Raw genomic sequence first — 71,172 nt, 5'->3', positions numbered from 1 at the left:
TTTTTTGTTTATCTTTCTCGGTACGTCGTCGAAACATACGCATTCATAAATCTTATGTCGATACCGATATAGATATAGGAGAAGATACAGACATCCGCGCGCTTTTGTTATGTATACCTGGAGGAGCTGCAGAACTCGTACAGCTTTCCTCTAGTGGAGAAGATGATGAGGGCAACCTCGGCATCGCAAAGCACGGAGAGCTCGTAAGCTTTCTTGAGGAGACCGTTCCGCCGCTTGGCGAAGGTCACCTGCCTGTTGATCTTGTTCTCTATCCTCTTCAGCTCCACCCTTCCTCTCCCCATATTATTCTTGCCTTCCTTTGTTATTATTATTGCTATGGTTTCTCTTCCCTTTTCCTTTCTCCTTCTGATCTCTTCCTTGTCTCCCTCACCAATTTAGCTTGCTTACTATATAACCTGTATCTATCTAAAGTTATCTAAATATCCTTGCACACACTCAGTTGTTGTCTGTCTCACTTGTGACTGTTTTATAGAGAAAAGAGCAACCTTTGCAAGATCCTCCTTCCCTCTCCCTCTCTCACTCCCCCTCAAGCATATACATACACATATCCATGTCATGAAGCCTTCTTTTTTTCTTCTTTTTTTTTCCCCGAAACCTTATGACACACGGCTCATTACATGGTGTTTGAACCGAGTTATTAGCGAACGATTATTCGAGTTTCTTAATTCGATTATATGTCATCCATGTAAAGAAATAATGTTTGGGTAAAATAACATCTCATAGAAGAATGAATTTTAGACCAACGTCGATCGGTTCAAGCGATTTGACGCTTGTTCTGCTTAAGCAAGGTATCCGAGTCCAAGCCCTTGTGAATGTAGAAAATTCACTATGGGTGAACTTTACCCTTTAGTGGACCAACCCAATTCGACTGGATTAATCGGGATCCAATTGGAATTCCGGATACCCGGGTTCACAAAAAAAAAAGAATGGATTTTAGTGTAGTGACACATGACCTTGAGTTATGTACTCCTTATTTCGAGACTTATGGGCGTCTCTTATGACTGGAAAAAAAAAAGTTACTTCTCATATTTAAGTTGACTCGCACGATTTGTCAAGAGGAAAATTTCAAGAATCGGAAACCGGACTATATCTAAAAAGAGGTGGATGTGGATCGACTTGTATGCTTTAGCTGGGGTATGAATGTTTACCAAAAGAATTAGCTAGTCTACATATAAATATGAACATATTGAAACATAAATATAACCTTATAACACAATTTTCACCAACTATGGTTTTTTTTTTTCTTTTTTATTTGTTCTCTCATGATTAAGAGCATATAATTTCCCAAATAGGCCTAGCAAATCTTCCCCGACTAGTGCTCTCCCCTAGCTGAGCTAAATCAGTTGGTCTTGCATTGAGATGAGCCGCTTCCAAATACAAGCGGAGATTGTTGTGATACATAGACCTTCCGGTAGTTCGTACCAATCGAAACCACAGGAGACTTTGAATCCGGATTATTATACAATTTTGAATCCTAGCAAATGAACTGAGACACGAGATGTCCCTAAATAAAGAACCGGGTTGGCCTTATTGTTAGCATAGTTATACACATGAAAATGATTTTGTCCATAAGCTCCACATTTGGCTCAACATATAAATTATCAACCAAATCTTTGTATCTGCCATACGGATGAAAGAATAAGAGCCGTAAAAAAAATCAAGTTTCCTTCGGGATATTACGTACAAGTAAAAATTATTGATTTCGCTCATTTACATCTGTCGCATTGCATGATTTGTATTTTACTTGGTATGCATATATATCTCGATGCATTTCCTGTACGCATGTATACTTCTCCCTCTATCCTTTAGGAAAATGATTATATCTTCACCAGCCTCTTCGATCGGACGACCAAGAGTTAATGAGTAGAAATGGACGCGTGATGATCTAATATTCATGACAGTGACCCTTATCATAAGATGAGAAGCAAGTAAAACGAAATGAACGGAAAGCAAAGCCGCAGAAGGAACCGCAGAGAGTATGAGGGGCCTGGCAATAAATTGGGGAAAGTGCAAGGGGCAGTGCTACGTGTCAGCAGGAGAAGTGGACAAATCCCTGACAATCAATCTTAACTTTTCTTAAATTTTTTTTCCCCTGCCTTTGGGTTCGGGCAATCATGCGAGGCTACGTAGACATGAGCTGCCCTTTGACTGTTTTACCCCTCGGTTCAGCCCAAATCAACGGGCAATGCCATCCTGACCTGCCGCTTTCCATGAGTCCTACCGGTCCACGTCAGCGTCACATCGTCCTCGTAAGTGGGTCCCACGAGTAGCTGGTGCTATTTTCTCCTCTTCTCCGTAATGTGTACATCTACGGAACTCCACAGCCTAATTTAACTTGAAATCCCAAAATAGAATATAATAATAATTACAAATTATTAATGTATTTGTTCATGTGATTAGTCACACCTTTCGTCTTAGAAAATTCTTAAATGTGAGTCTTGAGAATTAGGGGTGATCGGTTCCAGATATCCTGTATTTTTCACGATACTCGGACCCTACCCTGTAAGGGACAGGTTCCAAAATTTTGGAACCGGACCCTACCCTGTTGAATCTTGGAACCGGAACCTGTACTATACCACAGGTTCCGGGTACCCTGTTGGAACCTGTAATTTTTTTTTGTTTCGCTAAATAAAACCGAAAATGACACATATATAATCAGTAATCACGCCAAATAAAATATCAACATAGATTTAGATTAATCCACAACAAAAATATATATGTGCGTCTCATCAATTCATCAACAAAATTAAACATGTATAATACGATCCCACACAACAAAGTGCTTCTGTTCTGATTAATTAGAGGAGACAGTAAATTTACTCTTTCATCTTTTTTATTTTAATAAATAAACCGGTTCCGGGTACCATGTAGGTAGGAACTGAAACCGGAACCGATTTTTACCGGTTTCTAATTTTAATACCCGGAACCTACCCTATTTTCAATACGAGCTACTCGGATCCTACCCTAACGGGTAGGTTCCGACTGGTTCCGGGTATACTCGGTACCCGTTCACACCCCTATTGAGAATGGTGAAAGTAAGTGATCGGGAAAGAATTATCTCTCAATGGCCTACTTGGTTTGAACCTAGATTAATCGAACCAATGTGCAACGGGATACCGGGTGGTGTGCAACAAAAAAGAAATAAAAATTCATAAATTTAAAAAGAAAATGTTGGATATATAGCAGCACATGCTCACATCTAACCGAGAAATTTCGAATTCAATTCTCATCAGAGGGCCAATCGTCTACGGATAACTTACATTTTCAGCTAATCACGTCTTCTTCAAAGTTCTCAATACAGTTTTCTTTTACGCTTTCCTTTAGATGCAGAATTTGACAGCTATTTGCAGAGGAGGGAGATGTTAATCTCTTGATTAAGTTCAGATAGTGAGTGGAGAAAACAACAAAATACACAGATCCACACAAAAAGTTAGATACCGTTGTTTATTAGCTCTCATGTATGTCCGGCTCGTGATTAAGTGCACTGAACAAGAAAACCCGCAATGTCCAAGTTTTGTTTTTCCACTTGCAAATCAAATCGTATCAAGTAAGTGAATTTAATTAAATTTTTCTTGAGATATCGGGTTCACATCTTGTTGAATACCGTAGGAAGAAGTAACTCTGTAAAATGCATTAGGTCTAATGTAAATGGTCGCTTAGACTGACCGGAAGGAGATTAAGCTGGGTGTTAGCTCATGAACTATCTGACCATTATAAAACAAAACGTCATAAGATGATGACAAATATTGTGAGAGCAAAATGTGTGATGCGAGCAGAAGACAGAACTTCCCAATGTATAGATTGTGGAGATCTCTCCTTGCCATGTGTTGCTCGAACTGTTCCTGTGGATGATGTAAAATAATGCACAATATATATTTCGATCAACCTACAAATTATATAATTTCCAAAGGAGGTTAATAGGACTAGTACAATGAAATAGAAATTTTAATCTTAATAGCTAATAAAAGGGAATGAGTAATCTTATTATGAGAATCGAATCTATAAACTTTCAATTGACATACGATAACGTGCGTTATAGAACTTACATACATGATATATATATACATGATATATATATATTTATATAATCATATATATAAAGTCGTACTACCCCTTAAACTGATTACGCGCTACGCCGTCTTCCGTAGATTATCGAACTATCTAAAATCTCATAAATTTTACGATCTTTGTGATCTACGCCATTAACTTTTTTTTTCTTTCTTTCTTTTTATCTGATAAGAGATATTCTATGCCATTAACTAATGTACATCCTTTACGCAGAGATGATGATTATATAGAGATGGCTCCGTTTGGATTCAAAGTTGTATTTTAAATTCTTACTTTAACTTAATTCTATAAATAACAAAATAAAATAACTCATATAAAGTCAAAGGGTATGGCCTATTTATATCACTCTTTTTTAAAATCAAAATCACGTAACTCATACAAAGTCAAATGGTGGGCCTCATACATAACCATTTATACTACTCTTTTTCAAAATTAAAATCTGATTTTAAAATGTTACTTACAGACCAAACGCAATATAATTCATTCAAATTTCTTACATTTCAACCAGAAAAAGAAAAATATGTTTGTATGGAAAAACGTATATATAAGCAAAGGAAAAGAGTGTACGGAGAACATAATATTATCTCTTTACCTTTTCGCCAAAGCAAAGGGACCAGTGGCTGACAGTATTGGTATATGAACTATAAGGAACATTTTGCGGAAATAGGGAAAAGCTCTGTGGGTTGAAGAAAAAAGTTGGAATCGTGCATTGACTCATATATATATATATATTCTTTTTTTAAAATTATTTTTTAACTTTTTTTTTCTGCAATGGAAAAAATATTTCCAATAATTCTAAGAGACAACGTTGGTGGGGGGACCAATAAGAAGCAACATCAAATGCACTGAGACAAATTCAAAGCCCACATGGGTTTGGGTTCCTTCCACTTCTCAGAAAATTAAAGCTGTGCTGCGTGTGTTTATGTGCTCTCTCATAAGCTGTGTGGTCCTGTCTTAGAAAGTGAGATGGCAGGTGGATCTGGGGCCCCCACTTAATTGCATGTTTTATTTTGATAAAAAACAAAAAAACAAAAGAAAAAGAAGTCACCATATATTAATCATCGACATTATGTTACGTTTTCACTTTCGCCCTAAACCTCCTTTTTTTTTTTTTGCGTTCAATTTCGTCCTTAACGTCGCACATCATTTCAGTCATATCATCCTTCTTTCCATCCAAAAAAGCACTCCTCTATTGGTGGTTGCAACCCCTCTTCCTCCCGAGGCCGCCAGTGACACAAGAGGCCGCTGGCCGCCTCACATTTGGAGTGATGGTTGCGGGCGAGGTTTCAACATGCCCCATTGCCTTCTCCATTCCATCTCTGATTTGTTCTTTTCATTTTTTGAATTTCCAAAAACTATTAATTATTTTCTGAAACTATTTTGGATTAAAAAGTGATTTTAAAACGAAAAAAATTTGAATAATACAATTGAAGCGAACAAAATGTGCAATGTTAAAAACGAAACTAAATACAAAAAATGGTTGAGAAAAAAGTGAAAAAATGATGTAAGAAGTCACAATAGCACATAAAGTCGTCTAAAATTAAGATTATCTCAATTCGATTTTCACAAGTAGTCCTTTCATACCTTTTTATTTTCTATTACTCTATATTAAGCTTATTTATGTCCTTTGTAACTGAAGAAAAAATCACAAGTTTATATATTGTAATTGCCATATTAATTTTTTTAATGTTTGAATTGTATACATCATATATGACATTTAATAGCCATTTTGAGCCCTCAAAAAACTGTCTGCCAATAGTTTAGTCTATGAAAGATTTTTGCCACTAAGTTCATACCTCTATTCCAATTTCCATTCCCTCTACCAAAATAGTCCTGTCAAGTGCTCTGCCAAAAGAGTCGACATGGAGCTAACGACAATTAAAAAAAAACCACTTTATTGCCAAAGCAAATAGAAAAAGCAATTTTCTTCATTATTTTCATGTTAGCTTCCAAATCGAATTTCCATCACGCACAACATGGATTAGCAGTTGACTGATGAACTATTTTGGTAGATGGAATAGACATTGAAAGATTAACTTGATCGCATAAATCTTTCGAAGACTAAACTATTAATTGATGAATCTTTTAGCGACCAAAATGACTGTTAACTCTCATATATATTGACTCCGATGGCAAATAAATGAAAGATTCTTCACAACGATGTTACATACAACACAAAAGTACAATAACAAATGAACAACATATTATAGGAAAAATATAGATGCCAAAATCATAACAAATTATTTTCCCCTGTTGTACCAAAATATAGATAAAAATATTAAAATCTAGGCTTTCGTACATCCTTTTTAATAAAAAGCTAAAGAATAGGATACACTTAATGCTTCCTTGCCCGATGAACAAGAACTCTCTTTCCTTATAATTACTTTGAGATTGTAATGAAAAATTGTCATAAAATTATAATTTTTTGACATGTACATTGCTAAAATGAGTATTTAAATAATTTAAGATTATTCTCCGATAAACTATGAATGAAAATTAATTAAGATTATCACATGGTATTTTCTTTATTAATATGATACTTATATGTTACATATTAATAGAGTAATTAAAGAATCGTAATAATCAAAGCTTATAGTTTCCATGTATACTAAATGTAATTGGTCATGTACATTAATTTCTTTGATTATTTCTCTAGATAGACATACGCATATTGCTATATAATGGAATACATTTTACCCCACTAATCAAGTGTAATTCTCCAAATTCTATTATATGCTTTATAGTATCAAAGCTGTAAATCAGGATAACATCCGTATCGCTCCTTAACCTCTCTCGGTCCTCACCTGTGGCCCTTTTTAGCCTTTCTCACACCTCTCCCGTCCTCACTTCCTGTGAAATGGCTGACGCAACTCCTCTCCCAACCAGCCCGGTTAAACTAAATGGGATTCTGGAAGGCAATCACGATCCCTCTCTTATACACCTACAGCCTTCTTGACTATGTCGAAGGCCGTTTCCTAGCTCCTAGCAAAACCACCACCGATGAAGCCGGCAGTCAAACACCTAATCTAGCCTACTGCAAATGGGTCACAAAAGACAAGTTCGTTCTGACTTGTATCATGCTTGTGCTTACTGAGGATATTGGCTGCAACAAATTCTCTGCGCTACCTCTAATGAAGCATGGACGTGTCTCGAGACGTTGTTTCATGCTCAGACCGCTACCTAAGAGGATTTCCTGGATCAACAGTGGCTTGATGTCGAGAAAGGGAGGGAGGACGTCGACAACCCCAATTAGGGAAGTGATGGCTAGGGTCGTGGCTTTGCCCGCTGGAATCGGGAGCATCCCCAATTTGAGGGTTCTCCAGGGGGGCGCTCGATTCCAACCACCACCCCCTTGATTGGGGTCGCCGGCGTCCTCCTCTCGATTGGGATCGTTGGATTCCTTTGTGGTTTTGATTCTGTTCAAATTAATGGAAAATTTGACTATGTGTTAGAATTGTTATAAAATCAAAATTTGTCCAATTTTAGGTTAACAAAAAAAGTTCGTGCTAAAATTGTTAAAATGTAAAAAATTTATGTTTTTTATTTATTTATTAACCCTTTTATTTATTGCGGCAAGATTTTCCCTTCCGATGAGAAGACTTGGCAACAAGACCGTTTTCTTCTTCTTTTTGATTGAAAATGGGGCTGAAAGCCCTCATAGAGAAAAATTACATAAATCATCAACAAATACAAAAAGCAGGCCAAAGATTTTGCTTTTCACTGGCTTTGCATCGCAAAACGACTGGAAAAAAAGAAAAAGAAAAAGAAAAAAGAGGAAAAAAGGGGGGAAGAAAAAGAATATGAGATGAAGGCCAATTTGGAAAAAATGACCCAAAAAGTGATATCCAACAATAAAGCCTCAAAGTAATCAATTTTTGTCAAACTATTTGGTTTCGTTAGGACTCTCTAAAGTCCTCTCCACCCCACTGGATCTCTTTTTTTTTTTTTTTGCCCCCACTGCGGAGGAATTTCCACTTATTTTTATATTTATGACTATTTTTTTACACTCCTTGGTATCGATTTTGGGGGTGAATTTTACACCACATTCCACATCACTTTCATACCTTGGCCGCATTGAACCATTCGTTCACATAGGATGTCTCTCTCATGAACAGGAGTCAAAACTATTTATGACACGGTTCACATTCACCTTAGGAAAATGGAGAAATATATGTCGTGGTGAAACACAAAAAAATCTATAGTAAGACGATTTGCGTTCTCTTTTCAAACATGCGACGGATCTTCAGATATTGTAAGACCGGACAACTCTTATAAGCTCAAAATTCAAGAAATGAATGTAAAAGATTAATTATATGTAAAAATTTTAATGAGTTTATAAGTGATTAAACGTATTTTCAATTTAAAAAAATCAAGCTGATTTCTTTTCAATTTTTCAAATGTGGAATGGAATGACTGTTACTAATTCTCAGCACCCACTCTCATGTGGCAATGCACGATTTTGAATACTTCATCTACACGTTTCATGTGGACTTGAACACTCGAGAACTGACTAAAACTAAAGTGACCACTAACAAGGATTTTCATGTTCGCACCTAACTAACATAAGATTTCCACTTTTGTTGCCTCAAAACTGGACTCGCATCACGTGAGCACGCACGGATGCTTAAATTCGTTTTGATACCATGTAAAATTTTGACTAGACTTATAATCCATTATTATGCCCATCTCCAATTAAAAACTCGAGCTTACAGGTTGCGATAATCATCAATTTTATATAAATTCAAGAATTTCTTTTTAATTTTTGAATTTGAGATCGATGGACTATTATTATCTCTCAACAAATCTATTTTTCTCTAGCTCCACCGTTGGTCAACGGCGGGCATGTATTGATCACATATACATATATAATTTCAATAATTATATATAATAAATTATGGGATCGAATGTGATTATCTATTTATGTATAAGATAATACAATTTCAAATTTTCAAGGGAAAGAAAGGAGAAGGGGATAGGATTGGATTGGGACAACTACAGGGGAGTGGCGGGTCAGCCACAGCAAAGCAGAAAGCAGGGAGAAAGAATTGATGAGATCAGACGGCGGTGGAGGGAGGGATCACGATCAGGATCGGGGGAAGTGGGAACCACAAGGATCTGCCGGGGTGGAGGCGATCGGACGGCTGAGAATGGGAAAGGGAAAAGGATAGAACAGTTGCCGAGGTTGGGCAGGCAAGGTCAACGTCAACAGTAATAAGGGAGAAGAAGTACTTGAGCTTTCTATTTTAGGAAAGTTGTCTTTTCTAAGGAGGGAAAGTCACGTCCCTCTCTTCCCTTCCCTATCTCACCCACTGTCCCCACCCCCAACACCTTTCTCTCTCTCTCTCTCTCTCTCTCTTTTTTTTTTTTTGGGTTCCTCTGAATCACCGTTCGTCTCTTTTTACCCCGTTGATCACCATCATTCTCATCTCTAGCTTGCTGGAATTTTTTCAATTGATCCAAGCCGATTAATCCCGGTACCATCCGGGGCCCCACGGCGCTCGTTATGCGCCATGCAGCCTACCTAGCTTGGGTTCGATCCGGTCTGCATCGGCTTGCAGGTGCGGAGTGCATGTGTGATTGTAACTATGGCTGACGAGCCATAACTTTGGTCGATTTAACCGAGATTGTTGACCGATGTGAAGTCAACATGACTAAATAACTATACGGTATAGGTATAGATTATTCCTAGTTAAGCCCTTCGCTTTTGTATTATGCGTCTTCTGATACATTTTTCAGGATTTTCCTCTAATAATAGAAGTAAGTCAGCTCAATCCATAACCACATCCCGATTAGTTTCTTGCGCCGGTTCGATCCCAAGAAGAAACGAGGGGCTGAAGTGGGAAAGACAAAGTTCTTCAATGGAAAGAATTGAGATCTGATCCGTTGTTCTAGGACAGGTATTAGAAGAGTGTAACTGAAAATGCATGCGGCTGTAAAATGGCCAAAATAAGAAAGAATGGATGAACTCTCACATCTGATCAGAATCATATCAAAATATATACGTGTATGGATTTATTTTTTCGGTTACTACAAGTATCTATATATGATATACTATGTCTTTTATCCTTTGAATTAATTAGCCACATATCAACACTTTTTTTTTTTTTTTTACTTTGGCCGATAATCTTTGTTCGGTAACCATCTTTCTGTTCAGTAACCCATATCAAGAGACATGATGCCCGGGAGCGGCCGGAAACTTTTGTCAGCACAATCATCACCAAGATTGTTTTCCAAATGCTGTCCGAATTCTTCATCAGTACAGGCAAAGAGGAAGATTACCCATTATTCATAACCACACCATGTTGGGACAGATCGTTGAGCAAGTTCATTCAATATTAATCTTGGCTTCTAATTTGTCTCAGGTTAATGATCCTTTTTCCTGTTTTGGGTCTAAAATTCCGAGATAAAACCGCACTGATCAAATTACAGAAAACCTTGAGCATCAATGGAAAATTCAAATCCAATGTTGGTGTCTCCTGTTTCTATGTCTTCCCCTGTTGGCTCAAACAAAGGAAAGCAGCTAATTGAAACCTACACGGCATGTCCCCTTTGCTCAAAATTTTCACTCCTTTTTTTTTCCCCACAATTAAGTAAACAGATGGCAACTAAAAGTTTCAACAGGGCAAAAACTTAAAAATTATCACTATAAATTAAGAGAGTCCCATTATGGCTTGATCCAAAGAAGTATGCAAGAAATAAATCAGACATACATCTTTGTTACAAATTTAAAACTGATTAACATGTGACCCTCAGCAGACACGAAACTTGATAAGTAAGACAAATTTCGCTGTTAGTGGGTGGACTTCATCCGCATGCAGGAAATGGGTTCGAAATCCATTGGAATCATAATGTAACCTGAGCAAGTGGATGCCTGAGGTATGATTAGTCTTAAAACAAAATACTAAGTCCGCGTAGTTTCGGCGGAGAGGATTAATAATAAATCGTGAAGCTTTCTTGTAATTGATGTATAAATTATTTTAAATGTGACAAAGTTCAATACCAACTAGATGTTCGATACCGTAGGCCATGCGAGTCGAGTCCGACCTCCCTGGAATAGAAGTTCGATTATGAACCCGGTCATTATGTATCCAATTAATGATATATCCCTATGCATTTCACGTCGACAACAAAATGTTTGGTGATTTCGGGCCAAAAAGCGGTTTGGGCCCAAGACCACATACAAAACCTGAGAGCTGACCCCAATGAACATCTGAAGATAATTATAGATTCCCAATGACCACGCAATCAATATTACATGCAAGTTGAGAGATACAACCAGCATGGTGGTCTAGTAATTAAGTTCCAAGTATTTCACTTGAACATCACGAGTTCAAACCTCACTAAGGACGTAGAGCTCGTCACTATGTGGGTGTATTATGAGACGGCGGTGGTCGATCTATAATGCTTGATCCAGTGGGTCTTGGACTTAACTAATTAGTGTGCTGGTGGGGCTGCGGTGACCAAGTTGGGCTAAGTCTCGGTAAATTATGGTAAAAAGAACATTCCGTAACGGCAAAGTTCCCTTAGTTAGGACAGTCACAGCGGGTTAATAACCCGATTTAACCTTTAATTCATAAAAAAAAAAAATTGTGAGATTTTTTGCTAACATCAAAACAATTTCTTGGCCTTGGTATTCCTATCTATTGGTAAAATATTTATAAGATATTTTCATGTGGTAATTCATTTCTTCCAATTAATTTCTAGTTATAGTTTAGCTTTTTTTTTTCTTTTTTTTTGAATGGTTCAATGGGTATATTTCCATATTGGAGCTTGAAACCGAATAGGTTATCAATTACATCACGAACCAAGGTGCGGGATTTTTAATTTCCTCACTAATCTGCTAAAAATATCTACATGAGATAACATTATTCACAAAAGAGAGTAATGTATTTTTATTCACCACATGCTATATTCATTTTTCAAATTATGTTTTTGCTTCCTTAAAAGCTATTTTCTGAGGGAGAAGCTATATTAGGACTATTTAACAAAAATGGTTTTTATAAGAAGGCTATTGAAATTTTTTCAGCTTCAGTACGTAAGATAACTTATCTAAGATAAATCATTAGATACTAGCTTTTTAAGTGTTTAACATAAATAATTATTGTAATTCAACTTTTTTCCTACCTGAAATAAATAAATTTCTACTTATTCCATCTAAAATCGAAGTCTTGGCTTTTTTCTTTTTTTTTTTCTCGAAAAGTAAATTGGGAAATGAAATAATCTATTAGGTTATTAATATTACATAAACACTACCTGATCTCTCAAATAATTATTTATTTGCATAGGTCTGAAATATACAGTATTAAAATTTATATATGAAAAGACAAATTCTGTATATTATATACATCTATAGCTACTTGAGAAACAGCACGTGCATTGGTCCAATAAAAATAATATATGTTATTGAAACATGTAAGATTAAGGCTGCAACACAACAAGATTGAGTCATACATAACATCGTTGTGTTATTCTATCAATTGTTTCCTGGACATCATGAACTCCGCTGCCTCGTCGAAAATTGTACGACCACTTGTGTACCTGCCACAAAACAAGATGAACTCCAAAGATATTTTAACAGAAGAAGAAGAGCCTATCTGCAATGCCATCTCCTCTAGAATATATTCTTAAATAATTGACCATACGAACCTCCCAAAGGAACTCAACTTGAAAGGGAACATGTTTTATACATCCAGCTCCTGATGGTTATATAGGGAACAATACATCCCGACTTTCTCAAGGGATTTCAATAATTCTGATATTCCATTTGTATTTTAACATAAGCACTTCAATGTCCCAGAATGGAAACAGATGGTTATCTAAAAGCTGGCAGTTCTACCGAAGCATTGTTTAGATGGTGTAGAACTACTATAATTCAATTAGCTACTGTTCCTGACAATACATAAACAAATATCATAGAAACAACTGTTGGCTCGAACTAAGCAACTGCCTTAGGTGAAAAGTACAAGCCATTATTACCAGCATAGTGCCAAAACCAGAAGTAGCTCTATCCACATGCCAATACTAAGAGGCAAAACATCACCAACAATGACATATATTGAAACTTCAACTTATGTACCACCTCAAATATCCTATCAATATAAACATGACCTTATAAGCTATGGCGACAAGACGGCAATTTCATGTGGAGCAATTGAAGGTCAGACAGACATACCTCAGGATTGATATTTCTTTTCTCCTCATTCAAGTTTTGAAACCGAAGAGACTGTAATCATTTATAGCTACAAAGTATTGAATTAATGGTATTTTGCAATAAAAAGTCATGCATTTATCAAATCGAAGTCATTATTTTCAGTAATTAGCTTACAACAGATAATTTGAGATTGTTAGCAAATTTCAGAACATAAGTGCAATAAATAGTCATTTCCTAGTTTACAAGTAGGCATGGTCTATTATTATATGGCTCAACAACTTATCATATAGAGATGAATAAAATTATCAAATTTGACTATACAACATGAAAAATCCATGCTATTGGAAGATAGCTAATTGTAGATTCCACTAAATGCGATTTAAAAAAAAAATTAATACCTGTAACAACAGTGATGAGAATAACAAAATAGCAATGTTCCGACCATCATATCATCCTTCTTTTATTCCCTTGAAAAGGAAGGAAAGCATAGCAAGTGCATACTGAACCACATGAGAGTACTTTCATGAGTATACATGCAACAGAAGTCACTCACTTCTTCAGTATAACTACCAACGACATATGCTACACAACAAAGGAGCATATAGTGATAATTATGTTGGGATTCGGTGAGCTTCTTGCAGTTGACATGGTTTAGTTCATAAAATCCTACTCTACATCCTTACGGCAAAAATATATATTGCTTTGTTTGGTTTGTTAGTGTGATTTTAAAATCACACTTTAACTTAATTCTACCCACAATAAAACAAAATAACTCATACAAAGTCAAATGGTGGGTCTCATTTATACCACTTTTTTTCTACAACAAAACAAAATAACTCATACAAAGTCAAAGGGTGGGCCCAATACGTAACCATTTATACAACTCTTTTTCAAAATCAAAATCTGATTTTAAAATCTTACTTACATACCAAATGCAACATTAATTTTTTTCCTCAAGAAATGTCACAATCTGAGGATAAAACTCCAATTCTATCTAACATATTTCTTTCCACTGTTTACAAGTTTAAGGACAAATAAACTATCTATTGAGCCAAAACTGAAAGAACCCAATTTAAAACAAGACCAAACTCCATAAAGCACTACTATCAGGTAACCAAGCTACCTATCCCCAGTACCAAAGATGCCACTGCAACTATGATCAAAGTAAAGAACTTGCCAAACTTCCCAAAGGAATATCTGACCAACGGACTTAAACAGAATATAATATTATCAATATATACTATCTCCTTCGCAAGTAAAATACCATGCCCATATGAAAGTCCAGTTCTTCTTACGAAATTATTATAATAGTAAATCTGGATAAGAAAATTTACCCAAAGACACTTGAGATGACCTTCATCATCTCCATGAATACTTTTATCTAAGTTTGTCATTAACAGCTCTGGTAGCCCCTTAACCAAATTTTCAAGGAAAAATTACACGATCAATAACACAAATCATTTTCTTCCAAGTATTGGAACTGGAACCCTAAAGAAATTATGTTCTCAAGCTATGCTTACCCCTCCATATTCCTACAAAGCATTAGAATTATGATCTCTGCTTGTGATCAGAAGTTGACCTTGATTGATTCCACTGTTCGTAACTTTGATAACAAAATGAAACCCCAAAGTTGGCATAAATATCTTTGAAAACACCAACAGGTGAAAGGAGAACTGACAATAAAGCAGTTTTAAGAAAGATACTGAACTCAGAAAGAGAAACTATGTATGTTACAACATCACCCCAACAGGAGAAAGCACACGTACTTTCAAACCAGTAGCGCTTTCTACAAGGAACAAATTCAATGAGCTTACAGCTCTAAGATTCTCGAATCATTTTTACCAACAGAGGAAAGGAAAAGGTGAATAACAAAATCAAGAAGTTTCAGTTCACAATCTAAACCTATTGACAGTTAGGCAAGAATAGAAACACATTTGACTGTTAGCAGTATCCAAAATAAATGAATCAGAAAATATAAAGTCGAGAAACACTAACACATCTATACAAATCATTGGTTGGAACTATGACACAGGCACTACTATAATAGAAATCTATAAGTAGTTTCATATAGTCCAAGAGATTCATATACCCATTAATTATATGAACAATAGATATTTCCAATGCTTTACGCCATTCGTTATTATGATTATTCAATGCTTGATCCTTTCAAAGAGGGAACTTAACATAGAGACTGAGGAGGGTGGGGGAGAGAGAGACAGAGAGAGAGAGGAGAGAAGAGGAGAGGAGAAACTTACCTTCCATTTCCTAAGCCGGTATTTAGGAGCATTATTTGGTGCTAGTAATGTCAAAGGGTTCAAAGGAATCATCCTAGTCGCAATCAGAAAAGCCTCCGCCGGCTTCCAACTCACCACTTTCGCCAGTATGGTGACCCTTTAAGGTTGCTATCATCCATTTTCTTCAACTATCACAGGAGCAATGGCACCATCAAAAACTCAATCACTTTCTTCTTCCGCAAATATTAACACAAGCACTGTCATCAGGAATCGGCCGACTAAACAAAATCAAATGAGTTTTATACTCTTTATAACCAATACCAAAATCACAAGAAAGATATATTAATGGCTTCGTATGGCATTCAAAATGTGAAACTTGATCTTCTCATCAGCTTCAACAGTGTCCACAATTAAGTGGGGGGGGGAGATCACGAGAGAGCTTCAGGATGTTTCCCCTCAAGAGCGTTGGCATATAAATCTTTTGATGTTTCAACACAATCACAGGGATCGTCCTTTGTTAAACCAAGATAGATACTTCATCCGTAGCTTCTTGTAATCCTCACACTATCATAAGAAGAACATTTGTTTCCCCCATTTGTAGGCATGGCATGCAAGTAAAACTCCTACAGCATCTTTACTTGAAAATTCATATGGGCAAATCAACAAACATTTGATGTGCAGTGTAACGTAAAGAACAGGATGCAGAAGAGTACTATGATAAAACTTAAAATTAAACAGAACAGGCAGGCATAGAAATGCCGTAGGATATAGGATAGAGCGAGGCTGGTGACTGTCGGAAGGATCCACCACGTACTGTGGTCTCGGTGGGTTTGAGCTCTGGGAAGGGGGATGGCAGAAACTGTCAGGGGTAATTTCGGAAGATGAAAATATGTGCTACCCTTTTTTACTGCGGGGGAGATAAAAAAAATGTCCATATTAATCTTTCGAGTTTATTACACCATATGACCTAACGTTGACAAATATTCTTAAATTTATCCCAACGTCATTTTTTTGCCTGAGATATTCCAATATTGCTATTTTTGTTTCACTAACTATCCCCTGAGGTTAGATGGTGACATCAAATTAGCAACATTGGGATATTTCAAGTAAAAAATCGACATGGGATAGATTTAAGAATATCTGTCAATGTTAAATTATATTGTGTAATATACGCTAATCTTTATTATTGAATTCTTTCTATCCTTATGTTATATAAATTAATTTGATTTTTGAATAATAAATTTTTGCGTTTTGCTTATAAGTCCATCCATAAGAACCTGGTTACATATATAGGAAGGACTGGTAATTTAAATGGGTTAGAGAGACAGAAAGCACTTTTAAGCCTCATGAGTAGATCTTGAAATTAATCATTTATTATTTAACGAACTCGCCGGCCCATATTATCACCCAAAAAAATAAAATCACCGACCGGCCCATTTGCAAAATACAATGTGATTTTTCTAAATTATTTTTTTAATAAAAAGTTGAAGTTCTCTTTTATTCACCCCCCAAAAAAAAAAAAAAGTTTCTTTTATCATTATAGATTCTGCAAATCATTCATTTCATGAAGCCTCCATAACAGTATGACCCTTTCTAGATATAACTTTAAACTGAATTTTTCACCAAAGCCTAGCTAGCATGGAGAGACGGCGACGAAGCCCGGTATTATTTGGAAAGTTTAGACGTCCCGACCAACTCTCATGGACAGGTCCAAGCCTCCTATACGTACTAATCAGATTAACTTTCTGTGCTATAAAACTAGTGAATCAAATTTAAGGAAAATTGATTTGATCGTTGAAAGAGGTCGGTGCATAATAGTTGCCCATATTCATCCGAAAGAGAACAAAAGGCATGCATGAAGGCTTCTTTTAAGGAACCCATAAAACAAAAAGTTTACAAGTATAATTAATGAAAGTAGCTTCCAGCTGAAGAAAGCGATAAACTGCGCATTGATTTGAGTTTGTAAGTTGTTTTAAATAGGGGAGCGGTTCGGCGCTTGTTCCGTTTAAATAAGGTATCGAGTTTGAGTATTTATGAATGTAAAAAATCAACACCGAGAGAGTTTTATCCCTTAATGGACCGATCGAGTTTGACCGAATTAGTCGGGCTCCAATTTAACTATGGAATTCACATCGAGAAAAGTTGTTTCGATAGGGGAAAAAGAAAAAGGGAAAAAAAAAGATCATGTGGGTTTTCAAATATTTATTGGGCCATGCATCTTTTATGAGAATATATGTTAAGATTAACCAGGTTAAAAAAAACCCTCCTTATAGATAGACGTGTGTGCTCAATTTAGTTAGGCGATTTAGATGGTATTTATGCCTCAACAACAATATCAGAATATGCTCTCAAATACACCCAATCATTGGATCTGGAAACCCCAAAAAATATCTGTACAAATATATAGAATGAATTTCCGGGGGAGAAAAGGGAAATTGGAAGTGGAGAAGAATAAAGATGATCAACGTGTTCCTATATATTCATAAAAAAAAAAAGATCAACGCGTTCCTATACTGCACATTCTTTTTACTAGTAAAAATTGAATCATGCAATGCAATGCACAAATTTTTCTACTAGCTTGCATCAACTCTGCATATATATGTTCGTCTTATTTTTTATGCTAATATGGAGGTCTTGAGAGAAATTTAATTAGCCGTCACTTGTTTAGTTATCATTTGATTAGTGCGACGTTCTATTTCATGCAGGCAAATGGCTCGGTCATTAACATTACCGCAAAAATTGGAGAAAATTAAAACCGCACCACGTGTATATACCCTTTGGTGGAATATATATATATATATATATATATATATATATATTTTTTTTTTTTTTTTGGGGTAGAATTCACTAGTTGGATTTTAACAAAACATGTAGATCATAATTGATATATTAGGAAATAATAAGATGTGATTGTGCACGATTTATTAGTTAGTAATTAAGGACTAGGAGGCAAAGACAAGCACAATTTGCTCTGTTATATATACATATATATAAATATATACGCATATATTATAGTTATTGAGCCACATGAGGATGCGACCTCTATAGAAAACATAGAAAGACATACATATAGATATATATGTATATATGGAGAGGGATTTAATGCTCTAATTGACAAACACAAAATTCCAAAAACCTTGATATTGATTTCATATCTGTTTAGAAAATATACGTATAGATATATTAGCGTACATCTTGGCATTTATTATTAGGCTCGTCCATATCAAATCTCCGAGTCTCGAACCGTTCCCGAACGATAGTGATGTAGCTAGCGGCCTTCGCGTCCACGTTCTCGTCACCGTTGCCGACGCCGAACCCATAATAGTAGTAGCTCCCCCTTTGCCCTTGCCCCACAGGTTCTGCCCAGGCTCCGGTCGATGGCCCCCTGTTGGCCGGAGTGAAGCTTGAGTGGTTGAGGCAATCGTGCTTGGGCAGGCGGTTGCCGGAGTAACTCTCCGGCTTGACCTTGGATGCGTACTGCACTTCCGAGAACGGCTTGGATTTGGCGGCCCAGGAGAGGGAAGCGGCTAGCTTGCTCTTGATCATGAAGCCCCTTCTCTTATGGTTACGAGAGACTGTCTCCATGTTTCTCGTCTGCCTAATTTCTTCGGGTTGGATCCTACTAGAGAGAGTGAGAGACTGTTGTGCCTCAACAATCATAGAGACGTTCCTTATTTATAGGAGGGAATCAAGTTAGGGATTAGATCAATATATAAACAACGACTATTATGATTTTAAGAAAGTATTATATGATATTATTTGGAAGAATAATTCTTAGGCGGTATCCTTAAAGTGGCATGTTTAAGTGTATGCTTGGATTTCAATCCTATATGTTCTCGAACACATCACAGGTGTATATACATCTAATGGGAAATATAGTTGACCGTGTCAATTTATCAATTAAAAAATGACGTGTCTAGGATAAGGTGTATGATATATATATATATATATATATGAAGGTCAAGACGCACTGTCAAATCGTTAAACGCTCTCTATTGGATCTCTAATGCATATATCCGAAGACTAGTTCGTGGAACTTCCTCGAGATCGCTAGAGGAACAATCGGGGTGTCGTAGGACTACTATTTTAATTCACAAGTGCGTAAGTAAGGGCAAGTATGAATTGCCATTTATTTTTCCCGCATATTGATGGAATGTCGTATTTACCCTCAGCACTACGATGGGCAAAGTGCCCTGCCTTCACACCAAGGGCATTTACGTAAATTCGATGAAAAGGGAAAGCTGTGAGATGGGGACATCCACCCATTGCCGTGGGGGGTGGCCCACGAGCAAAAATCTAAAGACCCAAAATGATCACATTTAGGAATGTGTTCGATCCCATCTAAATATATTTGTTCAGTGTACTTTAGAACTGTTCTTGGAGATATGGATTATATTGGAGAATTAAAGAATGATATGAAGTTCCTTTTTTCCTTTTAGGAGTTCCCAGCAGGTCCGCAAAGGAATGCCATTAACCCAAGCCCCCCTCTCTCGGAGGGAAGGGGTCGAGGCCCTTGACCCCCCCTGGCGAGGAGGGAGGTCCGAGCCCCTAAACCCCTTTGAAGGGAAGAGGGACCCAAATCCTGTTGGGGTTAGGGATGTACTCAACCAAATAATAACGCGGCGATTAATCTTCCTCCCCTTCTAGTGTAATCGAGATAGGAACTAATCAAATCAACCAACAAGCAGTAAAGTAAAACAATACCAAGAATTTTACGTGAAAAACCCCAATGTGGGGAAAAACCACGGGACCAACTCCGAATCAACGATCCACTATGAAGGTTATACAATGTCTTTCATCAAGGGTAAACCCTTGGATCACCAAACTCAAGAGAAACACTCTCTTGGATCACCCAAATACTAAATTCGTCACCCACACCGGGTGGTTCACAAAATCAGCTGAAACAGCACCTACAGAGCTCGAATAGAAATTCTGACCGTTCAGAAGTTAGCCCCACGCGTTGTGAAGCTGCTGTCAAAATTTCGTCCCAATCGGAGTTCGTTTGACGTCCCGATCGAGGTTTGATCTCCAGCTGCACGCTGCCACTGTTAAGCAGAATTCTCCTCTGCTCTTCCTCTGTTCTGCTGTCTGCTGTCTGCTTGCGGCTGCCCTTTTTCTGCTGTCTGCAGCTTCTTTCTTCTACAGCCTTCTCCTATATTCTTTTCTGCCGCTGCTGCTATATATATATATATATATGTCGCCTAACAAATATAAACCCTAACTAAAATGGGTCTTGGGCCTATTAAAGCCCGATAAAAGCCCAATACAATTTGAGCCCAACTTCCTCCAAATTGGAGGGATACCCAACAAACTCCTCCTCCCGACTATTTGGAGGCTTCAAGCATACCGGCTATACTTCGGCAAACATGAAGTTTCTCCCTAGCGAGAGGTTTTGTCATCATATCAGCTCCATTCTCATCAGTGTGCACTTTGTCTAACTTCACCAACTTGGACTCCAACACATCTCTAATCCAATGAAACTTGATATCGATATGCTTCGACCTCGAATGGAAAGTGGGATTCTTGCAAAGATGAATGGCGCTTTGACTATCACAGTGTAGAACATACCTTTCTTGCTTCAAGCTCAACTCCTGCAAAAACTTTTGCAACCACAACATCTCCTTGCAACCTTCGGTCACCGCAATGTATTCGGCTTCCGTTGTAGACAAAGCGATGCACTTTTGAAGCCTTGACTGCCATGAGATAGCTCCCCCTGCAAAAGTCATCAAGTATCCCGAAGTGGATTTCCGGGAATCAATATCTCCTGCCATATCCGCATCCGTATAGTCCACTAACTCCGGCTTACCAGTGCCAAAGTGTAAACACACCTTGGATGTTCCTCTGAGATACCTCAGAATCCACTTAACTGCATTCCAATGCTCTTTCCCCGGATTGGAGAGAAAACGACTAACCACACCAACAGAATGAGCGATATCTGGTCTTGTACAGACCATGGCATACATCAAACTTCCTACAGCTGATGAGTAAGGAACTTTCTTCATCTCTTCTTTCTCCTTCTCACTTGTAGGATATTGCTTCGAGCTAAGTTTGAAATGAGAAGCAAGTGGTGATGAAACTGGTTTAGCATTACCCATGTTGAACCGATCCAAAATCTTCTCGATGTACTTCTCTTGAGAAAGCCAAAGTTTTCCACTTGATCTGTCACGAGAAATATGCATCCCAAGGATCTGCTTTGCCGGTCCCAAATCCTTCATGGCAAAGGACTTGTTGAGCTCCTTCTTCAACTCTGTAATCTTGCTCATATCATGACCAACAAGTAGCATATCATCCACATATAACAGTAAAATGATAAAATCACCATTCGAGAATTGTTTCACGAACACACAATGATCTGAAGTTGTCCGTGTGTAGCCATGGCTCAACATGAAAGAGTCAAACTTTTTATACCACTGCCGAGGTGCTTGCTTAAGCCCATACAAGCTCTTTCTCAGCCTGCACACCAAATGCTCCTTACCTTTAACTCGGAATCCTTCAGGCTGCTCCATATATATTTCTTCCTCCAAGTCACCATGCAGGAAAGCTGTTTTTACATCGAGCTGCTCGATCTCCAAATTTAGACTAGCTGCCAGTGCGAGAACAACTCGGATCGATGACATCTTGACAACAGGCGAGAAGATCTCCTCGAAGTCAACTCCTTTCTTCTGGTTGAAACCTTTCACTACCAGCCGAGCTTTGTATCGAGGTCGCGAGTTCTCTGTCTTCAACCTGTAGACCCATTTGTTCTTCAATGCTCTCTTACCTTGCGGTAGCTTCACTAGGTCATACGTGTGATTTTCAGACAAGGAGTTCATCTCCTCATTCATCGCCTTCAACCAGTGCTCCTTGTGCTCATGTGCCACAGCTTCATCATAGCACTCAGGTTCTCCCCCGTCAGTCAGTAGCACATACTCATGAGGCGGATATCTTGTAGATGGTCGTCTTATTCTATCAGATTGTCTAGGTAGATCTGTAGGCTCTAACTGTAACTGCGAGCCTGTATCATCCGTAGTCACATCATCATCTACCTGAGGAATCTCACCCCCAGTCGTGGTTTCTTCATACTCACCAGGTACCTCTTCCATTGGATGCTCTACATCAACCGGTACAGGAATAGAGATCTCGTGAGGATTGCCTACACTGGCCTTCTCTAACTTTTGCAAATCCTCGATTGTCTGGTCCTCAAAGAAGACAACATCACTGCTCCTGATGATCTTCTTGCTATCAGGGTCCCAAAGCCTGTACCCGAACTCTTCATGTGCATAACCCAAGAAGATGCACTGTTTTGCCTTGGCATCAAGTTTTGATCTTTCATCTCGAGGAATGTGAACAGATGCCCTGCACCCGAATACTCTGAGATGCTTGTATGATACTTTCTTGCCGGTCCACACCTGCTGGGGTACATCTCCATCAAGTGCAACTGACGGTGTAAGATTAATAAGATCAACCGCTGACCTCATTGCCTCGCCCCAGAAAGGCTTAGACAGTTTCGCCTGAGAAAGCATACAACGAACTCTCTCAACAATTGTGCGGTTCATTCTCTCTGCAAGCCCGTTCTGCTGTGGTGTCTTCGGTACCGTCTTCTCAAGTTTGATACCGTGAGTCCTGCAATAGTTCTCGAAAGGACCCCTATACTCACCACCATTATCAGCTCTTACACATTTCAGCTTCATGCCTGTTTCTCTTTCCACTGCTACATGGAAGTTCTTGAAAATCTCAGTCACCTGATCTTTAGTTCTCATAGGGTAAGCCCAAACTTTCCTGGTGTGATCATCTATAAATGTCACAAAATAGAGAGCACCACCAAGAGATCTATCCGACATAAAACAAACATCTGTATGCACAAGGTCAAGTATATGATCGCATCTAGAGGGACGACTTCTAACAAAAGAAACTCTCCTCTGCTTACCAGCTAAACAGTGATCACAAGTGCTCAAGTGCATACCTTTAACGGGCAAAGACTGCTTTCTAGCAAGAATTTGAATACCTTTCTCGCTGATATGCCCAAGTCTCCTATGCCATAGCTCGATAGGATAATCCTCAGCAACATTAATTTGACCGGAATTGTGTCTGGCACGCAGTCTGTAGAGAGTGTCGGTCTTCTGACCCCGCGCCACAATCAACGAACCCTTGGAGAGCTTCCATCTCCCATTACTAAATTTGTTACTGTAGCCTTCATCATCAAGCTGACCCGTCGAGATTAGGTTAAGGCGAATTTCTGGAACATGCCTCACCTTCTTCAGAAGCAACTTGCAGCCAAGCTCGGTCTCTAGACAGACATCACCAGTACCGACAATCTTGCATGACTGTCCATTCCCCATTCTCACATAACCATAGTCTCCGGTAGTGTAAGATGAGAAGAAATCCCGATGAGGAGTGACATGAAACGAGGCACCTGTATCTGCAACCCAGGTAGAGTCCTGACATGTGAAATTCACATAGGCTTCATCACAAATGATGTAGGTCTCTCCATCAGATGCCACTGCTGTAGTACCTTCTTCCTTCTTACTCTCACCGTTGCCATTCTGATTTTTCTTCAGAGCTCTACACTCCCTTTTGTAGTGTCCCTCCTTTCCACAGTGATAGCAAGTGACCACTTTCCTCGTCTTCGACTTTGATCTACCCCTCGATTTGCCACGTGAGTTACTATGCTTGGAAGAGAAATTTCTGCTTTGACTTCTCCCCCGTTGTTCAGTAACCAAAACTTCAGACTGAATGGAAATCCCCGAGCCTTTCCTTCTAGTCTCCTCATTAAATAAACTGTCTGTCACCGTGGCCAACGATAGCTTTCCGTTTGGCGCAGAATTGCTTAATGCAACCACGAGTGTGTCCCAATTATCCGGTAGAGTCCCTAAAAGTAGACAAGCCTGCAACTCATCGGATAATATTATCTCCAGGTTCGTCAACTGGTTAATAATATCCTGGAAATTACTCATGTGCGCAGCCATATCACCTCCATCCTGAAAACGAAGATGAACCAGCTTCTTCACGAGGAATGCCTTATTTTGCGGTGTCTTCCTCGCATAGAGATTTGTCAATTTATCCCACAAAACTTTTGCATTTGTCTCCTGAGCAACATGATGATAAATACTATTGTCTATCCACTGCCGAATCAAACCAATAGTCTTCCGATTTGTGCGTTCCCAAGCCTTGTCATCCTTATCTTTGGGTTTCGCGGAATCCCCTTCAATAGGATCGTACAAATCCCTGCAAAATAGAAGATCCTCCATCCGAGACTTCCATATAGAGTAGTTGGTTGCATTCAACTTGAACATAGATCCTGTAGACTCCTCCATCTCGAAAACACCGAAAAACTCAAACTTCTCTAACCCGAGTCTCTGATACCACTTGTTGGGGTTAGGGATGTACTCAACCAAACAATAACGCAGCGATTAATCTTCCTCCCCTTCTAGTGTAATCGAGATAGGAACTAATCAAATCAACCAACAAGCAGTAAAGTAAAACAACACCAAGAATTTTACGTGGAAAACCCCAATGTGGGGAAAAACCACGGGACCAACTCCGAATCAACGATCCACTATGAAGGTTATACAATGTCTTTCATCAAGGGTAAACCCTTGGATCACCAAACTCAAGAGAAACACTCTCTTGGATCACCCAAATACTAAATTCGTCACCCACACCGGGTGGTTCACAAAATCAGCTGAAACAGCACCTACAGAGCTCGAATAGAAATTCTGACCGTTCAGAAGTTAGCCCCACGTGTTGTGAAGCTGCTGTCAAAATTTCGTCCCAATCGGAGTTCGTTTGACGTCCCGATCGAGGTTTGATCTCCAGCTGCACGCTGCCACTGTTAAGCAGAATTCTCCTCTGCTCTTCCTCTGTTCTGCTGTCTGCTGTCTGCTTGCGGCTGCCCTTTTTCTGCTGTCTGCAGCTTCTTTCTTCTACAGCCTTCTCCTATATTCTTTTCTGCCGCTGCTGCTATATATATATATATATATATATATATGTCGCCTAACAAATATAAACCCTAACTAAAATGGGTCTTGGGCCTATTAAAACCCGATAAAAGCCCAATACAATTTGAGCCCAACTTCCTCCAAATTGGAGGGATACCCAACAAATCCTCCCTCTTCTAGGGGAGGGGGCTGAGGCCACCGACCCCTTGGCAGGGAGATGGTCCGAGGGCCCAACCCCCACCCTCCATCCTCTTCCCTTCTCTCAAAAAGAAAGGGACGGGGTGGAGCCCCTCGACTCTTTTGGAGGGAAGAGGGCCCCTCGACCCTCTTGGGATTGAGAGGGAGTTGAGCCCATAGGCCCCTGAGGGCCCTTTGTTGTGGGCATTGGGTCAGAATTCCCTTTGGTCACTCTTTTCATTTCATCGATGTAAAGGTACGATTTGATTTGGTGGATGACTATCTTATCATGTTTTATTTTCCTTCTTCTTCTTCTTTTTTTTTTCCGTAGAAAAATGAGGCTAGCTGGTTTGCATTGAGTAGAGATAATAACAAATAAAGGGTTGTGAAGTCGAGATAACTACTACATAAAAGTCCGGACCTCTGAGAAATATCTCACAAATCAAAAAGGAGTATAATATCATTTTCTTCTCGATAGAGCTACCCTTTAATCTTATTTGCGTTGTGTTTCAAATACAAACACCACACAAATAAAGCGAGTATATGTTTGGGATTAAGATTTGTTCTACGAGTAAGGTTCCAACTTTATGCGATGGGCAAGCTGATTAAATTTGGATATGGTCTTTGTTGGGAATCTAATACTATTTTTCTTTATTATTGGGGAAACATGCCCTTATCTTGCTCTATTAAAAATTTACGTCACCCCATGGAGATCATCACATTACAAAAATCTACAAACCACTGTACAAAAGGGAAGCTTCAAATCTTTATCTTTTATTCTTTTTCAACCTTTATTTTCTTTATTTTCTTTTTTTTTTGGGTGAATCTTTTTCTTTTTTCTAAAAGGCAATCTTTTTTGAGTCTACACCTGATATTGGAAATCTCAACACCCCAGATTATAAGACTTAAACCCGAGGCCATATTTAAAACGACTAAGCAACATCAACTTGAACCAGCTCATACATACATACATACATATATATATATATATATATGTAACTTATATAACAAAACTCAGTGGGCTGAGTTGAGAAATAGAGAAGTGAACTTTGGCCCAATCCACGAAAAGCCCGCCCATTACAACAATTGAAGAAGCCCAACTTACATAAATACGGGTTTTTCTAAATAAACAAAAGTTACCTAAATAACGACACTCGCATAATCATATCTACAACCTCGACGGACTTAATATTTGGAATTGATCGATGAAGACTAACAGATAATACGATGCAATAGAAGAGAAGCTAACTACGAAACCCCATAGCTCGGTGGAACTTCGATTATTGCTCGAGGAGACATTATTGGGCTGACATCTAATGACGGTCAATGATTTATCACCTTGGAAATGAACCAACCTGACCAGGATCTGGTGGATACTTACTCCCAGGTGAAGGAGGGTGTGTGGTGAGACTGGGACCCACTTGCAGATGACTCGTCTTGCCCACTCCGAAACATACCATGGAGGCTGCCCGGAGAAGCTAAAAAGGAACTCGTGGGCTCGCCTGTTCCCACCCGGTTGTAGTGCAATGCGGGCATTGAGGAGTGAGAGGGCTCCTGCGGGTCGAACTGCATCGTAGTGCCAACACCCTTCTGATGGGCAGCAGCCGGAAGTGGCGATGACAGAAGAGAGAGAGCACACTCGGAGTTGCTCAGCGCTCCGACTAAGCAGCTTGGTAGCATTTTCTGGCTGCTGCATCCACTGTTATTTCCTGACACAGGATTGGGACTAAGAGTAGGTTCACATACTGAAGTTCCACCAGTCACATCCTTGTTGCCTGGCATGAACGGAAATTGGAATTGCGGTCTGTAACCGTGAGGTGAGGAAGCGGAGAAGAGCATTTTCCTGTCACTGACGTTGAGCTGCTGGGGGTGGCTGCTGCTGCTGCTGCTGCTGCTGTACAGTACAGGGTCGTTTTCCGACTTGACAGCTCCAGCCCAAGGGCAGGCCCCAAGAGCACTAGCTGGGAATATTTGAGAGCTACTAACTGGTACGAACTTCGTGCCTGCAGTAACAGAATGCCACAGTACTTGTTTAAAATTGAATAGTAATTCATTTCATGCATTTTCTCGAATCAGCTGTGTTTTAACATTGAGTAAGGGCTTCCTAAACCTTGGTAATTGGCAAGAAATCGAGAGGAGCTTAAGGAAGGATCTGGCTGGGACTTTCTGCGGCGCCTGTTGTGGCCATCAAGACGTTTTCTGCAGCTCCGCTTCCCGTCATCAAATTCCCCCAGGGAATGAAACCTTCCAAAATATATTGAAGAAGATTGGATTTGTTATCCATATGTCAGTAGCGGAATCACATGGAAAAGAGCAATCTAAAGGGAAATACTACGTATAGTTTTAAGTCAAGGAACTCTGCATGAGAGAACAATATAGCAGTAAAGGAATCAACATACCAGCAGAGCATAAGTTCGGATGACAGCAGATCACACTCTGCCTTACGAAATGCAGAATATGGATGTGACTAAGTAAAAACTCGTAGAGGGAAATATCTTAAACGACAAAAAAACAAAACACACCTCTGCCCAATGAATATAATTTTTTCGAACATTTTGCAGTGGTCTCTGAAGGTTCCATTCATACCTTCACATTTCTATATTCACACGAGAAAATCTACAGTTGCTCATATTCATCTACATACGGAGGAAATTTTCTTTAAAAAAAAGATGCTCAATATAGCATGGAGATGTACATATTCGTTACCCGGGAATCAGAACACAGTGCAGAAGAATACACAAGAAAAAGGACCAAGATAAATTGCAATTCCACAAATCATTCATAGTATTAACTTTCAAGAGAAGTTGAATGATTAAGAGAATAAATACCTATTGTTCTTTCTGAAGGAGTGTTTCTATTTCTTACCTGCTGCATTGCTGACAGAACCGCTGTTCCTGACCTCTAATCGTAACTTTCGGGGTCTTTGAGTGAAGCTCACAAACCTTATGCCTCCGATGATAGTCCCTGCATTTGCTGAGATCAGAATTGCATCCATCAACCAAACAGGAGGGAACTTGGGAACCATTATTAGGTGCCCGAGCCCTCTTTGACGATCCGCACGATGGTGGCTCCATCACTGTGAATCCAGGATTCTGAGACTGTTGCACGGGTCCTTCCTCCACACAGCTCCAACTCCCGAGCTTCAGGCCTACCGACAAAGCGTCCTGGGTTCTCTGCGGTTCCTGGTTGCAAGAATTTACAATAGAAGCGATCTGAAGAGTGCCTTTTTTCTCCACTTGAACTAAATCTATAGTTGCAGGGAAGTTATAGCCCATAAAATTCCCCTTTCCGGATCTGACAAATTAAGATGTCCTTTCAACTGCGACGGGCTCTACTCTGTCAAATGAAACAAAGATTGCATCACAAAACTGCTTCCAGCACACCTCATTTCAGGTTAAAGAGACAAAGAGTCTTCATCATAAGATAATTACTAATAGTTCTCCTGATTATCTAGAAATTTCATCCAATCATGCACCCTATGTTAGGAAAGATGAACGCCAGTGACACTTATAGTACATTCAGAGTGTAATTTCCCCCTGTTATTGGCTAGAACGACCGTCTTCTGCTTACTTCATATGGGTTGCACACTATAACGTGAAATAAAAAGTCTAACGGGGAACGGCCCGATTTGCAGTCATGCTAGTTTACGCAGTTAATGGCGATACGACTGCTGAGGTAAGATTGTCCTGCTTCGGGTTAGGATCTGAACAGCATTTAGCATGATTCACAAAAGCAGGAAACACGTTAATCATGCTCAATAATTGAGACATTCTTCACCTTGAAAAGTACATTCCACTCAGAAGACCAAAATTGAGAGCAATCTTCACAATGTCTCACTATAAGTCATGAATTTAACAGCGAGACCAGACACGTTAATCATGAAGCAGCACAGGAGAGGAAAACAGGAGGACTAAAGCCAAAGTCAACTTACCTAGGAAGCTCCGTACACAGAGCAATAAAAGCCGGGAGCTTCCGTACAGTTGCAAGACCAGCCTTCCAAGAGAACGGGGCCTTCGGTGCAGGGTGAAGCCTAGTTATGATAATTCTAGAAAACAACCGGATGACACTGTTAAGTTCGAGATTAGTAACGAACAGCCCTCCCACTGTGATGGGTCAACAAGTTGAAGAAGAAATTTTGAGAAGAGTGAGCCAGAATTGGATAATGTATCCAAATTTAGAAGAGACAGCTTGTGCTGCTGTCAGCCCGAGCCGTACGCTGTGCGTGCGCGCGCGCGAGAGAGAGAGAGTGGTGGGGGGGGGGGGGGGGGGGGAGGAGAGAGAGGTTGTGTGTGTGGATGAGTTTTCCTTCCTCTTGAAGCGTTCTACCTTGGGAAAGAAGGAAAAAGAAGGGAAAAACCCAAAAAAGAACTAGTGGCAGGGAAAGAGACAGGTTGGTGTAACTTTCAGCTTTTCAAGTTTGAGTGAAGGGGAGAAAAAAAAAAAAAAAGAGTTAAAGTACACAGAGAGAGAGAGAGAGAGAGATGACGATGATGAGTGGAGTTGGAAAGGAAAGCCACCATACGGTGTTCTCAGTGTTTCACATTACCTGCCTGTTGTTCCTTCCTGAGCTCTACTCTTCCTTTTGATCCATCATGTGTGAAGGGTTGGAACTGGAAGGAGCCTCCATTGTTGTTGTTTCTGTGCTCATCCCACAACACTGGCACTGGTCAAGCTTTGTTTGGAATTGATTTATTTATTCATCCAAAAGAGATACACTACGGTACAAAATTTCAATTTCCCAGGTTCCGGTTTTTCACTAAGCCCCAAAGTCCAAACTCCAAAGGCAACATCACAACAAAAAGGCCAATAAATAAACTAAGTCAAGTGGAGGGAGGAAGGAAGGAAGGATATCCTACCAAGATCAGTTCACCAGCTGGTCTTTGAACTTGATCAAATTGTACGTGTAGCCTTATCCGGGCATCAAGCAGGAGGACATTTTATAGATGTTGAGGGATAGAGCAAGACGACCCCTATCAGAGGGCAAAAGGGTCAAGAGAGACGGCAGCAGCAGAGGTTTTCAACTGGTCTTTCTTTTTTAGTGTTATATTATAAACTTTATAAGCAGAATAAAATAAACATCGAGCAATATACCACGTGACACACATCACACAAACTGAGTAATTGTAGGCTTCAATCCTTCCAAAAAGAAAAATAATGTACTACGCATCTTGATTTGTGTATGTATAATGAACCCATGTGTATATTCAATTGAAAGTCTCTGCCTTTGGATACTCACAAATATTTATTACGAACATAGGATTATTGGCATGCTTTGACTTCACAATTTTGCATCAGACAGGAGTCAGGAGAGTTCTGTACTAGCAAAACTAGATCGACACAAGCAAAAAACATTAGATTAATAGCCACCGAGAGAGAGCATTAGATGGTAGAATTGGCCAGTCCTTAGAATAGTATAAGTTGCCGAATATTATAATCGACATCAGAATGTTAGTTTATTCTCCTGTTGAACATAAATAATATGTCCAATTTTTTTCCTAAAAAAGAAAGGTGAGGGCGATGAAAAGTCACATGCATGCTTTCCAATTTACTTACTAGCTTCAAAAATTAACCCCAGGAACAAGAAAGGCTTAGAAACGTTCTCAACTCATGTCTTCACTTCGGTAAATGGGAGATTAATTGAACTCACTCTTACTCTGAGATAAGGCTGCGTTGTCACGGCATCTATGAGCAAACATTATTCGACTATAGGCCTGTAGCCTGAGCCCCACCGCCGACTAGGAAGCTACAGCATTAGGGTCGGCGTTCCCCTGCCATGACCTGTGGACAAGAACAGAGAGGAAAAATCTGGGATTCATCCAACTTGTTGGTGCAGGAAAAGAATTATGCTAACCTCAAGAACCAAACTATTACAGTTTAACCAGAACGTAAAGTTACAAGTATAATTTGTGGGTCATTTTCCGCTGTTGAAGATTTGGACGGCAGAAGTAAAAGCCTGATCAAAACCATCACGTGTTATAAATGCTGCCTGGATTTTTATGTTAATAATGAACCACCACATCTACTTTCCCATCTCTTCTGGTTTCACATTACTGCACTTGCTTCAGTGACTGATCCGACAAGCAGAGAGATGGAAAGTTTTTTTTTTTTTTGTACGTTTTCCTGTCTACAGCTTATGAACTAGATAAGTCAAGTTTTAAAGGAACCGACTAAATTGAGGAGAAAATTAATATCGGCAATTATAACATGTATTAAGAAGCTATGAGGAAACAGAGGTAATTTACTTTGTCCGGTGATTGACTTTTTCAACTACCTCCACGTTAATATCAGTCCGCTAATCTTTCATAGGCAAAAGGAGGAAGTCGATAGCTAGGGGACAAAACAAGCCAGGACCATAAATGGGCATCTCCCTCATCAAAGTCATTAGATTTGCCAATGAATGCACGAACTAGTAGGCCAGGGAGAATTGGAACGACATGACTCGGACTGTTGTTCCGCGCTCTTGCTCCCATAATTGAGAAACCTGCAACACTAAGGACTACATACATAGATAGACCTCTTCTAAGATGATAAAAATAAAATACGATTCGCCACAGAAAAAAAAAACGAAAGGTATTGGAATAATTTCTTTCAAAAAGTACAAAGACTTTGTTTTGTTTCGTTTCTGTCTAGAGACCATTCTAAGGACGGCCCGTGTTGGTTGGGGGAGTTTTTATTAGGTTTGGTTAGGAATCAAAAACCCAAGGGGGGAAGGTATAATAGACGTCATGATTTTCGAATTGACGGGTTCAGCTTTGTGGATGGCAGACAAATTTTGCTGGTCAAAATAAGCACCAACACGAACATTACAGCAGTGGCAATTGCATGGCCACCAGAGGATGCAGAATTGATTTTGGAGTATGCATCGGCTTAACTTTTCAACTAGCCATAAATTGATGGGGCTGTGTCCTAAGTAAATGGGGACCCCGCAAAATCGTTTATAGAAACACAACCATCAATTCCTATCTTAAGTAAAAAAGCCTGTCTCCCATGGCCCTTTTATCCCAAAGAGTTCAATTTCTATTTGTCTTGTTCCAATTGGCTCTTCGATAGTAGGTGTGATGTGGGGAAATAATTAATAACACCCCAACCCCACGGTGATGAGGGAGAGGGGCGCCTTTGCATTACTAAATGAATGCTGTGAATAAAAAAAAAGCTAAAGACCCCACACTCTTTCCCTACAAATAATGGCAAGAGTTTATTGCCTAACTCGGAATTCCATCATGAAGGTGCACTGGCAGCCCGATATAATTGGAATCAGAACCGGAAACTTGGCAAGGGTCTACAGATAAGGTAGGCTTAAAAGGTCGCCCCAGTTTGAGATGCCGCCCCCGAGCTCATAAAACTAACTACAGCATTTAGTGTTATACGGTGAACTAGAATCGAAAATATTTCACTTATTACCCGTCTTTTCTTGTATGATCCTGATAATAAGATTAGTAAAATAATGACGATGGTCACTATAATCGACCATATCCATGCATAATCTTATGATGATTATAATAATAGCAGTACCAGAATCATGGACATTCCCCTATAATACCACCTATTCCCCTTAAAGCATTCTGCAAGATGCTATTCTACCGTCTTCTAAAGCAAAGTACCTAACCTAGGTGGTGGTCCCCCCTCCTCCTCGATTCTAGAGGCTTGAAGCCTCGGAACTATGATGTAGACCATAAGGAAGTCCCTGTTTATGTTTTGTTTATAGCCGCACTCCTCCTTAAAGCAACGAAGTGGCCCAAACTAGAATTTGCTCAAGACATTATAGCAACCACACAGCTTCAGCTTCAGTTTTATCTTGAGGATCCCCACATACATACCTAGTAAAAAAGAGAGAATGTACAACATGGAGATTGTGGACCCTTTCTAAATGAATTCAATTATTAACTTTGTGTTTGTACTAATTGATGTCTTCTTGTATAGCGAGTAGGAAATCCTAACATAAAGCTAAGGTGGTTTTTTTTTTATATAAATAAAAGGAGCCGAGGCAATTGGCATAGCAATCCCACCGGGGGTAATCATTTGGGCCGGAACCGTGAAATATCTGATTAAAAACATAACTACACCAGGACCAAAGGGACAATGAAACTTCAGTACCACCCATTCCAAGTCCATAGTCAGATAAGACAAATGGGTTCATCAACAAATAGAGAGACGTAACATTCTTAAACACTCTAAAGAGACTTGAATATGATATAAAGCTTGGAATTCTAGCGAGTTACCAACTTCAATGGAAAAGCTAAGGCGTGGTCTTTGGTAAGTTGACGGGCCCTTTTCTTAACTTACATTTTTTTCTCTATTGGAACTAAATGCTTAAAAGACTTGACACCAATGATTGGATTAATGGAATCGCAGCTCGCAAGTGGTATTATACATGACAATAAGAGAGCAATTAAAAGTGCATAACTAAAGGATTCCTCAGCTTACCCAAAAAAAGGATTGCTCATCATCATTTATAACACCCCCTCCGCCTTCTGGGCAAAGAGAAAATAGTGGGCATCGCGATATCAAGTTTCGTTCAGTAACCTTGAATAATATAAGCACGTCATCCAGATTAGATACTGACTTAATTTATAGATTAGAGAAATACAGTCTCCTGTACCTTCAAGATCTTCGGATCCATATAGTACAGATTTGACTTTCCCAAAGACACCAGGGAACATTTGGGGACTAGACCAGGTAATCTTCCTTACACGGTGAACTTTCTTAGAGCACAAACTTTGAAATGGTTTCGCGAGGAAGGCACTAGGCAGAGCTTTTCAGCCCCATTGGAAAACCATGGCTATCGACGAACTCTAGATAAACCCCAAAGGGGACAAAAGGCATCAGAGTTGAAATTTTATTTTTGTTTTGGAAAGCAGTAGGTGCACATGACATATCCCGTAATCATTCTAAGACACCTTCCCCGCTGGATTGCTTCAAAGTCTTTAAAAAAAGGGGTTTACTTTTAAAAGTGAGCCAGTTCCCAAACTTTGAACCTCAAAAAGTATCCAAATTTGACAACATACGGGCAATTTATTAATCATATACAAAACCCAAGCCGAAAATTTCAAAAGCTTGACAGAATCTTCATCAATTCCACGTAAGTATTAAAAGTAGAATATGCCCATAAACAATCAATTATTTATTAGTGGATTCTTTTCTTTCCATTACGACAATGTGCATACAAATGATTTCGTGCTTAGGACAGGCTTACCAGACAAACAGTAGGAAATGGTAGTCGGATTAAGAAAAGAAACAAAGAAATCAAAAGAAAAGAAAACATTACAACGAGTAATCTCTCCAGAATTGAATGCCAAAGAATTTCAACTGTAAATATTACAAACGATAAAATCCGTAAAAACTAATAATTAGTGATCTGCTATCAGAGACTGTCTCTACTCTTCTTTATTCCTTTAATATGCCCAGAAGGCAGTTTCAGAATGTATAACCATAATTCATGCATTTTAGACGTCGTCAAACCAATGAATTTATTCTTATCTTCAAATTAGAAAACTTTTCTAGATCCTATGAAACCAGCCGGTAACAAAGGCAATGTGACATCATCATCCAATAATAAAAGAAATAAAAAATTGACATTCGACATCTCTACTAGTGATTAATTTTACCTAATATTTGGTTCATTTAACAACGCAGAAGCAAGGGAGAACTCGAAGAAAAGAGCTTTTTGGGGAATTAGGCTTTCATCCTTTAAAAGAAAACTTGAAAGCAACAACTATTTTCAACCGAACACTGTCAACCCAACCAATACAAATGTATGACCTGAAGGAAAGATTCGATTGACTACTTACAAATTTTGTTAAATATATATTAGTTGGTTGCAGGTAGCAGTACTGTTGAAGGAAAGTTTGATGTTTCCTGATTTGGAGATTCCTCATTAAGGTTTTGGTGTTACTAGGTTCGCAACTGACAACTAACCATATTATGGAAAATGATAAGCGGATGGTCAACAACCAATATGCAAGAATAGGGCAAGTCCGTTGGGAACTGTTGCACAATTGACAAATAGGAACCTCCATAGATCAGTGGTAGGAAAGAGGGAGAAATTGAAGCCTATTCTTTTGATGGGCAAGAAGTCTTGGTACTGTAAAAGGTAGACGGGGAATTTGGTCAACCTTCACTTATATAGACAAATGAAAAGGGCCTTAATCTTCCCAGAAAAATAAAAGGGGATTTGGGCTAGGATTTTTCTATTAAAAGATATTAAATGATTACTAGAATATTAGTTTAGCTTAGGTTGGGGCTCAATAATGAGCATAAATCTAGGTCCTTCATCTTGCCTAACTCTAAGCTTTATACAATTTAAAAGAATAAAATTGAGGCAAGATTCTCATCAGAAACTATTACAAAAGCAGTAAACTTTGGAACCTGAAATGCCAGCAGCCATGCCAATTCCGAGTATTGTGTCCTTCGCATTCTCCAACTTTACAAAGTGGATTTGGTCCATGAGAGACAAAACTGCACTCATCGATTAATGATTCTTCAATAACTTAAGCAAAAGAAAAGAAATTGTTCCTTCATAATTCAAAGACGTAATCAGATGGAAAAATGGACAAAGTATTAAAGCTCACATCATCAGAAATACCAATCAGCAATATAAGAAATGACGAAAATATGTTAAGACCCGACCTCCCTCCCTTTCCTCTCAAAGTAAGTCGTTTTCCTTGATATATTTTTAATGATGATCGAATAGAAAGCACACATACTAAAGCAACTTTCAACCAGCTGTTAATCAGGTGGAGGTCTAAACAGCAGATTCTTCAGAAGTTATCCAAGAAGTCAGTTGGCCTTATGAAGAAATGAGACATCGAGAGAGTTTGAACATACAATACATACCTTGAAAATTAGAATTGAGCAAGTTGGCCCATACCAGTTAGTACTTCAAAGCCCATTAGATCTGTGCTCAAACACGAGGCAGTTCATGCTCGTGGTTTGCTATAACGGGCTCCAGAGCACTATATATGGGATATTACTCGACATACTCGAGCCTTTCAAGAAACTCTATCAATCCTCCAAAATTGAAGCACAGCCAATCCCCACCTATCACAGGATTCATCAAAATTGACAACAGACTAATGCTGTGCGCTAACAGATTCCTTCCAATCATCTAGATCTTAAAGCCCCATCACAGGTCACTGTTTAGGTTGCAAGTCCTTAGCACTCTCCCTTGAATGCATTTTGTTCCGAGATAAATAAAATGTGCATTTCCTCACAACGACTCAACAACAAGTATCAGTGAGATGAACCAGTGTGATTCGGACATTACGGAGAAAATCAACTGAAGCACACGGGGATGTCCTGTGCTAAATGATCGATTGTCATGATTCTGTCAATGTTGTAAAGAGATGACCAACTAAGATAAACAACACATGCACAGACACATACAGATACACGTTTTCGATCCGTAAATTGACCAAACTACTGTCACACTATTCGGCATTCTCACGCCTGCAATAGCAGCGGGCATTGATTGCTTAACAAATCCAATGAACATCAAGAACTGCAATTCATCAGACCCCTGTCCTCGCCTTCGATTCCTATAGTTATCAACAGGCAAACGATGCAAATTCCAAGGACGACAATTCCACGGAGATTCTTTCTCGTTCAAAAATCAGCTCAAACACAGCAAGAGATCATGAGAGAGAGGGGGAGAATGAGAGAGGAGGTCACCTCGGAGAATATCGGCACAGAGAAGCTCCACGGTGATGGACCGGTCGATCGAGCAAACGAGCTCGGGTGAGACGGAGATCGAGAAATGAGAGTATGCAAAGAATCGGGCGCGAAAGAGACAGGTTGGCTGTCCCTCCCTCAAGCATGGCGGGAACACGATACTTCCTACTCTCTAAGAACTTGGGCCGAGGGTTGGGCCTCAATGAACTTGGGCTCGTTTAGATCCCAACTAGGCCTCAGCCCAATTCGTTCGCTCTTCGGCCTTGTTTGGACCTTCTTCGCTCCTCAACCCCTTACGATGATTTTCGGATTTTCCACCTTTTTTTTATTGAACTTAATTACCATCTTTTAATTATCAAATCTTTATTTTTTTTTACACCAATACACTTTATTATGGAACAAAATTGCCCGCTAAGGCCACAGCCAGGACCAAGCCGACCACCGAGTGCGATTGATTTCGAGTGCACTTGATCTCAAAATTGCCTCGTATTCTCACCGGATAAAAGCAGCTCTCCGAAACCATGCTCAGCCTCGTACCAAAAGATGCCAGCACCGTTCAATCAGTCTCCGCTGTAACACACTTCTATGAAAATGGATCCAATCTCAAAGAGATGCAGTCACCAATTTCTCCATGATCGGGTCGGATTAGGTCGGCCAGTCCAGTATAATAACATGATCAAACAATATGTAAGATCAACAGTACTTTCCGATTTGGCATTTTACATGCATTACACGGACCAAAATAACAAAATGGTGGAGAAAAAAAAATAGTGCAAAGAAATGCGCACGCGCGCACTCAAGAATCGAGAACTCCCAAATTAAATTTCTATTTCCTTGTATGAAACTAATAAAGCTCTTCATAACCATTAAAAAAAAAAAACTAAATGATACAAAAATGTCCATTGACGAGATTGTTATTGCATACGTGCAGATGCATGATTAGTATCATCAACAGTTTCGAGGCAAAAGAAACTTATTTCTCCACCACCTATTATGGAAATGGCTATGGCTCCTCAAGAAATATACATAATAGACGTAACTACAGTGCCCTCAAATTAAAAATGAAAGGCAGAAATTACCAAGTTACACTACAAAATCAAATGCCTCTCTTCCCCTTTATAATCTATACGGTTTATATTTATATGCATATAGTGTATAATTCCATGAACCGCAATTTCCCCAAACTACAAAAATAAGGAAAAGAGTTTTCCCATTGTCAAGCATGAAGAGGCACATTATTTCTTCAGGACTGCTGGCTGCTTTGGCGAACCTGTTGAAGCACTGCGCTACCTAGGCTGTGCGTTCTTGAAATGAATGAGGCGGGATTGATGCTCGAGAGCCTGCGAGTAAACAGCCCGTAGCTTGATGATTGGTTGCTGCTCGTGGCTTCCGGTGTTTGGGTCCCATTCGCAGCTGGGGGAGTGGTAGAGGATTCTGCTCCAGCTGGTTCTCCATTCCTCTCCTAAAAATCCAATACAAGGGAGGTCTCCTTGAGACAAGAGCAGAGTACATGGGAACGAATGGAAGCAGCATAGACAGTTGGGGAGAACATGTTTTTTTGGAGGGGGAATCAATAAGTTCGACGAATATAAACCACAATCCCGCACTTTGCGGAATAAATAGAAAAAAATCTCATTCCACGTAAGACCAGCAAAAATTATTAGTTTTTATTTTCACTAACCTGGTGATATTCATTGGAATTAGACGACGATGAGAGTTCGAGCAACAACCCCCGAGGTAAAGAATTAATCTGCATTATCAACAGTTTAAAGGACAGCTAAATAAGAAAAAGAACATAACATCTAGCATCGCCTAAACATCTAAGAGACAAGTTATGGTGCACAACCCCACTACTCGATGATAAGTATACAAGAGATTTGAGTCATAAATATAAATAAGTTCACAAGATAATAAGACAGGTATAACATTTGGAGATGATTACGATAGGGACGTAGAAAAAGGAAGGACAGAAACCAGATCCACCCTAACCTGTCCAAAAATCATTAGCAAATCAGGTTAGGAAGAGGCTGGAATAGTTTCTTTACCCTTGATAATGGGGTAGGCGGTGCTTCGAGAGGGGCTTTGGAAGTGCTTGGTGAAGCCTACAAAAGCAAAGATGCATAAATAAGCTCAAAACATATATCATTAGTACCAGTAAACTTGAGTCCAAGCTTAACTACTGCAGTAATAGGAATAGTTGGTCTAAGAACATATCTCATGACTGCGATGTTATGATAACCCAAAAACAACTCACATGCATTCTATAACAAGAATGCACAGAGGAATACCAATGGGATAAAATAGAAAGGTTCACAGTAAAATATACTGACAAGTCATGGACAATGAACCGAGCACGAAAAGAAGATACAGTAGTAAAAAAGAGGTAATAAATTTGCTCTCAACATGAACAAGCGAAATGGTCATCAAGGAAAAGAGGTTAGGGGCTTTGATAGTGGCCAGAATGCTGTCAGATTGGCCAAAGAACAAGAGCAATGGTTGGTAAGCAATGATCACCCGAGAGAACTAGATAAACAGTCACTCAAGAGAATAAGAGGAATGACTCAAGAGAACAGAACATAATGTGAGTACAGATTTTCACTAGTAATCACACCTCACCAATTTTACAGTGCAAAACTAATGAAATTCAGTCCATACCTGAATGCGTTCTTTGGGTTCATTCGGACCCAAAGTCGAGGCAAAGTTGCATAAGTACAGCACCCCCTTGGCCGTCATATTCTGTGAATACAAAGGTTAAGTGTTAGAATCATCACTTAGAGTATCAGAAATCTAAATGCCTGGATTGGAAGACTAGCTATATAGTCACCTGTTTGCCTTCAATTCTACCAATCTTTGACCCCTGAGAATAGAGGGTAAAGGATTACATTAGCCATTCATGGACAAGCTCAAATGGTTCCTTAAATAAAGGAAAAAATTTAGAACCTCTGTAAAATGACCTACCAGATTTTCAACAGCATCACGCACAACTGCAACATTGGCATTAATAGTTTCCATCTCAGCACTAATACCAGAGACCTGCAAATCATAGGGAACGCCCATTAATAAAACTGCAAAAGTCAACTAAATCACTTGCGCTTACCGACTAAAACCACAGGTAAATCAGTGGTATTTTAGCAAGTATTGCAGGACTCTCTTCCATTCTTAAACAAGGAAGCTATCTCAAACAATAAACTAAATTTGAATTTGTCTTTTATGTAGACAAGAGTTGTGCCTGCGACAAGCACAGTAATTTGCAATCTTTATTGTTTCAACTATATGTACTTTTAATTAAATTTATCAACTAATAAAATATATAAAGAAAGTAATGTCTCCTACGGTAAAGGAAAATAAATTGAGAAGAGAGGAGTGAAAATAGGAAGAGGAGAGAGAATAAAGAGTCAGTGGGTAGTTAAAAAGAATATGAACGCACTGACCTACTCTTAACTTCCTTCTAATCTAGTGGTTTTTAATTTTTTATGTTATTTCACCATAGGAAATATTGGGAAATGAAAGTTATACCAACTTCCTCCTCCAATTTGCAATATAGATTACTTGACCTGATTTTCTTAACCAAATCATTAAGCTCCTAACTGATGGAAATTGTGATAATAGTACTGAACTAAAAGAATTGGACCAACCGTTTCCCTTGTTGATGCAGTAAGCTGTGCAACCTCGTCTAGATTATTATCCACGCTATCCATTCTTGAGGATAAATGACGCTTGGTGGCCTGAAAAAACAATAAACTAAATTTTCAGCGCAAAGAGACTATTTCTCTCCGTTAACTTTTATGGCAGCAAACATGATATTTAATAGGCATGAAGGGAGTTAAGAATCTGTCTCCTCAATAAAATTGTCTATATCTGAATACTGTTTTTCAAAGCAACTGACGAGATCAGAATTCATTTTATGAATGCTAGGTCCAACAAAAACTACAAGCACATAAAAAGGTTACCCCAATAGATGAATAGACATTCTCAAGTTGTTTAGCTATGCTATTGCGTGCTTCTGATAAACTACGCCTTGTAGCAAACATCAAATCAGGAAGTTTCCACCCCTGCAAAACACATGAATGTGATGATTCCTTCTTAGTGTAGCACTAATAAATAGAGATCTTTAGACAAATACAGGCAGTTACCTTCCACCGGACATAACCATATCCCACTACGACAACAATGACAACAACACCATATCTGCTACCACCTGCAACAAGGAAAAGACATGCTGAGGATCACTTAGAAATAAGTGAACAATACAGGAACAGACGCAGTTATTTGAGACCTGTGCTTCGTTTGGTTTCGCAGTTAAAATCACAAAAATTTTAACTTTAACTTTAATTCAACACACTACACAACAAAAATACACATTTCCCAAGTCAAAAATTTTAACTTTAACTTTAACTCAACACACTACACAATCATTTGTCCTTTTCCACAATCAAAATCAAAGTTACTTTAACTCTGAAACCAAACGCACCATGATAATGTCTGAAGAACCCACTTACTGCAATATAAAGCAAGGAAAAGAAAAGCAACTCTACCATATAAGAAAGAGCATATCCAAATGCATAAATAAAGGTGTAAAAAATCAAAAGCATATCAAAGAGCAATAGAGGCTGTGGTTGGAAGAGCAATATAGTTATTCAGATTTTACTAAATGCAGTATTACAAGCTATTTCATATACTTAGAAGTAAAACTTCAGCTAGCACAACAAGAGAAAGACAATGAAAGAAGCATTGACAGCTCAAGATAAAGAATAAGTTAGCACTCAACTTGTTCCAGTAGCAGTTACAATGGTAACAGGCCTATTGGATGCCAAGAGCTGCAATTCCTCCCTCAGGCTACTGACCTGTGAAAAGAAAAGGCCAATCAGGACTCCAGAAATAGAAAAGAAAAATCCAAACATCAGCCAATTTTTTTTAAAAACAACAAGCAGGATCATATGCAGACCTGAGCCATCAAAAAATCATTGCGTGGCTTCTTGACTGATGTAGTAGACTCATCCTGCTTAATTCCCTTTAAAGCAATCTGCAACAAAACAATCAAATTATATCATAAGTTCTCAAACTCCCATAACATAAAATGGTGGAAAGTAGCAATTTTCATTGTCTGTACTAGTTGACATGTTTGCCCAAAAGAAAGCTATTAAGAGCAGTATTAAAAGTGACGAATCAAATGGAATATCATCACCACTGATCACTATAAGAATCAAGAAGTCAGATAAGCAATAACTTTAAATGTCCTAATATCGATGGTGAGACAAACTTATTAAAGAAAATGAAGCAGAAAGAGGGAAAATAATATACACTGCGGTAGCAAATTCTGTAATTCTTGAAACAACTTACAAAGTTGAGGTTTTTTTTTTTTTTCACCATTTTGCATCTAAAGTTGGTCTTCAATCAAGACGGTGTACCTTGAAGGCGCCAGAGAAAACATCTGAGACACTCGGCAAACTCCCTTCTTTTGCAAGAATAGACCCAACAACACCTAAAATATAACAAACAGCTCAGTGAAGCACTATCTAAACGCACGTCAAGCACCAGACACGAGCCTCTGTGCAAGGCATTCAAGCAACAACACCAGCGGAATCCTCCTCATCAACTACCAATATTCCCTCGGAGGACCACTAACTCGGTGGGACTAAAGCTTCCGCTGATCACGGGGACCATAAGGTCTCACATTCACACACATATAATCATAAATCATAAATCAACCTCCTTCACTCGATTCATTTCCTCAAAAGAAAAAACACCCCTAACTAACTAAAGAACCAAACGTAAGTTTTCCAAACACGACATGAGAAACTGCTATTGCACGGTAGAACTATGCAATTTGAACGACAGTACGCGCTCAACTAACAGTAAGGGACAAAACCACACACTATCCTGTAATCCACTGGTTTAATTAACAGGTGGCGCATCGTAGCTACGGCTTCCCTATGAATCCCTAGCCTTCACACGCAGCTAAGTAGAAGTGGACTACAAGGGCAAGCTGAAATACGAGAAGCTAGCAGTATCGAGAGAAGCGAGCGGTGTTGCCCCTACCTGCCCCGACGAGAATGGCGAGCTTCCCAAAAGGGAGCGCCATGGCTGCCGTCAATGGAGCGGCTAGTGCGCAACCGGATCGACGAACAAACCCCACAGGAGATCGTCGAGTTCAGTGCTAAGGCATCGAGAGAGAGAGAGCAGAGCGTCGGAATCGGAGAACTGATCAGCAGCTAGAGGGTTTTGATGTCAGGCCTGGTCTTCGGCGTCGCCTCCGATGGTGAGCTGAGCCTCCCCCACTCAATTAAGCCCTACTCTTCGGAGCAGAGAGTCGGCATGTCGAACAGAATATCAACCATTCGGACCGAAAAAAAGAAGGCCGAAAACCTGGCTGAGGGGCCGAGGACGTAATTACATGACACTGTAGGGGCAATTGTTAGTCCTGCATCCATCCTCTTCGCTCATTGTCGGCCCATTTCGTGTTGAACATCGGCCCACCAATGTCTTGTGTGCTGCCCAAGAAAGAGGATTAATTACATCATAGGTACAAAATATATATGATGGAAACATTTTCAACCTTTGTGTACTCAATTGTTACGTTTTAAACTTTTTTGTATTAAAGTGATGCATTTCTAAAACATTTTGTACCCCTAATATAATTAATCCCAAGAAAGAAGATAAGATGATCATAATTCGGCTATTGCTAATTCGATTAATTATTTATCTCCAAAAAAAATTCCGTGAATGAATTCCTCCATGCTCTGCTACGGATTTTCCCAGGTTCCATTTCGAATCTAGTCTAACGTTAAGGTGAAGAGGATTTGATCCTCGTCGAGAACGTGATTACTAGAACCTTCGTGGTTCATTTTGATCCCGTGTCTCCGAAGCTACTCAATCGAGTCGGGCATTAGCAATTTGGACTATACTCTTTCCCATTGTTTCCTCGTTGGTCAACTAAAAATTGCATGCGTCCGTTTCACGTGTACGGTTATACATTCCAAAGGAATGTATAGTAGATTCGACGTGATTAGGTGTGCGTAAGAAGACATCGTAAGCGCACTGAATGTCTTGATGATGAAAAGGGACTGAAATAAAGCTAACCTCGTCATGAGTTCATCCCCAATAATACAATATAGCTAGTGAAGATGCGTTATTTATAATAAAAACGCTGAATGTGACAGTCGTTCGGATCACCATAAAAGTTATTATCAAGTCTTGATACTATAATCGTTATGATCTCATGAATGATTCGTACAGTAAACCGTAAACTTTTCCTAAAACTCCGCAGCCCACTTTGCGAGTGAGAAAACCATTCTACGTTAACTGCGACCTCTCTCCATTCATCCACGCCCGAATGTTTTTCTTCGCCTTGCAATGTTTATTTACAAAATTAAATTAAATTTTATTTTATTTTACTTTATTTTTTTCTTAATTCAACAACATAATCATTATTTTTTATTTTTTATTTTTCAAATTCTCCATCGTTTTTTTTCTTATCTATTATTATAATTAATTTTTTAATACTAAATTCTCTAAACTATTCAACATGTTTTCCTCAATTTCAATAATTTTTCTTCATCAATACAATCATTACTTTTTTATTTTCTTTTTCAAATTCTTTCGTATAATTTTCTAATTATTTTTATTTTCATCTCCTCAAATCAAACTAAATCAAATTAAATCAAACATACCTTCATTAGAAAACGTAATGTTCGTCTTTTCTTTTTCTTCTTCTTTTTGTCTGTTTTGGTTTTCCTATTTTGTTCTCATTTTGTCCCATTCTTTGGTGCTAAATACCCGAGTTGTACCAACAAAAGTGTTGGTTGACTGGTAAGCAGCTTACCCTCGTAAGGAGAAGAACACAAGTTCGATCCTCGGGAAGCGCACTTGTTGGGAGGGAGAATAACATTTAATGCTCGATCTCCCGACTGGATTAGTTAGAACCCATTGGGCTTCTGAATACCATGATACACATCGAAAAAAAAAATACCCGAGTTGAAAGAGTATATATAATTAAACCAGATTTATTATAAACAATCCTTAAAAATTTTAAGAGGCGCAACATATAATATATATATATATATATATATATATGTATAATAGATATAACTTTGGAATGATAAAACACGACGATGATTATATTTCATTGATTTTTTTAATAATCATAAAAATATTTAAGAAGCCCATTATAATTGATTTGATCAGACTCCCGACTCGAACGAACCACCGGTATATATAACGGGAATATATTCATCTCTGCTCTTCCTGATTCTTCGATACATGTATGCCTTTGTGTATAAAATACAAGTCAATTAAGTTTAATTGCAATCTTCATCTTTCGGTATCTAATGGTAACGTTGAATCATCCTCTTGGTTTCATATCGATGAGACCCAATCTAGAGATGGATAGATACTCACAGTTACTCGCAGTTAAATTTCGCATCTCAAAAACTCGCATTAATTCACATTTGACCATACATATATTGTTCTTATAGTGGAAGGTATAAGTCATGTTCGCTCATCAATTCTGTTCTTACGAAAGAATCGAAAGAGGCAAATTATTAGAGGGTGGTATAGGACCACCGTTACATAATGGACATACTATTGAGAATCAGTGCACAAAAATCTCGACGTGTGCATGTGGTGATCAATCGTTTGCCTCTAAACACATCATGAACTGACCTATTGAAGATGCTACGGAGCATAAACCAAGATCTTGCTCGCACCATGAGCCGAGGATGATCAATTAAAAGCTCTATCCCGGGCTCCGGCTGTGTCAAAAGACGATTCTACCCCCGCGTCGCTTTCCTCCATTCCATGTAAGTGGACCAAAAGGGCTACCGCATCTTCTTCGCCTCTCTTTCCCTATGTTTTAGTTTTTAACCAAAGAAATTAGGAGGGAAAAGAAAACGGGGAAAAATTAATCCACCTATCGCCGTTCATCATCATCGCCCTGCTCCTCCTCCTCCGCCACGGCAGCCACCACCACCGCTGCTAGTAATATCTCAGTTTCAGCGTCGAACACCCCTAAAAGGCCAAAATAAGCCCTCGGCCAGAAAGGCCAGGTTGTGGCGGCCATTGCAGCTCCAGTCCATGGGTCGCTGTTGTTTTATATCGCGACTTCAACTGCTACAGGGCAGCCAATGGCTCCCCCAAGACTCCTCTTCGGGCGGCGATCGCCCATCCACCAAGCCATTGATTTTCTTCTTCCATCTTATTATTAAGCAACTCAGCAAATTATCTTTTTTTCTTTTCTTTTCTGTTCTTTTTCTGGTAAGATGTTCTTTTTTATGACCTAAGAGCTGCAACAGTAGTTGTTGATCAAGTCCCCCAATCGAAAACATGCGTGAACCAGTAAATGTCAATACGAATCATGTACTAAAAATTAAATATATAAGATGAACAATTTCCAAGTTGTTTGACACTCAAACACAATTCTAGAAAAGGGTTGCAATTTGAATTGGACGCGAGTTCTCATATAGTCCTAGATTTTATATATATATGTATGTATATATGCACTGCCAGATATTCTTCTAAAGTCTAGCTAATGGGTCCGACTAAGCCAGGACTGTAGCGAGCCGGTCCATTAAGAGATTAAACTTTTCTTATAATGAATTTTCTCCATTTTCAAAATTCGATTATATATTTGATCAAGAAGGTCAAAAGTAAATGCATCATTTTATTTATAATAGATTTATTTAAAAAGTTAAAACACCAATTGCATTGATTACATGCACGGATGAAGAGAGCGTTTCTTGTGAAGATAAATTATATGTAGAGCTATAGAGAATTTTAAAATGACCACAAACTTTTGATAGCCCACTTGATAATAATGATTTGAATTATTATTTTTTTGGGTGACTTGGAGCCGAGGGACGAATGATTTGAATTTAGTTAATTGATCCATTAATCTTTTCAAAATAAACTTATAAAACCTTAAACCAATTATAACAAAATTAAGTTACAAGAAAAGTGATATGTAATTATAGAGGCATATATCAGGTAATTTTTTAAAATTTGCATCTGATTCCAACTATTAAGGAGAAATTCTGTGATGCAACCATTGTCCAACAGTTGCTGAACAGTTTTTGGATATCAATATGTATTGAGAGGTCATGATATTTTCTTTTGAATGAAAATTCTGGTATTATATATACACACACACACACACACATATATAATATATTTCGTATAAAGCTTCGATCACCAGGCCTTAAAATAGCTAGATAAGTCCCTGAATATGTGTACACACATTCTCTATATGAAAGTACGAATGATTCCGGTCCATTCTTCACCAAAAAGATTAAAAGGCATATCTACTTTCATATCGAGATTATTAGTTAATTATGTAGAATACTCACACTTGGAAGATCCTTCTTGCAGTATTAACCGCATTCCAAACAAATAATATTTTTTTCGATTACAAGAGAGGCCTATGAGTTTAGTATAATAAAATAAAAATTCTAATAATTAATAAAGGGAAACATGTAGTCCCACTAAGTATCGAACTTGAAATCTCTTGGTTACTGCACTACATCATCTTCTAATATACGTATGTGTGTGTCTATAGATATATGTTTATAGACGGAAAGAAGATTGCTCGAGTAAGAAAATCGTTTGCATAACTTGGAATTGGTGGCTATAATATCTAATTTTAAAAATAAAACAACAAAAAACAAATTCATTGATCTCGTTCAAACGAACTTCATGGACCCTAGATTTAGTTTCATCATTAAGTTTCTGATCATATTAAAGTACGTGACATATATATATGTGTGTGGATATATATATGTACAAAACATATTGATGGAGCCTTCCTCTCTTTGGACTTCTATTAGGCACTAATCTCTCCATAGTTCTCTTAAATGGAGGTGTAGATTTGGAACTGGCTCAATATATGCTCGAAATTGTCGGTCGACTTCTCAATTGGATGCGAATGACTTCCTTCGTAAGTTGTGACTACAACTCCTTCGTCTTTCGTCAGTCTCTGGACTTGCTTCTTGACATTGCATCCCTGAAAGGTGCAGCGATAGTAGCTCCTGCATGTTCGTATGAAATATTAAAATTAGAGAACGTTTACAATATAAATGTCATCGTGCGCCGTATCGCCAATCATGTTAAAATTAGAAAGAACCATAAGCTAGTGACGGATCATGCACGATTCGGCAAAAAGCTCTGATGTATAACATAAAAACACCACACACACACACATATATGTATTCATTAATCTCATCATGGTGATAAATCAACTAACTTATATATCTTTCTTATTGTAATCTTCTCTTTCAAACAGTCTTTGTTATGAGCAATGAGCATGGACTCCGCCCCACAGATTTCTCAGTATTTACTGGTCGTACTTAAGTTTCTATATATATTAATGAAGTTTTTACGAGTTATTTTAAAAAAGAAATCTAAATCTAATGAAAATGTTTAAAGAAAAACAAAAAAAAAATGGAAGAGGATAAGATTTAAATGAAGGTCAAGATGATCAAGCTTTCAGTTAGGGAAAATAAAATTGGCATTTTATTCATATGATCTTCACCATAAAATATCTAAATTAGCTACAATGATCCACGAGGGAAAAAAAAACCCGAAAAAAGAAGTTTGCTACATTTTAAGGTGACTATTTCTTTTTCTTTTTCTTTTTCGGTTAAACAGATGACTATTTCTTTTTTCCATAACAGTAGTACTCCTTTAATGGAGGTCTCTGTCTCATTTGCCACGTTAAGTGTTTTCATTATTTCTTCAAAGAAACAAAGGAAAATGGAATGACTCTATAACATTTTCCTTTGTTTTTTTCTTAAGTTCAACTTGTGACTCATAATCTCTTGATTCTAAAAAAGGTTTGTTGCTATTACTTGACATCATTTAGCAATGCCTTTTCTTTTACAAGATCTTTTTGTGGAATTTTAAGTAGGAAATCGATATCGCAACTTTGATGTGATTAAAATACGATATCTTTTATTACAATTTTGAACTGTGTATATAATCCGACTGATTACCAATTAATATACAGTTGCACCGCAAATATTAATTAAGAAAATAGACATAATTGACCATATTTAAGGATCATATACCTAGGGAATTTGTTGTTTTTGACCGCCTTCTGTCCGTACTTCCTCCAGCGGTACCCATCATCGAGAATATCGACATGGCTCCTCGTCTGGAATGCATACCGGGGCTTCCTCACCTTCCCCTTCGACGCAGCCTTCCCGTACCCCTGATGATGATCTCCCTTCCTCCTCCCAGCAGCCTTCGGTTCACCAACTTCCGACCCTGCTTCGAACGCCAAGCCCTTGTCCCGGAAATCATTGTGACCAGTACTCGCTCCCTCGGCGCTGCTAGTATTGTTCGACGAAGACAGCGCACCTTGAGCTTCCATGCTCGGCATCAGTCCGAGGAACCCACCGCCGGCAAGTTCATCATCAACAACTTTGTTAGTTGCTTGATGATGATGATGAGAATTGATCATGTTCATGGCCATGAAAGGAGGAGATGATGAAGATGAGAGAAACATCGGTGGGTAGGTCTCCATTAGAGAGAGAGCGAGAGAGAAAGAGAGATTGCTTGTGGTTATAAAAAACTGAATGAAGAGAGACTTATATGTGAATGTGATTTATGTGAACGTCAGATGAGATTAAGATATTATTATCTCCGGATAGAACAGTCGGGCGGCGGCGTAATGGCTATATAGATATAGATATATGATATATATATATATATATATAATTGTCTTTTATGTCAAATAGAACAGTCAAGCTTCATGTTAATATTTAAGTCGTGAACGGCACGGAAATTACATAAGCAGAAAAGGTCGAGAACAATTGGTGGATTAGTAATCCACACATGGGGTTAATAGCGTGCTCAAGCCTAGATTTCCTTTTCCCCTTACATGAGAGTCGTACATTTTTAGTAAATTTCGAATTCTTACACTACAGATAATTTTCATTACTAATGACGTAATAATTCTGCATTTTTGATTATTATTTTAAAAGTAATTGAAGGAAGAGGTTCAATGTAGCGTGGCTCGTCTACGATTCGAATGTGAAAAATAATGTTCTCGATCGTCCTCATCAGCATGCGGATTCCATGTAATCTTTAACTTCTCCTTTTTTATCTTCTCAGTTAATAGATTCTCAGTACTACCTTTAATTTAAAAAATATGGAATATAGTGATATTGTTCTGACAGAAAGACAATTGTTCGAACATTTCGCGCGTCTACTCTCGTACTCTTATAACAAATTTACAAAAAGTTTGACAAACCTTTATATATTATATATAAGATAGTCGTGTCTATTTAGATGTGACATATTAGGCGGCAGCTTTTAATTACAATTAGGCTGCCACTTAATTAGTTGGTTTGGACCAAACTTAAATTTTATTTGGGAATGCAGTGGCGATTGAATAAATACTTATTTTATTTTATTGAGTTTTAAACATAAGTAGTGTTTGGTCAATTCTTTCAAAATCATACTTTGACTAATTTCTGTAGTTAAAAACGTGATTTTCTCCGGTCGGTTGATTGGTGCTTATAAAAACTGTTTATGCTTATTCTCTATTTTAAGTTTTAATTTTAATTTCGATAATTTCAAATTGTTACATTTTAAATGCTTTTATTTATTCTAAAATTAACACTTATTTTTCAATAATTATATTTCAACATCAGCATTCTCAAATCAAGCCTTAATAGTGGTTCCTAAATTGTTGTTTTATTTCTTGAGACACGGAGATAAACAATACTTTATTATTTATTAACTGGAAATCAATCTACCATAATCAACATGACTTTGCAGATCACAAGTGGTCCACCAGATGGAAATCATCAAACTACTGCCTTTCAATTTTACAGTACTTTTTCTTTATCATTTATTGACTCCATCGGGATTGTCCTTCTTTCTTTTCTTTTCTTTTTTTAATTAGTAAGTTTTATATAGAACCCACGGGGAGTGATTGGCCTCGTGTATCATCTACATATAGTGTGTAAATTAATGCCTACTTATGTAATTAGAGTCGTGTATTTTTATGATAATTACATGAAAAATTTTAGCCATTATAATTGTTTTTCATTGTAAATCAAAGCATTAATTATAATTTGGTCAAGACTCGGATTTCATTCGGTTAATTAAATTATGATCTCTTTGCATTGCTGGCTGTGAAAGATTTCCTGCACCTCTTAACTGTAAAACATAAGTTAATTGTCGATCATGTTTATATGCGATTAGATAGTAAAACAATAATAATAATGGTACTAATTGTAATGATTCTAATAGTAAATTACCACTCAAGGTAGGAACTTTCTTGCTATAAACCTTAAACTTATTTTTATTATTTTATGAGGAGATAGAGATTCTCCACATTCATACACATGTTATGCATTTTTTTAAGGGTCTTACATAATCTCGTATCACGTAACACGAGGATCATAACCATTTGCTCCGCGTGAATTCCACATTGCACTTACGGACGGATGATTGTGATAAGTCCGTGTCGCATAACAAGAGTTATGTAAGAATATTTCACTTTAAATATATATTATATTCTTTTTAACGTGGGGTTTTGCGACAAAAAGAATTGTGCAAAGCTGTCCAAATGAGACCAATCTGATTCTTTCTTTGTTCCTTCTTTAACCTTTTCTCCTCTCTCTCTCTCTCTCTATGTCAGCTGCAACTTTTTTTTGGCTGATGACGAAGCATTTCTAACTTATTGACTATATATAAGTTCGAATCTCGTATTGTAAGTAAAATCTGATAATTAGGAATGCAGTTTTTACCAATACTATACCACATAATTTATTTTTAGTTATTTCTAAAATGATTACTGTGAAACAAACATCGATCGATCATTTTCTTGATAAATTGTTGACGTAAAATTTTTCACTTAACATGTAATAAATGGACGCCAATAATTTTGAATTAACGATTAATTTTATCGATTTTTTTCCTCATCACAATACGTGATCGTGAGTAATGATTACTTCAAAATTTCTATAATGTTATAGTTTCTCTTAAACATTGTTGAGAGAAGTTATATTAGATCATATGTCTCTAGTCAATCATATCATGTCCCTCGAGCTAAGAACTTTATTTTCCATGGTCCAAAGCATGTGTTTTCCGATTATCTTTTATTTATCTGCTTCTCTGGTAGTTCATAAATAAACCCTATAAATTTCACTTCCCCATCGTTTATGATATCCATATATATATATATGTATGTATGTATGTATGTATGTAGTTGTCTTTGAATAATACTCCTTATACGACATTACAAAGATCTATGAGCCTAATAAAAAAAATAGTCAAAATAAAACAGCGGAACATAAAAAGTTCTATTAGTGAGCATTAATTCATCTAAGATCTCTTAATTCATTGCACCAACTTGTGTCACCGCAGTATTAATTTCTCTAATTTCCCAAATGTATAGAGTGATAATTAAACCCTAATCTATCATTATTCTATCTATAATATCGAGTAAATCAACCATGAAAATGCAATATCTAAATTTCTTTTTCTGGATAGTATCAAGGAAAATGTATACATATATAAACAAATTTGGTGTCAGTTTTGAATGGACAACGTGCGTGGAAATTAGGTTGCAGCCTATACCCTGTTGATAGTCCGCTTCATTTGACCGAAGACGAGAGGGAGAGAGGGGAAAGAGGCCTCAAAATTTCAGAGATCACACGTTTGCAAAATTTGACTAATTTTATCAACAACAGAACGTTATTCAATCAGTCACTCTTAATACAGTCTAGTCTCAGTAATTTTATATTAATATAATTATACTCTAAATAAAAAGTTTTTCAATGGTTAATTTCAATATTTTTTAAAAAAAACTTTCAGTTTACTCTCTTTTCTAAAGACATACAGTTAATTCGATGCACACAGTTAGAGCCCATAGAGCCTCCCTAAGCAAAGAATTATTGTTCATGCTCGGGATTTCATTCAGCTGCAAACAATATGGTTGGACAGCCAAGGTCATCGGAAGTCGAGGACCGAACGGGTTTAGAGCGAAAAAAAGTTTCAAGGCGAGCACTGATATGTCCCAGAAATATGGACGTACTCGATCGAGTCCGGTTAGTCACACGAGTGAATATAAACATTAAATGAGCAATTCATTCACATATAGTCGGCGGGCTCTAGAATGGTTAATTGTTTTCGTGTCATCTCTTTTTCTTATACGCATGCCGCAAAAGAGGGGCGAGGAAGAAATGTCGTTCGATGTAGTCAGATCTAACTTCCGCTTGAAATAAAAAGGCCTCGAGTTCAATTCTCTTGCCAGAGCATTTTTCCATAACCCTTTATTGAACCCCTTTTAATTGTGTATTTCCAATTACATTCACGAGTCTTGTTCTTAGTTGCCTCTCCTCACTGCTGCAGAATAGCAACTTCCATAAGAGATCATTCATGGCTGTTTTATATATGTCCTGCTCAATATATTAGGCTTTCTCGCCCATACCACAATGTTAATGTTATTGATCAGTTTGAGGAGTCCGTGGGCAGCCGACGAGCACGTAATGTTCCGTGTGTAGTCGATTGGGATTTATGACTCGTGCATACGGGAACTATTAAACCATCATGTATAGAAACCTTTTCAGTTTTAATTAAACTATTATCTATTGTTAAGTGTATTAATTATGATATTGGTGTTAAACTGAGGGAGCTGATCTTCTTTGAACAGTGACGCAGCCTCTAAGATGTGCGCCTCCGTCGTGGAAATTACATTATCGCATGTTCCCTAACCGCCATAGCTGACTGCACTGTAGCTTTAGTTGACCGTCTAAAGTTTTTTTTTTTTTTTTTTGAGACCGTCTACACTTAACAAGGCTGCGGGATGAGATTTCGTGCAGTATAATCATTTTCGATCTATGATTAACTCCTCCTGAATTTGATTTTTTTTTTTCGGATCACAAGGGAGCGCTTATGAGCTTTATACAAAAATAGCTAATAAAGCGAAATAAATGAACACATAAGTTTTACTAATGAAAATCAAATTCATGATCTTTTAGTCTCGAGTCGGCATCTTACCTCACTTCAACATAATCCTTTCGACCCTCACAAATTACGAATACTAATTTGTTAAGAATTAATCCGACTAAAGCTATAGCGCCATCATTTGCTAGAATCAGAATTCTTCCAAATTCGATTTTCATCTATAAAACTTTATGAGATTTTCGCTTTTCTATTTATTCCTAATTAGATATATGAGTCTTATTCGTAGCCTTTTTTTTGGTTTATTGAATAATAGATAATCAATTTTTTTCCCTTTTAGCCCTCACTCTGTTTTGTCTTTTAACAATCAAATTGAACATTTATATCATGTGGACATGACTCATGACAGAACAAAAGTTCCTAGATGTTTCGTTGTATTCATAAGATGAAAAGGACTTATGTAGAGTATGATGGCAACATCGACCTCTTGAACAGAGTTTCGAATTATTAACCAAGTATTGAACTTTGTCTCTGTATGCAACATGTCGTTCATGTACAACTCGTCTAGTCATAAATATTACTACCATATAATTTTTTATTTATCGAAAATTCCTTAACGAACTTGAATAATATAATAGAATAGAATATGCTTGATAAATAATTTTTAAAAGGTTACAAACGCTCCCTATATACATTTTCGTCATACTTAGTTTAACAATAGAACCCGTGTCCTGATCAAATCTGCCCAACCTCAGTGGTCTAAGATTGTTTGCTCACGCCAGCGACTGATTATAACAACGTTAGCTCCTGTAAGGAGCGTTAGCGTTTGATAACACCTAATAAATATTTAAATTAAATTTCCAACACTTTATTAGATTAAGCTTGTTTGCTAAAAAAAAAGACTGAACTTATTAGATTAATTGAGTAAAAAAAGCATTGTTTTTTAGTCTGAATCTTGATATCCTAAAGCTCAATTGGGCTGTGATCAATCTAGTAGAGCTCGATCCGCCCACTAAGGGATAAAGCTCTCTCGGCGTGGATTTTTTTCATTCACAATACTATAACTCGAAACTTTGCTTAATGGAAACAAGTATCGGGCCGCTTAAACCAATAAACGTTTGTGGTAAGAAAAGCACTTCATGATTCAGTTATTGGAAACTTACTTGTATTTGTTATTTAATCATTTAGGCGGAGATTTTTTTGGAAATTTGTAGCAGTGCGCTCAAACTTTTACTTATATACAAAGGGGTCATATTTCTATTTTTAGGACAAAGAAGAGAGGGGGGCGGCTGGAGTGTGACAGAGCCGGAGAGGGGCGTCGGAGCTCTTCGGAGGCCAGATACGGTGCTGGCCGTTGACGAGCGCCTTCAGCTTAGATCTCCTCCCTCTTTCCTACTCTCTCTCTCTCTTTGAAGGAGAAATTTGGGTTGCGGTGCCTTGTCACTTACTACTACAACCAAAGCTACGCCGACGGCAACCACAACGGCTGCCACAGCCCCTTCCCTCCCCCTGTCCCCTCCAATTGATCGTTTATTTTTCTTTTTTCCCCCCAATTTTCGGTTTTCTATTTTTCAGAAAAGATTAAATTGCGGGGTCAAATTTGAAAAAAAGTAAAGAGTTTCGGGGTCTCAAGTCAAGATAACATAAAAAACTTTAACATACTTAACACATTACCACACCAAGCAAAATTCATGAAGCACTTATTATCTTAAACACTTAAGTTTTAAATATTAATTTTTCATCACTTAATAAAAGGTCAAAACAAATGCCACATGAGGTGGTATTTGATCAATTAAGTGCTTACAAATTAAGTATTTAATTAATTAAGGAATGATAAGAATGAAAAGTTATTTTGTGAAGGGTAAAGTGCATCAATAAGTGAAAAATAATTTATTTCATTAAGTCAATTTATTTTACTTTTAAGTGTCCTGAATTTGCAGAGGTAGACCCCAAGTAAGGCTTCGAAACGTTGTTTTCACCCAAAGTGAAACATTACCTTAAAAGATTTAAATATCTTTCATATTTAGAATGCCGGCCGGAATGAAAAGAAATTGGAAAGGAATGAATTCTATAGAATGAAAAATAATGGCATTGGGAACAATATGTTGTTGAACATTATATTTGTTTACCAATATGTCATTCTATATATATATATATACCGTTACATATAATTAAGAAAGTAAAAGCAAAAATGTGATACTTGTATAAAAATTAGTTAATATAGAGGAACGAGCATTATTTAACTATTTAATTAGAAAGAATGTACATTCCATCAAATTGATGAAAAAATGTCATCGTCATGGAATGCTTTTGTTAACGTACAAAATTAACATCAAATAATAGGAGATGGGGTAGAATGATGAAATGTTCATTCTATTTCATTCCACGCATACAAACAGTGACATTATTTCTTTACAAAACTATCTTATTTTGTGCCCGTATTTTGTTTTTATCGATAATAAAATTATGAAAGGCATTACTTTTGCAATTTCCTTTCCCGTCACTGATTTTTTTTCCTAAGTGGTAATGCCCTCCATGAGGGCCCAGTGCCAACAAGATTGATTAGGTCGCCCAATAACCAGTCAGTACATTTTTTCCAGCTTCTATCAGGCTCAATAATTTATATACATATATTCGTTTTCATGGATCTTTTCCTAAATTCTTCTATGCGAAGACTAATTAACCATCAATAATGCGAATCAATTATTATGGCTAATTTCTTCAACAAATTGTACTTTAATTATAAGAAAATTGGGGACACGCCTATAAAATTAGTATCTTAATGTGCGGGGAATGACTGCAACGATTTGGATCAATATATCAATTAGTGTAAGCCGTCAATTGATGGATGCGTGCAAGAGATCATATTTACCCAATTTAGGGTTTTGTCAAATTGGAAGAATTGACGAGGTGATGAAATAATCATATAAGTGCGTCACTTTCCATGTAATGTTGACGGGAAATTCCACAGCTGCCGGAAGATGTGGAATTTTGACAAATTTTGTTTTAAATTTCTTCGAAGTTCGGAAACCCTAACTTTCTGTATATGTTAATGTGAAAACGGATGAGTAGGGTGACAACGACCAATGAATAATCTTATTAGCATATGAATAGCCTATAATAAATTTATATGTAATGAAAAAAAAAAATTCTTATTGATTCTATTTCTTCCTCGTCGTGTTACTTTCAGAGAGACTTTTCCTCCAGACTCCCTCCTGCATATTTCCCGATCGTAACGATAAGGATTCTACATAATTGGTTTAAAATTGGATTCGATCACGGTCTAATACTATAATATGTACATGGACTCGATTTAATAAGAGTTGCGATATATATTTGGATTATTAGAGAAATTAGTTTGAAAACTTATTTTCATTACTATTTTTATTGAATTGATGACGGTAGGTTGTAGACAGCAATAATAATTTTAACTTTAACTCAACACACTACGCACTATACAACAAAAATGCATATTTTCAAAGTCAAAAATTTTAACTTTAACTTTAACTCAACACAATACACAACAAAAACACACGTTTTTCAAGTCAAATTTATAATCACATCTCATTTGTCCTTTTTCACAATTAAAATCAAAATCAAAATCAACGTCCACGACAGTGTGCAGAGAGGATTTTCACTTTTGTAAACTCAATGGCGCTCCGGTGAGAAAACCATATCTAATTTTATATATTTGTATGTATCTGGAAAATTTCATAATCAAATGCTTTACATATATGATGAAAATTCTATGACAATGTGTGCAATTAGGAGGATTTAGCAAAACTCGAAATAAGAGTGCAAACAATTGACGTGCCCGTAAATTTAATCGGAGTAGCAGACTCGTGTATATGTCAATAAACCTGTGGTTTGTAATCGATAAGAATTGTCTATTATGAACAAATATACACTTCAGAAACCCAAATTCGAATGACTCTGTTTGGCAATGATATATACATTAATTTCTAATTCAGGAAACCATCTTGATGGTGCGCATCGAGTGAAGAGGGGGGATTCAATTTATGGATGGGAGCATTGGGTTCATGCCGAGCCCGGAGCCCCCAAAGCTCCCGGGTTCGGCATGCTTGACCCGCCCGAAGTAGCGAATGTGACGCAGGAGCCTTGCGAGGAACGTGTTGTGGCATATCGTGGAGCTGTCGCAGATGACAGCCACGTGCTTGCGTGCTCTCGTTATGGCTACATTCATCCTCCTGCTATCCCCCAGGAATCCAACAGCTCCTAGGGTGTTTGATCGGACCTGAAGAAATCAAAATACGGTAAATGGTTCAAAGATTTTCCCCAATGGTATATCTCGATGAGGATCAACTCAATCTGCATTACACGTAATAATCAAGACCGTTGCGCCTTCATCTATGCTATTACCAAAGCGTTGAGTCAATTAGGCTTTACATGGAAGGAGAAGGTCAAGAAAGCGTACCATGGAGATAATTACTGCATCAGCCTCTCGGCCTTGAAAACTGTCAATAGTTGCAACCTCGACCCCTGCAGCCTCCGGGAGCTCATCCAGCCTGTCCCTCAGGAGCTGCACTTGAGCAACGTAAGGAGATTGGACTGCTATAGCCGATGGGTTCACACCTGCATTATATAAAACAGGAAACAAGAAATTACATCATTCACAAGCCGAAGCATGTCGACCGTGTGAGTCTTCTGAACTTATGATGGCACTGATTAAGACGAGCAGAATAGCTAAAAAGGAGGTAGCATGCGGCACTTGATATCCAATATTTCGACCCGCAGTGTGGTAGTGAACAACATTGATCTGAGCTAATTTCATGGTAAAATGAGCTAACTTCTGAACGTTCATCAGCAGAACATAACATAATAAACAAAAGGTATGGGAAACCTTACCTGAATAGATCAGCGATAGCACGTGTTGAACGGCTATGTCTGCCTCCCCTTCATTGTAAAAGGAGCCTGTTCCGGCAGGGTCCAGATGCTCTTCACAACCTGCAGACAAGCTTCCATAGGGCATTCTAGTGTCGAGCAGCAGCAACGGGCACTGAGTTATCCACGTGGGCTGCAACAGGTTAAGAAGAAATATTCAAGTTCCGCTCCATATTTCAACAAAGTATAAGCACTAATAAACCAACTGACCAGAAACTCAAGAAAAGAACTCCGTGTGCTGCCTTATAATCATGAACTATTTCTGCTGAAAATCTTGATTATCTAGCTAACAGAACCTGAAATCCCGAAAGTTTATGAAAGAAATCTAATGGGAAATTCTGCCTCAGCAATGCTGTTGTTGCATATTTTTAATGTTTACAGATGTTGGAAATTCCTTGGCCATTTTAGTCTCTCCACTTCTGGCAGGATTATTTAAGAGGGCATGATTCGAGGCATTTGAGATATTCATTCTGACTTTCAAGATCTTCTGAGAAGAAATAGAACTTTTGGAACATCACAAGAGGTTGTTAACAAGAAGGATTCTACGACTAGTAAATCGTGGAAGAGCCGACATCAAATGGAGAGGTATATATAAAAGGTACCTTGACAAAAGGTGAATCTACAAGAAGATGTGATGAGACAGTTGAAGAGGACTTCAAAGACCCGCTATACATCTCCCTGGAGGCCCAGCTGGCGATTGCGTCATGCATACGGTACTGGGTTGTCAACTTAGTGGCGAGAATCCCCTCGTGCAGGGTGGCCGCTCGCTCCATCAATGATACTCCGAGACCACCTTCCAAAGCCTTACGAGACAGAACCACCGGGGCAAGCTGGCACTGGTCCCCTGCTAGAATAGTCCTTCTCCCTTGTAATATTGGAATCCAACATGCGGGTTCAATTGCCTGCCCTGCTTCGTCAATAATGACAAGATCAAAAGTGCCCAATCTCCGAATTAAGGGATCTGCTGCTCCCGTGTTTGTCGCGAGCACAACTTGAGCACCTGCAAGTAAGAGGAGGCAGATCATGTTGCTGTGTCAAGTTCTATTTATGAATTTTTAGTCAAGCTTTTGTATTTGTGAAAAATCTATATGAAGTGCCCAAACAGCTAAAGTACTCAACCACAGGTCATATCATATCCATTTCAAATTCTGAATCAAGCCTATCAGTTCATTTGGTACAATGTAAGTCTGTTAATTCCAGCTCTACCTGAAAGTACTTCTTTCACAGTTTCTTTCTCCTTTTTCTTCAATGTCTTTGTAAGCTGCTTCAGGAGCTGTCGTATACCCGCAGCCAAAGAATCATCCTTCAGGCAGTGTCTGAGGTCTTTCCGTAGGTCAGACTTCTTCCTCTCAAACTCCATTTGGAAACTCTCCATCTTAGAATTCACAATTTCCCCCAATGACTTTGCCATTACAGAAGCAGATATACGTGCAGGGTTGCCCACACGAACAATGTTCAAACCTATGTCTGAAAGCTTTTCCACCATGTTGTCAACAGCTGCATTGGTTGGTGCAGTTACAAGTACCTTTTCTCCTTGGTGAACAGCATGGGCAATAAGTTCTCTAAGAAGTCCAGTTTTTCCAGTGCCAGGGGGCCCTTGAACTATCAGTAAGGGTCGTTTCTTGTTCAAACCTAATGCAATTGCCTTTTTTTGAGAATCGTCAAAGGTACCAGTCCTCATGGATCCATCGAGCTTGACCTCAGCCCAATCAACTATATTTTTCTCCTGTAACCATGAAATATCTTCCTTATCTCCAAACAGGGTAGCCACAACAGCTATTGAAGGGTTCTTCTTCTGCAGACCATTCTTCTGCAGTAGCATAAGTGCTTCACAGTTGCGCTGTTAAGATAATAACATCATCAGATTATAAGCCAAGCAGAAAGAAAAGGGTGATAAACGCTGAATTGAACATCATGCATTCCGCAAGAAAAAGTAGTTTAATAGTGTCCCAAATTGTCGTGCTCCTAAATCCTGCAGTAAAGAGTCCATCGAGTAGGGGCCATATGTGATCTATATGTCTTGTATCTTCCAACTCAATATGGTTAATTAGATTTTTGGGAGGAGACGCTTACCGCAAAAATGCGCAAGTTTCGAATGCAACCAGAAAAAATGTCAAAGTTTCAAATGTAACAAGCTACATGCCGATGGCAAGCCTAAGAAGGTCAATATAGTAACTCATAACTTCTATGGCTATAATCTTCATGTTTCAAGAAATATATATTTGACAAAACTTCCTCAATTTAATTGTTAAGTAATGCACTTCGGCTGATAAAATCACATAGCCTACAATGAGTTAAAAGATGTTTCCAAGAGTACCTCAAATGTGAGGGCATCAGCTAATCCATGAATACGATCAATTCGAACACTCTTCCCAGAAAGCTTGGAGAAGGTCGAATCTCCATGACGAGATTCCAAAGCCACGCTGATGCTGCATCCGTCCTCCCCGAGGCTGTGAATAAAGCCCTGCATGCAAGACGTAGTGCCGGCTCCCCTCTTGTCGCAGGTTCTGACACAGACCGTGTCTCCAGGAGATAGAGTAGTCGGGGGTAACCGGTGATTACCTTCGACTCTAAACAACACCAAATGCAACCCGCCTAATCCTGTCTTGAAAGTACCGATCACAAACCAGTGAGCGAAGAAGTCATCAAGAGAAGCAAATATCAAATCAAACTCTCCAAAAATACCACTGGTCTTGATTAAACAAGTTATAGATTAACCTGTTTAAAACTCAAGGACACAGAGGCCAAAGTCCATGTAAGATTGTAAAGTTATCAAGCAACCTGTGGATGTGCTAACAGCAGTCAGGTTGCATATGGTGTCGCAGAGCTCTTGCTGGGTCTGGCCATGGCTGACAAGGAACTCAATTGGCTTTGACGCATCATCTTCTGGTGTGGGGACCGCATTTAGTTCCTCCTGTGTGAACTCCAGTTCGGCATCTCTCTCTATGCGAAGAAGCTCAGACATTGAGTTAGTGAACTCATCTATCCTACTCTGGATAGCCTTGACCTTTTCTATGTCCATTCCAAGAATGCCTTGAATGGTTTTTCGTTGGGAAACCTTACGAGCGATCGCCTTATGCTGAGCTGAAAACGCACCATTTCAGGTCATCACTATCAAAAGTAAGCAAGATGTAAGGCATTGGAATAAAATAACACGTAACATCAAAAAAGAGATGGTAGTGCGTGAAGAGGATGAACCCGAAGCAGCAAGCTCCTTAAGCAGCTTCCACGACTCAGTCTGCCGCCAGTTTTCGACTATAGATTGACACTCAAGGTCTTGAAGAACATCTCGCAACTCCCTTTGGAAGTGATCAAACAGAGTTGGGTAGTGAGTGCAGGCCTTTAGGCAGATGGCCTCCAAGCCGAGAGGTATTGGGATGGCATTAAGGTAAGGCTGGGCCTGGATCACAAATGTGAGACCTGGCCCCATCCTCTGCCTGAGCTCTGAGAACTCCCCCTCTATCTCTGCTTGAGCAAACTCTGAAGCCATGACCCTCATCCCCTGACTAATCCACTTGACCACATTCTTCCCGAGATCCCTCCGGCCCAATGGGTCCCCATTTTGGTGGAGCCCCCCTATACTCACTGGTTGCTTCTCAGCATTTGACTCTGAGTCTTTCGCTGAATAACTCACTCTTTCAACCTCCAGATCGCTGGGGCCACTCGTGCTAGACCTCTCAATAGGTGGCTTGGCATTACGAGTTCTCCCACGGCTTCTAGCTCTTCTTCTGGTGACAGTTGGCTTAGCACTGCTACTGCTACTGCTACTGTTGCAAATGGACGGTAACAACTTACTGGTAGTCAGAGAATGGTGGGTGAATAAGCAAACAGATGGAGGTGGCAAATTGAGATGGTGAAGCGGACGAAGCCCTAAGCTCGGAGACTGCTTCAGTGCCACTGTTCCAGCAGTGCCGCAGCAATAAAAACACAGAACTGATTCCTTTTCAATGCGACCAATCTTGCTGTGTTCTCCCAACAACTGCGAATTAATCACCACCACGCCATCACTCCTTGGATACAAAGAAACACACACACACACACACACACACACACAGACATATATATATATACAACCCCCAATAATTCAAAATTCTATTCCGAATATACTTGAAGATAAATGCACTCAGTAAACTATTTTCTTGACTCGTATACCTGGAACGGTAACCGAGGTGACGAGGCTAGTTGAGATATACCGCACATGGTGAATTATATACAGGTGATTGAATTTCCACAGGGTGGAACTATCTAGTTAAAGCCATCAATGCCGAATCGGGCCTTTCTTCCCCTCACGCCGTTCTAACCTCGATACCTCCAGCTATCTGAGGCAAAGCCAAATCATCACTGGTAAATGAAACAGAATAAAGTATAATTTTTTTCCCCGAGTCCATTTAAATGTAAGCTTCTGGCGCAGAGCCCTTAGCAGCCGGCAAATGAATTCGTCAAAAACACCATCGACAGTGCTTCAGAAATTGAATCAGACATTACCAAACATTAAGCTCGAGTTCTACATGGCACCGTATTCAAGTCGCAGCAATAAAGAACATGGGAAACAGCTCAAACTGAGAAGAAATGAAGCAGCATGCAGAGTTGCAGCGAATCGATTGCGCTCGGAATCCGATTTCTTACCTCGACTGGAGATGGCCGGAGCGAAGCGGGTGAGGAGGCGGAGCGGAAGGAAGAAGAAGGAATTGCAGGGGAAGAATGGGGTTTAAGAGCAGATATTGAGAGGGAGGGAAGGGTTGTTAACAAATATAAATTAAAAATATTAATAAAAAATATAAAGAGAATCAAAGAGAAATCGCGTAGGAAGAGATGCTATTGGCTGAGGGAGATACACGTCGGGTCCATTCTTCTGGTGGCTATCCACCTGCCATTTGGCAATTCCCTCCCTTCGCTCTTCTCCCTCACCGAATTCCGGTGATGCGATGGACAGAACCAAGGTGAATGCCGTTTTCATTCTATGGAATGACGGTCGATTTGATGCAGCTGCCACTGCCCCGCGGTTATGGTTGAAATTTGAAAGGGTGCTCCAGCGTAGCTGTGGACAACCTCGACTGAGCAGAGATGGTCTAAATCCAACTTGACCCCGATCGCATCTCCAACAAGGCCTTCTAGTAGGTAGTAAGGTTTGACATCGATCATATCGGAAAAGTTTTCAAGTAATATTTAAAGAACTACCGTATTATGATTCCAATCGAAATGGCCGTGTATATATCTTTCTTTCCCGTCTTCCATCAGTTTGGTACTTCTCCCTTGGCTGCCACTCTGATATCAGAAGATTTTGTGCTTTGATATTTTGGAAGCCACACAATTTTTTTTTAGGAAAAAAAAAAAAAAAGAGGAGAGAGAAAAAAACACAAAAACGAACAAACAGAGACCCAGCGACTGTGGGGCCCACGCTTGATGCTCCGGTGACGATTTCATTTTCACGTTCACACCGTCAACGAACAAACCTCCGCCTCTTACTCTTTTCCTGCCACAGTGACACGATACGTGTCCTCTTGTGCTGCACTGGTTAATGTAAAATAAAATAAAATAAAATAATATATTATAATATACTAAATATTACAAAATAAGAAGAGAAAACGGTTATTCTTAAATAAAATAATAACTATTGAATTATTAACGTTTATTCTTCTTAAATAAAAATATTGGAGTCTTGTGAATGAAGTGGAAAAGGCTTTATTTTTTAGTAAATTAACTCAGTACGAACTGAATTAATCGTTCGTCGGATTTATTCACCTCCAGAATATCAGGTTGGCATCGAATAAATAAAAATAATGATGAATAAACAAGAGGAGCATATGTAGTCGCAAATTGCAATATGGGGGCCCTATGTTTGAATTCTCAATGCATCGTCTCGCAGCCACTGGATTTTGGTTTGGCATTGTCGAGCTCGACATGTAGGAATCTTTTCAAATCTAATAAAATACGGTGACTATTTTCAGGTGGAAATGCAGGGGGGTCTTGCCGACTCGTAAAGTCTTAATGTCGGGCGAGCTGTGAATGTATCCGAGATTCCAAGGGCATGACAACAGGAAAGCTGCGTAAGGCGCGGGTATCACGAGCGCGATGCAAGTCGAGGAAAAGTGATATTTAGTGATTTTTATTGCCACGTAATAAGAGAAATTATTAATAGTATTGTAATAAATAAATGAATGAAATTATTATCATAATGTATAGTGAATTATGAATATATATAAATAAACGAGCTTTACTTGTTATTTCTCATCACGTCACGGTGAGGAAGAGTTCTGGACTTGCCATGTGTTTGTTTGGTGCGTACTACGGACATAGTTTCGAGTTTATTATTAGCGGAGATATCCTAGTTTTGTTAATTAAAAAAAAAAAAGAGGAGTCAACGGGGCCAAAATTCCAATGGGCTTGGGCTTCGTCTAGGGGATCTACTTCTTAATGGGCTGCAGCGCAGGCATATTCCTGTTCCGAACATAATGGGCCCTACAAACCACAGTAATGGCTATCAAAATTGACCCAACTAATTATCAGGTCAGTTCACATGAGAAAAATATATTTTATGAAGGGTCGACATCGTTTCATGCCATTGAACCTTAAAAAAAAAGACATTGTTTCATGGCATACTGACGTTGGTTAGGCACCCCACTTAGCTTGTTTGCATTGGATACAAGAGAGACGAAGGAAAATCGAAAATTGTATACAACTTTCTCTCTTCCCTTTGTTTATTTCAATCTAAATGGATGGTAAGCGATGACGATGGCAATATGATCGCTGTCAACCTTTATCACCAAGAAATGGGAAGATGTCGGTTTCAAATCGAACTTGATATTTCAAGACAAAAAAAGTGAAGCCTAATAAGCAGTCACGTCAACAAACGCAGAGGCGGTATGTGTTCTATTTCAAAAAGAGCGAGCATGACAAAAATTTATCCAAAGAAGAAAGAAATCATAACCTTACGTATTTAAGCCCCAATTTTTTCTTGCTTTGATTTGATGGCTTCTTTCTTATTCTTTTTTTTTTCCTTTTCCGAGAAGTCCAATCATATAGAATTGAATGAGAGACTAAAATCTGAAGCACATGCCACAATCTCTCTCAGTATCTGCTTTTTTTTTTTTTTCTTAACAAGATCTCTTTCAGTTCAGTAGTTGCCTGACTGGCGGTGCCATCAATCAATTTATTCCAATTGCAGGCGAAGTGAGAGTTGGTAGAAAGCTGCTCTGAAAGTTTTTTCGTATTAAATTCGCAGAAGAGGTTACCAAACCCAGCCAGACCTATCTTCCCTTTTCTTTTTTCTTTTTTTTTTTCAGATTATATTAAAATTAAAAATATATTGCTAATTTCTCTTAAAAATTTCACCTAGGTTCAAATTAATCTACTAACAATGTTTTTGTTTCTGTGTTTTTTTTTTTTTGTGGGGGGATGGAGTGGGAGTGGGTTTATAAATCAAGTCCTGTAAGGAGTAGGGAAAATGGTATTAAGACGGGTAGGAAGTGCCCCATTAGTAAGAAGTAGACCTAACATCTCGTATTCAATCAAGGAATGAACTACCAGAAGCTGAAAGATTTACTAAAAAAATGCACTATCAATACCGACTTATCAAGCAGGACAATTGTAACAGCAATTCGACATTGAATTGCGTAACAATTGCATCAAATTGCATATTGAATGGAGAAAAGGGGACAAATTCAGCTAAAAAAAATGTTGCAATTAAAGTAGACACCCACTTGAGTCGAAGTTTAGTTGCACAAGGACATGGGTCGCCGTGGTTGCTCCGGGAGATGGGGTTGTGCGACAACTGGTTTTCACCAGATTCTGGTCGAGTATCAGTCATCATGGTTTGGTTTGCAGGGACAATAGTCGGAGATGGTGCAGGCTTCTCTGCACGTCAGGGAGAAGGCATCGGTGGAGGATCGGGGCCCTAATTCATTTGGTTGCTTTCTATTCTTCTTTTTTTTTTTTTTAATTCCATTAATTGAAGGAGACAATTTTCCCTTTCATTTTTACATGTCAGTGGCACGTGCTCTTTTTTAATCGGAATTTTGATTTCAAATTGGTTGAGGGGGACTTTGCTAATTTTCTAGTAAGGTCGGGGGTACTCTGCAAAAATTTAAAGGTCGGGAAGAAAATCCACATTCTCCTCTTTAAGTTGGCGGACAAAGTGCATTTAACTCTTATCGGTAAAGTTGGCCAACTATAACATATTTTCTCAACCGCATCACACCTTAGAATTGGTAAATAACAAGAATTTAAATACCTATAGAGAGTTAAAGAATTATATGGGTCCATTGGCTTACAAATTTTTTTAAACTCTACCTCCACTTAACTCAACTTATTTTCAATTCAATAACACAATTATTACTTTTTTCTTTTTCTATCAACTATTCACTACTTTTGCCACAATTCAACAACACAATCATTACTTTCTCTCAACTATTTATTACTTTTTTCACACTTTTTCTCATAATTCAACAACTAAAAGCTTGTTTGGATTGGAGTCAGATTTCAACTCAACTCCATCCATATGGCTACAGGACAAAAATTGCCTGACATGCAGCCGGATGTGGGACCCATTTCGTATGTCAACGGTAAGTGGGTCAATTGTAAAATTGAAGGTTGAGAAATTACCGTTGGACCAAAGAAGAGAAGCCCCATTCCAGATCCCCTTCCCAGCGTCCTTAGGGTTGCAGAGCATCGTTGAAATTGGCTGCATACATCTGAAATCCAGCGCAGTAGAAGCCGATTGGTAAGTGGGTTCCTTCAATTTGAGCGATTACTGACCTCCATACTTTCAATTTCATCGATTTCTGACTTCCACTCCATCATTGGCGTCGAATCGGACAGTGTTCGTCCGTGATGAGCAGAGGATCGTAAAAGACGAGCAAATCGAATATTGTCAGGAATTATTCGCCAACATCTTATGTGCATCATCACGCTTGTCCCAGCTGTCGCGTATTAAGATCATTGGTAGGGGCCCCTCGGCGTGCTCTGTTCTCGGCTAAATTTGCCGATATAAGCAGCGGCAGTCGGTTTTCCCAGCTGAAGCATTCCTCAGTTCAGGTATATTCGCTCGCATCCGTCTCCGAGTGCTTGTACGATTTCGTTCTTCTTCGTCAGTTGCTTGTTCGTGGGCTGAGCTGCAATAATCTGAAATTGCCTTCTGCTTGTTCGTTCGTGGGCTGAGGCTTTGTTATCTGAAAGCTGACTGCTTCTTTGAGATGCAATAATCTGAAATTGCCTTATGCTTGTTCGTTCGTGGGCTGAGGCTTTGTTATCTGAAAGCTGACTGCTTCTTTGAGCTGCAATAATCTGAAATTGCCTTATGCTTGTTCGTTTGTGGGCTGAGCCTTTGTTATCTGAAAGCCGACTGCTTCTTTGAGCTGCAATAATCTGAAAGCTAACTGCTTCTTCATTGAGTGCTTGTTCGTTATTCTTCGTTGACTGCTTGTTCTGCGATTTTTTAAAGCTGAAACTCGTGACTATGATTGTGGTCGGTGTCTGCCCTTGTACTGATGCCTGTCTGTTCTTATGGGAAATTTCAAGCAAAACAAGCTTCAGATATGTCGCTTTCCTCATGTACGAATCAGTATGTATATTTGGAATCTATGTTTTATTTGAGATAAGCCATAAGCAACAAGCAAAACGATTTCTGCTCTGAATTATGCGTTTTTTGCAAGAAATTTACCGTATAAAAATGCATCCAAGCTTTTGTTCGGCATGAACTCATAGACTAGTATTTTCTCTTCTCTCTCAACACAGTAGCCTAGGAGTCTAACTAGATTTCGGTGCTGAACTTTCGAAATTACAACCATCTCATTCATAAATTCTTCGAGCTCTTGGTCTGAAGCTCTAGATAGTCTCTTACTGTGTGTTTGATAACTTGCTATGAGGCTCGATTGTTGATGTGTTTTTGCTGGTTTGAAAGCATATGTTCTGCTGAGACATTGTCTAACTTAACGATCTGCAAGTCAGTGCAATTTCAGTTTGCAAGCTTCAGTCTGAGGACTTTCATTGTGCTGTGGTATGGGGTTATATTACTTGCTAAAATCGTGCGCAGATTGTGATTAATTTGTTGCGAGAAACACCTTCGAAGTTCGTATTTATTTGTAACCCTCAAAGCTGATTGTACCTCTTTAAACACTGAAATAGGCTCTTGGATATACGCATGATGGCATTCAGTATAAGTGCTCTGTTGCTGCATTGTCTTTCTGATGCAAGCACTAGTTGTTTGGCTGTTATTCATTTAGTTTTGCATGTTATTTGTTGAGGTTTTGCAACAGCAACTGCATGCAACATGGCGCAAAAAGATCAAAATATCATCGAATGGAGTGATGAAATGGATGTCGTTTTCCTAAACGTACTGCTTGAGATGAAGAGAAGAACACACACTACAACATGGAAGACTAGCACTTGGAAAGAGATCACACGGGAAATGATCAACCTTTTTCCCGAAAAGCATCTGTTCTTGCAGAAGGTGAAGGACAAGTATCAAAGAATGAAGACAAATTTCACCCGATTTTCTGAAATATTAAAGCATACAGGCGTCGGATGGGATGCTGACACAAACACCATCACCGCCGACTCAGATATTTAGGATATGTTTATAAAGGTACATGCTTGTTTCTTTGTTTGTTCGGCTTCTATTGTTGTTTCCAGCATATGTCATTGATCTCCTTCGATCATGTCGTTGTTCTTGTTACAGAAGAATAGGGCGCACAAGACTTTTCGGAGTAAGGGATGCAAGCACTACGATATGCAGAAGCAATTGTTTAGTTCTTCCGTGGCCACCGGTGTTCTTCGCATATCCTCGACCGATCCACCACCAACTTTAGAGGAAGAACGGCGGCTGAATGCGGAATTCTTATCTAGGGGGAAGGGAAAGCAGAAACACCATGTCAATCTCGAAGAAGGATCCGACGAGAGTGACGACCCCGTCCATGTTGCAGAGCCCATTTTAAACGAGTCTCGACGTCGAGTGCCAAAAAGATCGCAAAGCAAGAGCTCACAAATGCAGGAGTGCTTGGACATATTCAGGGGGAGTTTCACGAAGAACCAACAGCACACCCCATCGTCAGCAAAGAAAAGCAAGTCCGTATCGAGCCCCGAAAAAACCTGAGAAGAATAGCATCGATGAAGCCCTCGATGAATTGGCTAAATTGGAATCGAGAATCCCTCAATCATTGTTTGTGAAAGCGGGCAAAGCACTCCTTGATCCGGCCTCCCGAAGGCTTTTCATGTGGTTCAAGGAGGAGTCACGAATGGAATGGATATTGCAGCTGGAGCAACCTTGAAGCAAGCGTCATCAGATCTTCCTTTTTTTTTCCACGCATTGAACACAACGTTTTTTAAATTTCTCCGACTGAACTCGTACTGCTGATGTTTGTTATGTGTGTTTGGTTATGCTGATGCGTTTTTTTTTCATGTGTGTGTTGAATGTTATTGTGTTATGATTATAATTGAGTTGTTTCACTGTTAACGATTCATTCATGAATTCATTTCCACAGTAAAAGGCGATCATTTGGCGAACAATATGTCTCGTTATCGGACGCCTTCAGACAATGACAATAACCCCGGAGACAACGAGAATGAACGTATGCAACGTATGTTCTACTCCTTGATGATGCAATATGATCAGATGGAAAATCCCGTTCCACAGAACTTGCCGTGTATAAATTCTGCACTTCAAGGACGGCAGTATATTGTTGAACTATTAGGGAGTGACGTCCGGTGCTTCAAAAGCTTCAGAATGGAACCACACGTGTTTAGAAATCTATGCGACACATTGCGGTTGCGCTGTGGCATCACAGATACTAGAAAAGGTATTACCGTTGAAGAGCAAGTTGGCATGTTCATGTTGGTTATTTCACATAGTATGCGATTTTCAATGGTCGCTGAAAGGTTTCAACATTCGAAGGAAACGGTTTCACGAGATATCAAACAAATTGCACGCGGAATGCACGATTTATCTGCCCATTTTATAACACCGCGAAATGTTATCTACTAATTTCATATTGTAGACCTTCTGTATTCGAATTAATATGTGAGATAGATATAATTATGCGTTTTTTTCATGCAGCATTGTATTGGAGCTATCGATGGAACTCATGTCGATGCATGCATGCCACATGCGAACAGAGTACCTTATCGCGATCGT

The 71,172-nt window shown here is 38.6% G+C and overlaps 5 protein-coding genes and 1 long non-coding RNA gene across 9 annotated transcripts in view; all 6 read right to left on the bottom strand.

Annotated features, from left to right (window-relative positions):
• LOC116201444 (agamous-like MADS-box protein MADS4) overlaps positions 1-559 on the bottom strand; it is a 4,434-nt gene extending 3,875 nt beyond the window's left edge. The window contains exon 1 of the mRNA XM_031532692.1: positions 118-559. Coding sequence (XP_031388552.1) covers positions 118-302 — 185 coding nt within the window. The 5' untranslated portion in view covers positions 303-559. The remainder of the gene's footprint in view (positions 1-117) is intronic.
• Positions 560-12,249: 11,690 nt separating this feature from the next.
• Positions 12,250-16,701, bottom strand: LOC116198641. The gene is made up of 2 exons (XR_004155358.1): positions 15,496-16,701; positions 12,250-12,627 (listed from the first exon to the last, which is right to left on the bottom strand). It is a non-coding gene; the product is annotated as an uncharacterized LOC116198641 (long non-coding RNA).
• Positions 16,702-26,520: 9,819 nt separating this feature from the next.
• On the bottom strand, positions 26,521-36,020 carry LOC116201168 (squamosa promoter-binding-like protein 16). 3 transcript variants are annotated; one of them, XM_031532299.1, is made up of 8 exons: positions 35,934-36,020; positions 31,216-31,346; positions 30,425-30,538; positions 30,115-30,206; positions 29,500-29,613; positions 28,434-28,904; positions 27,679-27,812; positions 26,521-27,571 (listed from the first exon to the last, which is right to left on the bottom strand). In XM_031532299.1, the coding sequence occupies exons 6-8, from the start codon at positions 28,841-28,843 to the stop codon at positions 26,946-26,948; spliced, it is 1,170 nt and encodes a 389-aa protein (XP_031388159.1). In that variant the 5' UTR covers positions 28,844-28,904; positions 29,500-29,613; positions 30,115-30,206; positions 30,425-30,538; positions 31,216-31,346; positions 35,934-36,020; the 3' UTR covers positions 26,521-26,945. The 3 variants fall into 3 exon arrangements, with proteins under 3 accessions (XP_031388159.1, XP_031388158.1, XP_031388160.1); XM_031532298.1 differs by lacking the exons at positions 30,115-30,206; positions 30,425-30,538; positions 31,216-31,346; positions 35,934-36,020 and having other exon boundaries at positions 29,500-29,845; XM_031532300.1 differs by lacking the exons at positions 30,115-30,206; positions 30,425-30,538; positions 31,216-31,346; positions 35,934-36,020 and having other exon boundaries at positions 28,434-28,899; positions 29,500-29,845.
• Positions 36,021-38,101: 2,081 nt separating this feature from the next.
• LOC116201203 lies at positions 38,102-43,541 on the bottom strand. 2 transcript variants are annotated; one of them, XM_031532341.1, is made up of 13 exons: positions 43,275-43,541; positions 42,644-42,717; positions 42,181-42,258; positions 42,004-42,079; positions 41,369-41,433; positions 41,186-41,287; positions 40,871-40,960; positions 40,194-40,268; positions 40,060-40,092; positions 39,891-39,971; positions 39,281-39,337; positions 38,917-38,985; positions 38,102-38,697 (listed from the first exon to the last, which is right to left on the bottom strand). In XM_031532341.1, exons 1-13 carry the CDS (start codon positions 43,315-43,317, stop codon positions 38,479-38,481), a joined length of 1,062 nt encoding a protein of 353 aa, XP_031388201.1. In that variant the 5' UTR covers positions 43,318-43,541; the 3' UTR covers positions 38,102-38,478. The 2 variants fall into 2 exon arrangements, with proteins under 2 accessions (XP_031388201.1, XP_031388202.1); XM_031532342.1 differs by lacking the exon at positions 43,275-43,541 and having other exon boundaries at positions 42,576-42,709.
• A 4,276-nt stretch (positions 43,542-47,817) lies between these two features.
• LOC116201864 (probable WRKY transcription factor 56) lies at positions 47,818-49,835 on the bottom strand. The gene is made up of 2 exons (XM_031533301.1): positions 49,292-49,835; positions 47,818-48,253 (listed from the first exon to the last, which is right to left on the bottom strand). Exons 1-2 carry the CDS (start codon positions 49,747-49,749, stop codon positions 48,076-48,078), a joined length of 636 nt encoding a protein of 211 aa, XP_031389161.1. The 5' UTR covers positions 49,750-49,835; the 3' UTR covers positions 47,818-48,075.
• An 8,125-nt stretch (positions 49,836-57,960) lies between these two features.
• On the bottom strand, positions 57,961-64,275 carry LOC116200227 (DNA-binding protein SMUBP-2). Its single transcript, XM_031531025.1, has 10 exons — positions 63,672-64,275; positions 63,198-63,364; positions 62,244-63,024; positions 61,827-62,129; positions 61,363-61,646; positions 60,252-60,885; positions 59,648-60,045; positions 59,010-59,178; positions 58,579-58,736; positions 57,961-58,398 (listed from the first exon to the last, which is right to left on the bottom strand). The coding sequence occupies exons 2-10, from the start codon at positions 63,243-63,245 to the stop codon at positions 58,156-58,158; spliced, it is 3,018 nt and encodes a 1,005-aa protein (XP_031386885.1). The 5' UTR covers positions 63,246-63,364; positions 63,672-64,275; the 3' UTR covers positions 57,961-58,155.
• Between the last annotated feature and the right edge of the window lie 6,897 nt (positions 64,276-71,172).

This window comes from Punica granatum, chromosome 3, assembly GCF_007655135.1.
Source record: "Punica granatum isolate Tunisia-2019 chromosome 3, ASM765513v2, whole genome shotgun sequence".
NCBI classification, from domain to species: domain Eukaryota; kingdom Viridiplantae; phylum Streptophyta; class Magnoliopsida; order Myrtales; family Lythraceae; genus Punica; species Punica granatum.
The sequence above is the reverse complement of the archived record's forward strand: the minus strand, read 5'-3'. Positions and strand labels throughout refer to the sequence as shown.

What these genes read in the sequence shown, in the direction of transcription:
- LOC116201168 (XM_031532299.1), bottom strand. Translation starts at nt 28,843, where the DNA reads ATGGGCTATAACTTCCCTGCAACTATAGATTTAGTTCAAGTGGAGAAA. An exon ending in TTCTGTCAGCAATGCAGCAG is followed by an intron (nt 27,813 to 28,433) that starts GTAAGAAATAGA and finishes ATATTTTGGAAG; the next exon opens with GTTTCATTCCCTGGGGGAAT. An exon ending in ATTTCTTGCCAATTACCAAG is followed by an intron (nt 27,572 to 27,678) that starts GTTTAGGAAGCC and finishes CTGTTACTGCAG; the next exon opens with GCACGAAGTTCGTACCAGTT.
- LOC116201864 (XM_031533301.1), bottom strand. Translation starts at nt 49,749, where the DNA reads ATGGAGACCTACCCACCGATGTTTCTCTCATCTTCATCATCTCCTCCT. An exon ending in AAAAACAACAAATTCCCTAG is followed by an intron (nt 48,254 to 49,291) that starts GTATATGATCCT and finishes ACGAACATGCAG; the next exon opens with GAGCTACTATCGCTGCACCT.
- LOC116200227 (XM_031531025.1), bottom strand. Translation starts at nt 63,245, where the DNA reads ATGTGCGGTATATCTCAACTAGCCTCGTCACCTCGGTTACCGTTCCAG. An exon ending in TAAGGAGCTTGCTGCTTCGG is followed by an intron (nt 62,130 to 62,243) that starts GTTCATCCTCTT and finishes GTGCGTTTTCAG; the next exon opens with CTCAGCATAAGGCGATCGCT. An exon ending in CTGATGCCCTCACATTTGAG is followed by an intron (nt 60,886 to 61,362) that starts GTACTCTTGGAA and finishes TTATCTTAACAG; the next exon opens with CGCAACTGTGAAGCACTTAT.
- LOC116201203 (XM_031532341.1), bottom strand. Translation starts at nt 43,317, where the DNA reads ATGGCGCTCCCTTTTGGGAAGCTCGCCATTCTCGTCGGGGCAG. An exon ending in ATGGTTATGTCCGGTGGAAG is followed by an intron (nt 41,288 to 41,368) that starts GTAACTGCCTGT and finishes TGTGTTTTGCAG; the next exon opens with GGGTGGAAACTTCCTGATTT. An exon ending in GTAGAATTGAAGGCAAACAG is followed by an intron (nt 39,972 to 40,059) that starts GTGACTATATAG and finishes TTGTATTCACAG; the next exon opens with AATATGACGGCCAAGGGGGT.